Consider the following 72,089-nt stretch of genomic DNA (forward strand, 5'->3'; position numbering starts at 1 on the left):
ATGTCTATATTTTCTTTCCCTGTGTCTAAGTAAACATAGGTTATCCATATGATTAAGTGAGCTGATCTTCGGAGGAATATGGATTCCTCAGACTATGATAAGATCATAGAATATTAGAAAATAAATCACTGCACCAAAAACAATTTAAAACATATAATACTTCATAATTTGTAAAGAAAGTTTTCAAACATATAATAATACAGTAATTAATTTTACTTTCTCCACAAAAAATAAGGTTTATAAACATCATTTTCTTACCCAACTTATTATTATACTCAGAATATTTTGCATAAATGTTTATAAAGGCTTTGTCTTCTTTCCTTCTTTGTAAACTAGAGATAATGATTCACTATTTTGAAATTGAAATTGGGATATTTAAAATAATGTTTAAAAACTGCTGTGACTGTAATTATGAACATGAGGCAAGATTTTTTTAATATGGAACTTGAAAAATGAATATCCATTAATATTCAGATTTTGTGTTGTGCCTATATGTATGTATTCATCAGAGAGGCCCACCATAACATAATCACAGATTTCATGGCTTTAGTAAAAATGACTCATAGTTCTCAAGGCTGGAAGTCCAAGGTCAAGAAGCCAGTAAGTTTGGGCCTATTTAATGCTCTCTTTTTGACTTATTTGAAACTGTCTTCTTATGGCTATCTCTTGATCTTCCTTCTAACCATGCATATTGTGGGTGTCTCTTTCCCTTCTCCTACAGATCATATATTTAGGATGTCATTTGATTTCAAGAATCATCTTTAATGTCTTGTTTACAAATACACCTATATTGAGGCTATGAGTTTCAACATATAAATGTTAAAACCCAGTCCACTGAAAGATAGAAAATCACTTATAAAAGCAATAAATGTTTCAGTCACTTGAGGAGTGCTTTCCATCCACTGATTCTTAAAAAGGCAATGTATGTTTAAGTCTCTTGGCAGAGTGCCCTTACATCCACTGATTTTCATTTTAAAGCGCCAACTTGAGTTGCTGCCTGGAGTGCCATTTTCTCTCATGCTTTGCCTCTATCTTTCCCAAATCTACAGATTCTTTCATGGTGTTTTCTAAGGATTCTTTTCTCTAGGAGTGATGAGCAGCTTGAAGGCTATGCAACATCAGAAACTAAGGAGCTTAGAATTAAAATCAAGGGAGAGTAGCTAGAAACTAGCCTGGGCATGCAGTCAGCTTCAAGCATGTGGGGAATGCCCTTGGAATGGTATGAGCCACGCTGGAAAAGTTCTGGTAATATACATCCGTCCTCATTTAGGTAAGTGTGAAATTCCTAAGGTCTTAAAAATAACAGAACAATGTCTCACTCTAACTAATTGAGCCTCGTAATTATAAAAATAGGAAATGATGACATTTTAAATTAAGAGTGAAGTGTCTGCAACCAGAAAGTCGTAATGACTAATTCGACATCATATGGAATAGAGCATTTGTTCTTGTCTGTGGAGACATAACTTCCAACTTTAGATTCCCATCTCCTTCTCTCTCTCTCTCTCTATTTTTTTTGAACAGACTGTCTGGCTAGTAATAATTGCTGTTTGTTATTTCATGCAATGTTAATAGTTTATCCCATACGCTCAACAGTGAGCTAATTTTCTGAATGTCTGCAAAGAAATACTGAATTATAATTCATTCTCAGGCTAACATTCTTTAAAAATCCTCACCTCTGAAGTCTGCTAATATACTGAAAATTTCCCCAACTCCCTATCCATTTGAGTAAAATCTTATTAAACTATCATTTTATTTATTTATTTCTTTATTAACTTGAGTATTTCTTATTTACATTTCGAGTGTTATTCCCTTTCCCGGTTTCCAGGCCAACATCCCCCTAACCCCTCCCCCTCCCCTTCTATATAGGTGTTCCCCTCCCCATCCTCCCCCATTGCCGCCCTCCCTCAACAATCCACGTTCACTGGGGTTCAGTCTTAGCAGGACCAAGGCTTCCCTTCCTGGTGCTCTTACTAGGCTATTCATTTGCTACCTATGAGGTTGGAGCCAGGGTCAGTCCATGTATAGTCTTTGGGTAGTGGCTTAGTCCTGGAAGCTCTGGTTGGTTGGCATTGTTGTTCATATGGGTCCCAAAGCCCCTTCAAGCTCTTCAGTCCTTTCTCTGATTCCTTCAGCAGGGGTCCCGTTCTCAGATCAGTGGTTTGCTGCTGGTGTTAGCCTATGTATTTGCTGTATTCTGGCTGTCTCTCAGGAGATAATGCAGATTGATCCATACCTATCATTTTATTTTATGTGGATGATGACACCAGTTTTTTATTTTAAGTATTCTTATGTTGTCTTAAGATGTGTAAATAAAGCATTAATTATATGTTCTCCCTGGCCAACTACATTCTTATAAATGTGGAAGAAAAGCTATATTAAAAACAATGCCTGTGATAAACAATTATGAAGGGAAATGTAAACACTAGCATACATTAGTTAACAGACAAATATTACAGAATAAAAGTGCAATTAATGTCAAAATAAGGCTCGAATTTTCCTGTTGTCTTTTTGCTTGTGGCAGATGGTGACAACCTGTACATTAATTCTCTAAATTATTGGCCCTCTATTCTGTCTTCCTTTCCTCCATCAAGGAGACTAACAATAGTTGAGAGCCACACTAGAACCACCAGAACCTGACACATATCTGGTAGCAGAGACATATCTGTCTCTACCCCAGAGGAAAAAAAAAACTATAAGAAAACATGCATTGAGCATAGAGGAAGAACCATGGGTGGGGAAAGACAAGCAAAGGCTTGTGTGATTGTGGCCATGGGTGGTTTTGTCCCTCACTGTGGATCCCTAGCTGTCTGTTCCCCTGGCTCACATTTAAATGAGTAGCCCAGTATTAACTGGGAGCTTCTGTTGTTGTTGGTGAGCTCTATGGTATCTTAGGCCACTTAGCAGACTTAATAATTTGGGCATTTTCCAACCTCTACATTTAAAGAAAACACATCTTTCTAATATTTGGAGTCAGCACTGGTGACACACAACTGATGGAAATCCTGTACAGATTTTATGGGAAGGGAAGGATGATCAAGTAATAAGATTGTCTGGTTTTACAATGCTGTCACCCCTTTACCACTTGGCAGTAGATAGATAGTGACTCAGTTGTCTGACTACCTTTCAGACAGATGGAGATGAGCTAGAGACAGACACGGGGTGAAGGCTTACTCACACATGGGCTTGTCTGAATTAGCTAGATCCCATCAGGAGTTCACAGGAAACACAGACACCAATGACTGAATCAGGCAAATCCTGTCTTCTCTCCTTCGAAACAATAACGTTTGATTCTTCAACCAGGTATATCCACACATATATTTCTAGGTATTTATCACAGATTTCTTATGTCTTTATTCTATTTACTAAATGTTCAAAATGTGACAAGTGTCAAATTATGTACTTTTTGATTACTTCTGTATATAGATGTACAAATAGAGTCTAGGTAGGATAAATGCTTTCTTTCAGTCAGCCTGCTAATTGTCTTAGAGACTAAACACCTTTGAGCTCATTCTTGCCCACCTTTAATTTATCATTTTACCATTTGGAAATATTCAGGAATATTGATGGGCCACAGTGACAATCAATGTTTATTGTCAACTTGACTGAATTGAAATAAAGACACATGCCTCTGGTGTATTTATTATGGTGTTTCTGTCAAGGTTTACTGAGGATGGAATACGTACCATAAATGTGGTACCATTTCACAGGCTTCAATCTCAAAGAAAGTGGAAAGGAAAAAACAACCAACGTCCATTTCTCCCTGCTGCTTCCTGACGGTGGATGCACTTGTGACCAGCAATGGAGAGGCTATGCATCTGTGATTTTATGGCTGTGGTAGAATAAATAAGCCAAAATAAGTTTTTCCTTCCATAATTTACCTCTTTCACTTGGTGCTGCAATGAGTAAAATAAAACAACTAACATGGCCACCATGTAGGAGGTACAATGAATAAAGATCCAGTGTTGGAAGTGACAGACACTTGCTGAGAGCAAGGGAAAGGGCTGAAAACTGAGCCAGATTTGATGACATCTGAAGTCCTTGATCCAATCCTGAGAACACCATGACATTATTGTTTACCTAACACAATACTTGGATATCTTTTTGCTTGCTCTAAAGGATTCCTTACAGAGTCAAGTAATAAAGACGGCAATGGGGATTGAAACTAAAACACACAACTCCTGAAGTAAATGCTTACAATTTGTGAAGTGTAAGGGAGACTGTGTTTCAAATTCGTATAGAGTTTGTGGCAAGAAACACTAAGATATTCATACAATTCTGCCTATTGTAATACTTTTCCGAGTATAATATGTTTGAAAGTGTTGTATACAGACACTGGTGATGGTGGAAGTGAGAACTGAGGATAGGGCCTAGGAGACCAATATGACTAGCTTAGGTTGATGACTTGCCAAATGAAATAAGTGATTCACGATGTCATTCTATTGCATTTTCTATATTAAAAACACCCTGCTGGCCTCTGTTGCCTGGGATACCAATATTAACACACCAATAATTAGATTTGTCTAATGAAGAGTTGTCATAGAATAGAAAATAAGATGTGACAATGTATGAAAATATATTCGTTGACATTAATAAGATAAGATATTTGTTTGCACTTAGTTCCCAAGTACTACAGTAAGTGCTGTTCATGTCTTATCCTACTACAGCTTTGCATCCTGTCCTTGAATGATAGGAACCTTAATATCCCTTCTACTTATGAAAACATGTCACCCCTGACCCTAATAAAAATCACTTTACCATCCATTGGTGAGATTAATCCTCAGGTAAATTCCTTTCCAGGTTACAGAAGTGAAGCAAAGCAAAGCAAAACAAAACAAAACAAACAAAGGAAACTTAATTGAGTATCTAGGACTGGGCTCTGTTCAGCAAGGTGACTTATTCTTTATGCTCTTTTGTCAGCTATAATGAATAAGCATTTCCACATTATAAATAATTTATATTATCTGATGTATTAGAGTTCTCTACAGCAAAAAAAAAACTGTTAGAATTGATATGTATATAGCAAGGACTTCCCGTCTCCATCTGCTCTCAGAGCTAAGGCTATCCCTCAGCCCTCGGACCAAAAACCTGAGAGAGTTGATCTGCCAGGAGCACTCTCACTCCTAAGCCCACAGGTGGGACCCCACTTTCTCTCCACTGACTATCCAAAGAGAGACCTGCCGGGAGCGCACAGGCCACAGGAACCTCAGATGAGCCTGGGAGAGGCCACTTCTGGTCTCTATCTGTGGCCATAGCTGGGGCTGTCCCACAGTCCTCAGAACCAAAACCTTCCCACGGAGAACTGATCTGCCAGGAACACTCTCACTCCTAAGCCCACAGGTGGGACTTCACTTTCTCCACACTGACTATCTAAAGAGGTTCATCCTCTCCCACTGAGGCCATGCAAGGTAGTCCTCTGATACATAAATGCTAGGACCATGGACCAGACCATATACACTCTTTGGCTGGGAGTCTCTGAGAGTACTGAGGGGATCTGGTTGGTTGATACTGTTGTTCTTCCTATGGGGTTGCCATCCCCTTCAGCTCCTTCAATCTTTCCCGCAACTCTTCCACAGAACAGTTTGTACCAATAGTCCTCAAACTATTCCACAAAATAGAAACAGAAGGTATACTACCTAATTCATTCTATGAAGCACAGTTAATCTGATACCTAAACCACACAAAGAACCAACAAAGAAAAAGAATTTCAGAACAATTTTGCTTATGAATATTGATGCAATAAAATTCTTGCAAACCAAGTCACAGAACACATCAAAACCATCATTCACCATGATCAAGTAAGTAGGCTTAATCCAAGGGATGCAGGAATGATTCAATATACAAGAATCCATCAATAATGTATAATATATATATGTATATATATGTATATATATATATATGTCTACTATATAAACACATTGAAAGAAAAAATCACATGATCATCTCATTAAATAATGAAAAAGCCCTTGACAAAACACAACACACCTTCGTGTTAAAAGTCTTGGAGACAGCAGGAGTTCATGGCATACACCTAAAAATTCTAAAAGCTATACACAGCAAATCAATAGCCAATATCAAATAATGAGGAGAAACTTGAAGCTATCCCACTAAATTCAGTGACAAGACAAGGCTGCCAATTCTTTCCCCATCTACTCAATATAGTACATGAAGTTCCAGTTAGAGCAATTAGACAATAAGAGGAGATCAAGGAGGTACAAATTAGAAAGAAAGAAACCAAGGTATCACTATTTGTGAATGAGATGATAGCATACATTAATGACTTCAAAGATTCTACCAGAGAATTCCAACAAATGATTCATGGCTTCACCAAAGTGACTGGATTAAAAACTTTATATATGTGTATATATATATATATATATATATATATATATATATATATATAAAAATAATCCAAGATCTTATCCTGTTCTAGCATCAAGTATAAAGGTGCTCTTCAATGAATCATCAAAATATCACCTAAATCAGATGAGAGTAAGATTCAGGTATAATTTATTTCTAGGTAAACCCTCTTCCAGCTGTGAGCTTTTGAACTCGAGCAAATTAATTTACTTCTAAAATACAACAGTGAGGAAGGTTTAAATTGACATTCCCTTTTCTATACGGGAAAATGGGAGAGAGAAAATAAGTAACAGGTTCCAAACGCATCCAAGAAATCATCAAGCAAACAAATTTAAAGAGCAAGTCTTGAGGGCAACCCCCTTTCAGTCTATGTTCTGCTTTTCCACATATGCATACAGGCATTATGTCCGAATATGAAGAACCACAGCTTTCCTGGGTATCCATATAGCACAGTCTCAGGTTGTTGGAGGATTTATTGAGATTGTTCTGTTCTTGGGCCATTCGTGAGATATAGAGGGAGGTACTGATGACTCCACATCCTGTGTACTCTAGAGCATCAGAATTAACATCTCATGAAATACACCAAAGTTTATTATGCATACTTTGTAGAGAGATCAGTTAAGATATTCTTGGGTCTCTGTGAGCCCAGGTAAGGGTAGCAAATGAATTCTGTATCTGAGAACCAGGATTAGAGACTTGAGACACAATGACCCCAAGATCCAGTAGTCACTTGCGATTGTTCCTTTGAGAGCACTATGCTATTTTGTTCTTTGATGGGAGTAAGACTTGAGAACCTCTGAAATATTTTATGGCTATCTTTCCTGTGTCCTGATGAACAGTAGCAACCTTCCTTGTGTTTAACAAGTCTTTTAACAAATGTTGCCTTAGCCACTTTCTTACCTTTTTTGTCTGGACAGAATTAAAATTAAATTTCTGAAGGTAAAGACCTTTATCTTTTTGAGTTATTACTTTATATGTTTTCCTATAAACAATCACAGCAGGACTTGCAGCTCCATTTTGTTTCTTAAATTTCATCAATATACCAGCAAACAGCCCAATTCACTTTCTCCTATATTATCACATTTTTTTTCTATCAGTCATTCTGAGTTGAGTTCAAAGCAGCCAAACTCTTTGTCACCTTTTAACAAGTGTAGTTCTTGCTCCTGTGTGTTGCTCCTTGTTTATGGCTAAAACTTGACCAACATCATCTACATTTCTCCCAGTGTCTTGATCATGGTATACTTTAGGATAATTGATGGCCTCTTAGAAGCTCTTCTATTCTTCTGAACCCCAGGTCCGGCCTCTACCCCCTGCCCAGTGTCAATGACATGTCAAATGTTTAGGTATTTGCTACAGCAACATCCAACTTCATACCAACTACTTTCATATTAATACATTCAAGCTAATGCAGCCAAGAACTCTGATTAACTTGTAAGTAATATTTATTTTCCCATAACTCAGTAGCCATGGACAATAAAAATCAAGTTGCTCATAGACTGTTGAGTGAGGGTCTGATTGTATGATATGGAGTCTTACATAGGCTGGGCTATCCATCCACGGCACCTAGGTCAAGAAAAAGGTATTTGCTCATGGTAGAACAACAGAAGGGACAAGATGCTCCTTCCAAGTCTTCTATGAATTTCTTAATTTTGTAGAGCAGAGCCCTAGAGATTCAAAAATTTTCAAAGGGAAATATTCATTCATCAATGTAACCACATTGTAATATAAGTCTTGCTATGATTTTGTGGAACATGTCTACAGACCAAGACTTCCAGATTCTTACCCTTGAAAGGAAATGAAGAATTCCTTGTTTACAGTAGAAATGAGAGGCAAGGTGGAAAAGAAATCAGGGTATTGCTCCCCGTTAGGGTAAAACTTTTCTTCTTTTGTTTTGTTTTAGAACTCTTTCCAATGTGCAATGAAGACATGTGCAGACGTGCTTAAAAAAAAGGAAGTAATAAAGTATGCAACATAATCCTCCTCCGGTGTATCAACCACATATATTGGGTTATGGGAAAGGTTAGAATAAACATAATCTTCAAGATCAGATAAATGCAGGTTTAAATAACATGTAGGCATTTTGTAGCCAAGTCTTAATTCCCTCATGTATAGAACTATAATAATAATATTTTACAGGGTCCCAGCGTAGGGTTAGATGTGTTTGTGATTGTCTGTATACACATTAATCAGCAAAATGCTGGACAGAGATATGGAAAAGAAGATAGCTGTAAATAACATTGTTATAATGGCATACTTGTTTTCTTTTATCAGCCATGGCTAGGCTATTGCTGGTCCCAAGTCTCATTTAGCCTTTCAAGTCTCACCTGTCTGCTCTGGCCATTGTTCAACTTTCTTGGGAGTTCAGTGATTTTTCTTTGCTTCATTTTCACCTGGGAGGATGTATTAACAGTCTTATCATGGCTTGAGTAGTGAAAAGAACTGGATCAAAGTGTTCTAAAGGTCAACCAATTTAAATATCTGGCTCATCCTTATTTCCTCTTGAATATTACTATCTTTCACAATGGCTATGAGAATAGAGTACAATGTGGCCCATAGTCCTAGGAAACAAATGCTGCTGGTTTGGCTGTTTGCTGCAGTAGCTGGTAGATAAATATAGCTTTAGGAGGTGTTTCTACAGAAAGGCATAAAACAAATAATGGTGCAAAGGAACTACTGACTGAAAATCCATGGGAATAATCAGCTTGTATAATATCCTTCATGGTTCATAATGACTCCTGTCTCATTAGATATGTCTTAATAATTAAATAGGACAGCAGAGACATAATTCTTAGCATAACACACAGTGTGTATTAAATGCTACCAATTTACCAATTTTAATTTTCTGTTCTAGAACCATTAGCTTTGCAAACAATAATGATGTATGACAGACAAATTAATATGTTTTTTCATTCTGTGCCAGTTAGCTAGCTACTGTATATTTCAGCTTCAAACCTACTACTTGATTATTTTGCTCCTTGATTCTTTGGTATACTATCCCTCTTCTTAGCTGAGGGGGGGTGTCTTCACTTAGGCTCTGAAAATAAGGTTCACTGTAGGGGAATTGGCAAACAAGAAGAGGAGGAGGAAGGAAAACATGATCTTACCAGTGTTACCCTGGAAATAATCCTTTAGGGGTGTCCATCATGGACTCCAAGACCTAAAATTGATAGCAGTTCATAGTTTTAATGCACCCTATAAAAAGTGTCTTAAAACCTCCTTAGTATTTCTTTCTTCCAAACTAGCTAATACAAATTCATTTAGATAAATCCCATACTGGTAACCCTCCAGTAACACAGCCCAGAAGTGAGAGCATGCTGCATCAAATCTTGAGAACAAATTCTCTAGGACTCTCTCCAAATTTAAATACTGTTGCAACCCTCATACATTTGTTTCCTGAACTCTCAGGGTGACGTTGGTTTCCATGAATAATTGTTTAGGAATGACCACTGGTAGATTACTCTCTTTGTATTTTTTTACCCTGAACCACCAGTTAATCATTGTTTATTCCAATTTCTCTCTTAATTCAGCCAGTAATATTCAGGCTAATGAATGAGCCCATGTCCTACCTATGATGCAGTGCTACCGAACACCTTATATGCATAGATGGGTTAATTCTAAATTATTCTCTGTCATAATAAGAATGTCAAAGTTCCTAAGACTTAGCTGTCAAATAATGATGAGTACAATCACCCTCTTAAGACATATATATCACATATATATATACATATATATATATAAAGCAAATGTATATATGTGTGTACATAACTCTTATGATTAAATGTGTCTAACATGGAAAACCTACTCTGCAAAGACAATTTCCTTATATTTAAAATATCTGAGGATGTCCTTGAATTGGCTCATGAATGACAGTATGCAATGTAAATTTTGTCTAGAAAGCAAATGCAAAGGCATATACATTTTCTCTTTCTATAAAGGATTTCATTGACCATTTAGCATTAAATAATGGATTATTTTTGAGACTTGGGATCTGTTCCTTTTTACTTTCCTTCATTTATCTTCAAATTTGTTGAGGATTAATTTTTACCCCAATGTTACTACACCACACTCATTTGAATCTATTCTCTCAGATTTATTCTTTTTAAAAAATTCATTCCTGTTATAAAACCTTAATTGTTACAGACTAAAGACTTAATTCTGATGTAGCAACTGTAACCAAGGTGATGGTTTTCAATGTGGCAAATAAAAGCAAACTAGTGTTGTAGACCAGGAAGGGGAGAGAACAATAGTTCCCCCATACTGAAAATGACTAGTCACACATTCCTCAAACAGGTTTTTCTTTTTATAGAAGTAATTTAGACCTCACTGCTTTCAATTTTAAGAATGCATCCAGGCATGGTGGCACATGCTTTCAAATCGAGCACTTGGGATCCAGGGGCAAATGGACCTCTTTCATTTAAAGCCAGCCTAGTGTAAATATTGAGCACCAGTAACACAGAGCTATGTATGAGACTTTAGTCTTAAACATAATCGATTTCCTGATCAGACTGGGGATAGCCACTGGAGGATCCCAGACACCAGGAAAGCAAGAGGATGAGAGACCCATTGAAGTTGACTTTAGCCAAAATGCACAATAAAGGGGAGATAGAAACTGTATAGACTGAGTCTCCTTGGTCAAGGGATCTCTGCATTCCCAATTGCAAAGATTTTAACCCAGAAATGTTCCTCTCCAAAGGAAAGCTAGGGACAAAAAAATGGAGCAGAAACTGAAGGAAGAAGGGTCATCTAGCGACTCCCCAATCTGGAGACCCATCCTTTCTGGAGACACCAAACTCAGACACTTTTGCTGTTGCCAAGAGGAGCTTGCTGGTGGGGCTGTTCCTTGGGAGATTCTACCAACAACTGACCAATGCTGATCAGGATGCTTGGAGCGAACAGACTGAGCTTGAGGATCCTGGTGGGGGAACTGGCAGAAGGACTGCAGGAGCAGAGTGGGATTGCAACCTCAATGTCAACTGGTCGGACCACTCAGTGCTCCCAGGCACCCTGTAGACGCCAAGGAGTGTACAGGGATGGATCCATGTAGAAGAGGATGGCCTTGTCTGACATCAGTAGGAGGGGAGGCCCTTGGTCCTGTGGAGGTTTGATGCCCTAGATTAGGAAGATACTGGAGAGGGACCCAGGGAGAGGGAGCACTTTCATAGAGGATGCTGAAGAGCTGAGGTGGGTGGGGGAGCAGGTTCATAGATGCAAAAAGGAGGGAGGTTGTGGGATGGGGCTTGTGAAGGGGTAATCCGGAAGCAGGATATCTTTTGAAATGTAAATGAATGGAATGATTAATAAAAAACACAATCAAATACCATATCTACTACATTGTCTATTATCTATCTATCTATCTATCTATCTATCTATCTATCTATCTATCTATCTATCTATCTATCTTTATCTATTTATCTAGCATTTATCTATCTGTCATCAAATATATCTGTATTTATTTATACTTGAGCTTCTGTTATGAATTATTATGAATAGAAATAATTCTAAATCAGTAAATATATCAACTCTAAGCAGCTGTGGGGTTGGAGTAGTGGCTTCGTGATAGCAACTGTAACCAAGGTGATGTTGTAAACATAGCAAATAGAAACTTATTAAATTTTGTAGATCAGGAAGGGAATGGTAACTAGGAGTGTCTGCTGCTCTTCCAGAGGACCTGATTTTAATTCTCAGAAGCCACATCAGGCCTCTTACAACAGCCTATAACTCCAGCTCCAGGATGTCTGATAACCTTTTCTAGCTTCCTTGGCGTCTGTTTACAAATGCACACACATACCGAGACAGACACAAACATTAAAAAGTAAATATTTTTTAAAGTAGTAAGCTGATGCTTTTAGTTCTATGAAAATAAATTGAGTATAGTCTTGGCATTTCCACACAACTTAACTCTGAGATATGAATCAAATAGGGTAAATATTTGAAAAACAATTTGAAATCTGAATCTAGTTGAAACTATCAGCATTGGTAAGGAAACCCAAACAGTAATATCAATTACTTTGAGTAGCATAGCACTGTAGAACCATGGCGGAGATTACCCAACACACAGATTAAATAGGAACCAGAAAGGCTGTCTTACATGATATTTTGTTAAAATGTATAGGAGAATCCAATAAGATAAATTAAGATTGCTTGTTAGTATGTACAAAGCCCACATTGTACACTTTCTTTAGAGAGCATTAGGAATGAAAATGACTAGCCTACAACTTCCTGGATATCTTACCGGGATGTTTGTGTTTACAAATTAAATTAATGTATAGCCCCTTAAAACAATCTTGCTTAAAACACATGTGAGCATACTTAGGCTTTCCAGTATTGATAAGACATTCATTGAGGGGCAAGCAGTTTTCTTCCTTTTTTATTTATGAATTTTTTTTAATTCATGAATTGTTTCGTCTTAAAAGTAAAGCTATAGTAAAAACTGTAAAATAGTTGGTTCAAAATGTTTTGGTTTGAGTCACGTTTCTTCCAAAAGAGAGTACATAATTGAATTACTATAAGCATTTAATGACATGAATATGTAGAATATAATCTCTATGAAGACAAAATAGCTTTGTCTTTACTCTAGAGTATCATAAAATGATTCTGGCAAAGTGGTAGGTACCTTTGACTAGTGAAAGAATTAACAAACCCGGATTGTAGAATGTTATTTTCATCTGCAAACCTCAGTTAAAATATCATCATATACTGCATGTGCTCTAATGCCATGCAGCAGAGCTGGCTTCGGACGTTATTGCTGCTTGACAAGGCTTTCTCACCCATCAGTGTCAAATCAATTCTGAGGACATGAATAGTGGCACATACTTTTTATTCCAGCACCCCAGAGCAGAGACAGGTAGATCTCTGTGACTTCAAAGCCAACCTAGTCTACAAAGCTAGTCTAGGACACCCAGGGCTACTGGACAGAGAAACCGTGTCTTAGAAATTAAAAAAAAAAGTCTGTTTGGATTTTGTGTCATGTTAGACTGAATAGACATTATGGTACAAAGTAATGTGTTCATGTATGAAAGGAGCACTTTTTCAAGAAAGTCATGTTTTAAAATATAACAGGATACTTGTGTGTGTGTATATGCACATGCACATATGTGCACGCACACCCATGTGCATGCCTGCCTGCCTTATGGTTTGCATGTCCGTATGTTCTTATAGGCATTTGTGATTGGGCTTTGCTTCTTGTTTGCTTTGAGTGGCCTAGACAAGTCGGAGACACTCGTCTCACCAGTAGAAACTGTTAGAGGAGTGTAGAACCACAAGAATGTGGAGGCTCTGCCCTTGCCACATCTGAATTTAGTGCTTTCTGGGACCATCTACCTTTGAAAGTATAAACGAGGCAAGGAATAGAGAGCAACACTAGATGAGATTTGTGCTTGAGGTAGAATTACCTGTAAGTCGTGAGATAATGAAACAAATTACAAGATGGGGTCACTCAGACTTCCATTTTTACAGCTTGGTCTTACGGAGTCTTCCATCTACCTAAATCCCAACATGAAACACTCTATTTCCGGAGTGTTAACTCTGGAGTCTATGAATCCATTCCCCTTGGCACATTTTGAAAATATAAACCTATATTTTTTTCGAACTCTGTGAGAGGGAGATACTTCTTTATTTGATCTTGCACAATATAATTCTATCTAGAAGCCCAACCCCCTCCTTTCCATCAAGTAGGCAAGCAGTTATGACAACACCATCCTTAGAGTCACACAAAGACTACAGAAGAGAGAATGAACTCCATTCTCTCCACTGGTCTTATTTTAGAAACTGACGGAGGAAAACAGAGAGCTGTGATAATTCATGTCTTGAATTATCACATTATGATCTGTCCTTAGAAATCTAGGTGACACCAAGCCGGAGACAGACATAATAACTGTAGGGGTCATTGTAAACCCCAGAGATTAGATGTAACAAGCTATGAAGATTTACTTTGGTCATAAATGGCTTTCAACTCTCAAATTATAATCTGCCTTGTTAGTCCTAAAACGAAAGTAACCATTAAAACATTAAGAACATTTTTGCACTGTGTTGTCCCCAGGAATGCTTTATCGTCACTCTCCAGAAGTCTAATTTAGGCAGAGAAGGTGGCTCAGTCAGTAAGGTTTTTGCCAGACAGGCATAAAGACTGAAATTCAACCTCGGTACTCATGTAAATATGTTGACAATGGGGCAAGTGCCTATAATCCCAGAACCGAGAAGACAGAAATTGGATTGTTTCTGGAGTTTGTTGGGCAGACAGTTTGATCAACTCTAGCTTCAAAGAGAAAATATATACCAAAATCAAGGGAAAAGTGTTGAGGAAGAAATCTGATGTGAATTTCTGGCTTCCATACACACATACATATATATGCACCTATGTGTACATACATGCACAACCACTCCACTCTCCTATGTGCTAAAGGTATTCAAGACTGGGAAGCAGTAGGAGACAGACATAGATAGTTCTAGGAAAATGGATCATAGAACTAAGAAAATATATTGTGCAATTTGTTGAAATCTGGTAAAGATGGTTACTTTTTTTCAAGGTTTTCCCCTTAGTTTGGTGCCTGAATGTTGATATGCATGTCTGTTAATTCATTATTATTTCACTCTGGAAAGAGTATTGTTTAGTATTGCGGATTCTATGTCATCAAAACATTCCCACCCAGCTAACAATGGGGGTTTATAAGCTCCACTAATCTCAAGAAACTTAAAAAGCACATGAAACTTGTCAGAATCATAAGGAGAATTCCCACAGCTATATACGCGGTGGGGGAAACATCCACAGATCATCTGCTTCTGTGATGGACAGGAATGTGTAGGAATCAAGCTTCCCTGTTGTCACCCATACAGGAGTGGTCTTTTTGTAAATCAGGAGCCTTGAAGTCATCCACTTGTCTGTAAGTAATCTTTCATTAATGACTCAATAAGAAAACCCAATAGATACATTGATCTTCAATACATACTAGGTAAATATTTTCTAACCCAATGGTATTGTGGGATAAGCATATATGTTTCATGTCACCCGAGGAAAGTCATGTGAAAATTACGAAAACTCATCATAGAAGTTAATCTAAAATTTTTGAATTTTCCTCCATATTATTTGTTCTTCTTTCTTTCTCTCTCTCTCTTCCTTCCTTCCTTCCTCCCTCCCTCCATCCCTCCCTCCCTCTCTCTCTCTCTCTCTCTCTCTTTCCTTCTTTCTTTCTTTCTTTCTTTCTTTCTTTCTTTCTTTCTTTCTTTCTTTCTTTCTTTCTTTCCTTTTCTTTCCTTTCAAATTGAAACAGGGTCATACTGCATAACCCAGGATGGCCTAGAAATAATCATCATCCAGACGTAGACTTCTGAGTCCTTGGATTAGAGTCATGTGCCAGCACACCTGACTCACCCCTGTACATTTTGTTTATAAGTTATGAATTCCTGAGAGCACATGGGATTCAGGGACAAATAGAAATAAAAACTGCAGACCACTGCTAAACTCTTAGGGATATTGTATTCAGAGAACAGCTCTTTTTTACACTCAAGTATTTGTGCATTTCTCCCCTCCCCTCTCCCCCCTCCCCCCCCCCCTTCCCTCCTCCTTCCCCTTCCCCCTCCCTCCCTCTTTCTCCTTTTCTATCTCTTTCTCCTCCTTCTCTTTCTCCTCCTCTCCTCTCTCTTGTGTGTGTGTGTGTGTGTGTGTGTGTGTGTGTGTATGCATATGCATATAAGAATGGGGGGAGGATGGGGAGGGAAACACCCATAGAGAAGGGGAGGGGAAGGGGTTAGGAGGATGTTGGCCCGGAAACCGGGAAGGGGAATAGCAACTGAAATGTAAATAAAAAATACTCAAGTTAATAAAAATGAAAAAAAAAAAGAATGTATGTATGAAGACTCCAGAATAACCTCAGGTGTTATTTTCAAAAATGCTATTTGAATTTTTTTTTTTTTTTGAGACTAGGTCTCTTATTTGCCTGGATATTGCTATTTAGGCTCTACAGGCTGGTCCACGAGCCCCAAGGAACCTCCTCTCTCTGCTTCACTGGTGCTGGATACCTTATGCAACATTCTTTAAATGAACACTTTTATTAATACTTTGAGAATTCTGTACATACATACAGCGTTTGTTTACTCGAGATCGGAGGATTGAACACAAGTCCTTATACTGTACAGCAAACACTTTATTTCGTGAACCGCTTCCACTTCCCCAAGATAATTTAAAATAAAAACATTTGGTATTCTAATCACCCAAAATAAATACAGGGTTGTGAAATCCACTAGAGTCACTTATTTTACCTAATATTGTGAGGCCATGGCTAAGAGAAGTACATTGAGCATTCTCAAGTGTTGAAAGCAAACACATGCACTAAAATGAGAAATGACATGTACAGTAGGAGATAGAAACTCAGCAAGGCCTCTTGAGCGGACAGGAAATACAGAAAAATTTCCTTGTCCCTTCATATCTGATCCTCCTCCCACCAAAGAAAGCAAAAACGCAAACCAAAACCATCTCACCATAGCAACTGCAGTGCGTCGTTTCATACCATATATTCTTTTGCCTAAACAACATTACGTGCAAATGTTCACTGAAATTAGTCATTGATCTGGTTCAGGGCCTGCGGCTTCTGCTATACTACCAATGCTAGATTCTTATTGAGACTCCTCTCAGTGTTTCATTGTTGCCTTGTGTCATGGAAATCTTGCAGCTTTGCATCTGCAGGACATGCATGCCCCTTTACCTTCTCCAGCAGTTCATAGGCAGGGTGAAGGCTGCATGAACCAAATCGGAGTTCTAGGTCTGGGTCTGGGCGGAAGCTGAGTTGGGTAGCCCGCCAGTTCTTCAGTGCCCATGCCACCTGCTCTGCCCATGTGAGGGGTAGGGTTACATTTTCCAAGTGCTGCAGCTGGTGAGGGGTGGGGCCAGCTCTCCTGCATTCACTCCATGGGGGCAGCTCTCTAGCACGCATGCCACCAGATCCAGCTCTTCCATGCTGCTCATGTGACACAGGCTTTGGACGTCAACACGGAACCTGTTTAGGATCAGAACATGTATCCAGATATGGCCTCAGGGTAAGAGTGTGATAACATGTACTCACATGTCATCATGGCCTGAGGTAGTAGCACAGGCAACTTAGATCAGTATGTTTAACCCAGTACAGCCCTCAGACATGCACATGGTATGGGATGGCAGCCCAGACCGCTGACATTGTGTGACCGTTGTGGTAACTCGGGTCAAGGACTCGACAAACACCCTAGCTGCAGCAGGGCCACAGATCCAGACAAGACTCATAGTGTCATCCCAGGCCAAGATGTCACCATGGCCTCAGGTGGCTACACTGGCAACCCAAGTCAGTTTGGGCCCCAGCATCAGTAAGACCTTAGACCATCCACATAGTCTGAGACAGCACCCCAGATTACCGACATCCAGACGCCCCTTGGTGGCAACATAGGCCTCAGGCATCATTACACAGGGCCAGACATCACTATGGCTCCCTGTGGTTGTCCAGGCTCCTCATACCTGCCCATTCCTCACTGCTGTAGGGTCTCTAGTCCCACCTTTCTCTACAGTGTATGAACTTCTTGGCTTTGCTTTCACATCTGTCTCTCTACTGCTTATTCCATCATCCCCTTCTCACCATTCTACAGAGTGCTGCCCTCCATGCGGTGGGGCCTGGCACTTGGGTGTCTCTCATGCAGCTCCCTGGTGCTAAGCATTCTTTAGTATCCTTTCTACATCCACCTCTTATCTCACTCCCTTACTTCTCTCCTCCTTTCTCCTTTCCTTTCCATGGTATTTTCCTCAACCATGCATTTATTGAAAGCAGTATCATATTTAAAGGAGTTGAGAATACAGTATAGCCACAACACGAGAAACAATTACTTCTTGGATTAATTGCACAGTATGATGTGTGAGTACACATAGTACACACACTTAGAAACAGACCACAAATAAATTCTTATAATATATTGGCTGTGATAACTGGTAGAGCCTATGGAGGACAGAATGGGACCTAGACGCCAGGAGATAGAGTCCTAAAGATACTTTTTCACATTCATAACCTCATTATTATTTTTCAGTCATGCTTTTTGGGCTTCTTCTAGTTTTTAGTTTTTTTTTCTTGGTCCATGCATTTTCAGACTCAGTTCTCTCTGCTCACCAACAGCTGTGTGCACGTGTTCTGTGTTCTGGCCTTGTGTCCACTTGTTCTGAATCCACACAATCTTTTATCTCAAGTGCCTATTACTAACTGAAGTTTAACTTTAGTGTATCTTAGTGATGATCCCTGAGAGGCTGTAAGTGCTTCCACTGGACTTTGAACAAAGCCTTTTCTACTCTGGCATTTATCTACAGAAGACTGTTCAGAGAAAAGATACTGGCATATTTTTAGTCAATCATGTGGAATATTGTATCCTAATGTGGACACATCTACAGGGCTCTAGGATAGTTCATCCTACTATGGACTCATGTATAGGAATCTGAAACAGTGTATCCTAACCTAGACACATCTATAGAACTCTAGGATAGTGTGTCCTACTCAAGATACATATTAGGTTTTGCTCCATGTAAAGTTTACTGTTCTGGAGAAATTAATTAAAGGAACTATTATGTACCTTTTATTATTCACATAAAGAAGGTTTTGAAATATTAGCATATAATATTTACTTGAAACTTTTCTCATCCATTACAAATATTAAAAAAACTAAAATTTATTTCGCTTTTTAAAATTTATTTAATTATATCAGATTCTATTTAGGGCTAGAATGTGTCATATAAGCTATGAACCAAAAACTAATTAAAATATTTAAAAGCATGTTCTTAAAACTTATTGCAGTAACAAAAGTTTAAAAAGTATAACGTTTTTCTTCAGTGTAAGGGGTTGAATCTATGATAATAAAAATCATAGCATGATGAAGTAATATTCACATAGCAGACTGGAGGTACACATTCTGTACTTTTTCAACTACAAAGAAGACCATGTACCTAGATTTGGAAAACAGGATCATCAAAGAGAGTACAGTTATATGGTGCTTGTGGGGGTAACTGAGGGCCCTGGGCTCTGCTAAAGGCTTCCTGAGACTGGATGGCTGATATTGAGGTTGAACCATCAGGAGTTCTCTGGAACATTTCAGTCCCCTTCTCTGAATGAAATTAGGGAGGGTTACAAAAAAAACCTCTTATAATCTCCGTCCTTATCTTCTGCCATGCCAGGGCAGTACAACAGAAGTTCCTAAGAAACTGTGACTTACCCTAATTCAGGAAGATTGGAGAGTCCCATAAGCATTTCAAGTTTTTATTCATCAGAAGTAGAATAGACAAAGATACTAACATAAAGAGGCACTAGAGTAATTATATACCTTGCTGGAGCAGTAAAAGAGGCATCCAGATGGGTTGGTGCATCACTAAGTAGATGATTGATTAGGTTATCAGGTGACACTAAAGTCAGTGCTAGAAAACTATGGAAATCCATAGAATTTATATCATTCTGTTTTAGTTCCTCCAAAACTCATGTATTGGAAACAATTTCTAAAGCATTATAATCAGAAGTGGTGGTTCAAAGGCTCTCAGTAATGGGTTATTGCCAGTGTTGGGAGGATGAGTTTGTTAAAAAAAATATAGTGAGTGTGCTTTTAGGTCCGTGAGGTATCTCCTTTTTTTCTATTTTCCATCTCACTGAGATTAATCTGACCTCCACTTTAAAAATGATGTCACTTCTTTTTCTTTTTGCGATGGCAGAGGTCAAGTCCTTTGCACAAGCGCAATGTGGCTGGTGTGCTGAAGAGACGAGACAAGAAGGAAACCCACTTTAAAAAGCAGGGAGCTCAAGAGCAGTGGTTCTCAACATTCCTAATGCTCTGACCCCCTTAACACAGTTCTTTATGTTGTGATGACTCCCAACCATAACAGTACTTTTGTTGGTATTACATAATTGTCATTTTCTTACTTTTATGAATCATAGTGTAAATAGCTATGTTTTTCAATTATCTTAGACAACCCCTGTGAAAGGGACATTCGACCCACAAAAGAGGTCATGGCCTATAGGTTGAGAACTACTACTCAAGAGACAGGTTAACAACTGTGAATGAGAGAAATAATTAAGGATAAAGGGAACTAAATGCTTCATGTAAAGATTTCTTCCATATTGTCTTTAACAGCCATGAAGAGAAAGACATTTTTTTTTTTACTGATAGTTTTACTCTAAAGTAAACCAATACACTAAAATTCTCCTTTTGTCTGTTTCACAGTGAGATATATCCAATTTTGATAGCATTACTTCAGGGAGACCATACAGGATCTGTGGAATATCTAGGGTGATGAAGACATTTTAAGTAGCTAGTCTAAATTTCATCCTCTGAAAAAAATGAAAATAATTTAGTATTGTATCTTTTTTGGTGCAAGTTGATGATCATTTAGCAGTCTGGCATTCTTTATGAGAGTTATCTCAGCTGTAAAATCAGATTGAAAGCATTATGTATATTTAACGCCATATATATAATTTATAATTATTAGTGATAGGTGCTTGAGAACATATAATTTTCAGGCTTCATTGAAGGGGTAATATTAGGCACACCAGCAGTTATTCAGGTTGATTTGATGAAGTTAAAGACATCAAGAATTTGAAGACTGAGTATAGGGACCCAAGTGGAGGAGTTAGAGAAAGGACTGAAGGGGCTGAAAGGATTTCCAACCCCATAAGAAGAACAACAATATCAACCAACCAGACACCACAGAACTCCTAGGGACTAAACTACCAACCAATGAGTACACACAGAGAGACCCATGACTCCAGCCTCATGTGTAGCAGAGAATGGCATTGTCTGGCATCAATAGAATGGAAAGTCCTTGGTCCTGTGAAGGCTGGTTTCCCAAGTGTAGGGGAATGCCAGGGCGTCGAGGGGGGAATGGGTGGGTAGGAATGGGAGCATTTTCCTAGAAGCAGGCAAAGGGGAGATGGGAGAGAGGGGAAAGTTGATAACATTTGAAATGCAAATACATAAAATATCTAATAGAAAAGAATTTGCAGACACATATGCATGATACCTCCTCCCAAATGCACACATATAAGCTGACAGTGTCTATTGAATATAACAGCGATATGTTCATGTCTTTAATTGAATCCAGACTTTTAAATGTCCTCATCTTTCATACAGATGAACATTGTTATGTAGAACAAAAGATTATTTAAAATGTTTCTGGGTGAGAGAGGGATGTTGACTGGCACTGGGAAATCAGTGATGTTTAATGAGATGTGTCAGACACCAGTCAGAGCTTCGCCAGGCTAGATTTTTATCTGATAATAATATGGCTCATTCTCTCCTTTTTTATGTGGCTCTTTCCCCCCATCACCAGCAGTGACTCCCAGTCTATGTAGTGAGGTAGTCATAGAAATATCTCTGGATGCATCTTGCACGTCTGGGTGCTTTCTACCCTCCATTCATGCTATACTCATATATATATATATTCATGCTTCAGTTTCCCTTTGTTATTTCTAAACAACATATGCTAGCTACTTATTCCTGTTCATCACTTCTTTCTATCAATGTCAGATCCTCATTTCCTGTGGGATAAAGAAAACTATTTTCTTACCTTGCTACCAGACAGTCTCTCTACTCTTACTTCTTGACACACCCACTTGAGCCTTTATGAAAAGTCAGATCCTGAGTGGACTGTTAGATCGAATACTTACCTTCTGTTCTTCCTTCTTACTCATCCTGGAAGTTCTATTTCTAGACATCTCTACTTCCTTTCAGTCTCAGACCAGGGAGCATGTCCTCTATGAAACCTTTCACTCAGGATGAATTGACCACCCTTTGCTTCTGACCACACTTGATCTTTTGCTGATACATTGTGTTTAGTGTGCTCGTTACAGTTTTAGAGACTTTTTTTGACAGTCTGAGGTTTTCATTCAGTGGATCTCTGTGTCTAGAAGAAGGTGCCGGGCCTCTTGATGAAGCGTGGCTTGAGCTGGCGCTGCAACATGGGTGGGGCAATGGGAATTTGACCGTGGAGTCGTGGAACTGCTTGAAAGCTGGCCAGCAGCACTTGCCAGCTGCAGTCTCTTCCACCTTCATGATTTGAGTGGAGTGCGTGGGCATGGTGTCAGTGGTGGTCAGGTACCGGTACTCTCGGTGCATGTGTGTACCACTGCGGGAGTCATAGCACAACCACATGCTTAAGCTCTTCACATGCAGGGGTGACTTCTCAAACAGCTGCCCTCAGTACACAATCTCCCCGGATGACTTTTTCGTCTTCTTCAGCTGCCAAACAAAATACTAGAAGCGGGACTTGGCTACCACATGGCTGAGTGCTACGTTAGAGACTTGTATCTCCTGACTCTAGGGATAAACTTTACCCAGGAGTAGTCAACATGTTTGGTTACAACCTGGCGCTTTGTTAAGGAAAGTTTGATGTGTTAAAGGACCATAATATTATGTTCTTATGCATAATTGTTTGAATATATGTAGAGACCTTTTACTTATTATGTGAATGTGTGTGTGTGTGTGTAGCAATAATTAATAAAATAAGATAGCATGAATCTGAAAGAAATTAAGAAGTATACAGAATTGTTTGAAAGGAGGAAAGAAGAAACAATATGATTATATTATAATCTCAGAAATAAAAAAAAATATTAGAAGAAACAGTGAAGGTTAGCAACAAAATCTTTCAATATATTTGGAACCTTCACAAAATTTTTATGTATTCATGAATAAGAATACACTCAAACTTCCTTACTATTGAGTGATTACGAATTCACTCAAGCTTCCTTATATTCTCACTTATCCCAGATGCATGCTCTTCTAGCAAAAGGTTATGTGCTTGGACAATTTTTCTCTTTTGTAGTAGCAAAAATTGTTTCAACATCTCCACTCTCATTTAAGTAAGAATTACTTTTAGATGAGAGAAAAAGAAAGCATAATTGGTAGAAATTTTCTCAGGAGGCATTGTAAGATATCTTATATTTTAGTTTGGATTTTAGCAGGGAGTAAAGCGGAAACTGGAGACAGGGATTGATCTTCAGGACATTCATTGGGCCCTTGATCCCTGGAAACAAGCAGGGTAAGTCTAGGGAAAGCCAGCGAAATATGAAAAGCAGAGGGAGTTTCCATGAGAGATTGTCTTTTGGTCCTAATAGGCCCTTCTGAAGACAGTGCCAAGTCATCCTCTCTGAGGCTGAGGACACTGGAAAATCTTCACAGAATCTCCAAGTCAGTCACTGGTTGAGAGTGACTACCTTTTTTTTCTCAGTATGTCTATAGACTCAATGGATTATTTTGGGTCAGGTGAGTGCCTTGGGCAGATGCACACAGACAATGCATGCATGGGCACGAGAAAAGATTCATACTGTGGCCTCCTTGGCTGATATTGCTCATTCAATCATGATTCTTACCTACAAATTTTTACAATTGTAATTGAAAAATATTTTTTTCAAGTAAGACAATCAGCACAAAACAACATGACCTCTAGCAAAGGCAACAGGAATGACTTCATTTCTAACTACATAAAGGGTAACTGTGGAGTACTTATGACAAACCTATGCTCAACTGCTCTGAAAATCACCTTCATATAGCCAATACCCAGCAACCAATAGCAATCTTCTTACCACACCCATAGTGTCTTCTGTTGTGGTTCAATCATTAGTCTTGCAATTGATGGTAATGAATGCATAATAGGCACTTAGTATATATATATAATTTTAGAATGAATTACTGTTTTAAAGTAGGTTCAGTAGATTACTAGATGATTAGCATATGTTCATTCTACAAATTAATGGCTACAGATAAATTGGAAGCAACAATTTCATCTTGACCTAGGGATTATAGTCCTGTCTTCTGGAAAAGGTAAGCAATTAAGGCCCTTATAGTAGAATCATTTCATGCCATTGAAAATTTGAGAGCACGAAAGCTTAGAATGAGATTAGTTCTTCTGAGTTTACATGTAGACTAATGGCTGCATGTATCTTAGAATATACTTGATAGGACCGAGGGGATTTATAGGTGCATGCTAAGTGGTGCTTATACAAAGATAAGCTCTTTCCATGTCTGTGATCTTGTGATGAAATTCCTTGATCAGAGTATTTCCAAAAGCCATTTTGCATGACAAATTTAAAAGCATACTGGAGGTGTTGAAGACTGATATGAATGTCACAGACAAAGCAATGAATTCTCTTAGCCACGAAATCCTATTTAAATCAGTACAGAATAAGGTTTCTGGTTCATCGCACTATATTATTGGCAAGAAAACTAGTTTGTAACAAATGAAATTGATGTTGGAGGTTGGGTAACAGTATTTAAGCTTTCTCTGTTTCTTTTCTTCCCATTCATATTGATATTATTTGTGCATTGATATCCATACTAGACCATGGATGTGGAATGTACATACCTGTGCACATATATATGTATGTGCATGTGTAGGTGTGAGTTTATGTATATGAGTGTAGGTGTATGGCCATATGAAAGTGAAGTCATATGTGTGGAGATTATTTATTCAATTTCTAACTCAATATCATCCCTTCCTCCCCACTCACTTTCCCCTTCCACAGGTCTTACTCCCTTCCATTTCCCTCTTCTCTTTTGAGAAAGGGAAGTCACCATGCTGGGTGTCACCCCCACATTTAGTTGCTGCAGGACTAGGCAAGAGGCTCAGGAATAGCTCTTGCTCCAGTTATTGGGTGACTCATATGAAGACCAAGCTGCTCATCTACTGCATACGCGCAGGGGTGTGGGGATAGGTTCAGCCCGAGCTGGCTCCTTGGTGTTGATTCAGTCTCCTCTGGGAGCCTACAAGGGACCAGGTTAGTTGACTCTGTTGATCTTCCTGTTGAGGTCCTTGGGTCTCTCAATCCTTCTTACAATTCATCCATAAGACTCTCCGAGCTCTATTTAATGTTTGGGTGTGAGTTTCTGGATGTCTTTCCATTACCTTCTGGGTAGAGCCTCATAAGACAGTTATGCTAGCTTTTTGTCTGCAAGCATAATGGAGTACCATTAATAGTTTCAGGAATTGGGTCTTGTCTAGGGAATGAGTCTCACATTGGAGCAATCATTAGTTGGCCATGCCCTCAGTTTAGGCTCTCTCTTTGTTCCTGCACATCTTGTAGGCAGAACACATTTTGGGTCGAAGGTTTTGTTAGGTTACTGTCTTTATCCCTCCACTGTGAGTCCACTGTCTGTACAGTAAGTGGCCACTTCAGTATGCATGTTCCCTCACTGTTAGGAGTCTCAGCAAGATTCCCTGTCATAGACCCTCTGGAACCTCTCCCTATCCCAGGTCTGTGGCACTGCCCAAGATTGCCCGCCGCCATTACAAGTGATCTCCCTTCTCTTTTCCCGGATTTCCTTACATGTGGCATGTCACCCCTGCTCCACTACCCAGTCATTCTTCTAACCAGTTCCTTCCTTCCACCGAACTCCAATATCTGTTTTGCTTTGTCTTCTGAAGAAGATTCAACCATCATCCTTTGGGCGCTCCTTGTTATTTGGCTCCTTTTGGTCTGGTGATTATACCATAGTTATTCAATACTTTATAGACAATATCTACTTATCAGTGAGTACATTCCACAGATGTTATTTTGGGTTGAGATCGACACACTCATTTTCTAGTTCTATCCATTTGCCTGTGAAATTCACGATGTACTTGTATTAAACGGCTAAGTAGTATTCAATTGTATAGATATACCACATTTTTTGTACAAACATCCCATTAGAACAGCACCAGTTATTGAAAATGCTCCCCCTTTCCGTAGTAACTTTTAGCTTCTTTGTCAAAAATCAAGTGTCAGTAATTGTGTTAGCTTATTTCTGGGTCTTTGATTAGGTTGCATGGATCAACTTATCTGTTTCTATACTAATACCATGCAGGTTTTATTACTAGTACTCTGTAGTATAGTTTGAAGTCAGGGATAGTGGTACTTCTGGAATATCATTATTCAGGATCCTTTTAGTTATCCTGAGATATTTGTTTTTCCTTATGAAGTTGAGAATTGTTCTTTAAAAATCTTTGAAGAATTATATTGTAATTTTGATGGAGATTGCATTGAGTCACTTATGTATACTATCATATCATCTACAAATAATGATAGTTTAACTTCTTTTCCAATTTATATCCGTCTGTTCTTTAGTTGCCAGAACTTCAGGTATTCTTTTGAAGAATTATGGAGAAAGTGAAAAGCTTTGTCTTGTACCCGATTTTAATGGAAATGCTTTAAATTTCTCTTCATTTAATTTGATGTTGGCTACTGGATTGCTGTATATTGCCTTTATTGTGTTTAAGTATGTGCCTTGTATCCCTAATCTCTCTAAGACGTTTTTCATGAACTAGTGTTGGATTTTTTCAAATGCTTTTTCAGCATCTAGTGAGATGATAATGTGTCTTTTTTTATTTCAGTGTGTTTATGTGGTGCATTACATTGATGGATTTTCACATATTTAACCACCCCTACTACTCTGAAATGAATCCCATTTGATTATGGTGGATGATGTTGCCTTGGATTTAGTTTTTGAGTATTTTACTGAGTATTTTTGCATCAAGTTGGAAAATCTAAATGAAATGGATGACTTTCTAGACAGCTACCAATTAACAAAGCTAAATCAAGATCAGGTAACCTATCTTAATAGTCCTATAACACCTAAATATGCAGAAGCAGTCAACAAAAGCCTCTCAATCAAAATAAATAAAAGCACAGTATAGATGGTTTTAGTGCACAATTATACCAGACTTTCAAAAAATAGGTAATTTTAATACACCTCAAACTACTCCACAAAATAGACAGAGAAAGAACATTACCAAACTCATTCTATGAGGTGACAGTCACCCAGATGCCTAAAGCACACAAAGACTCAACAAAGAATTATTTCAGATCAATTCCCCTTATGAACATTGATCAGGAAGGTGGGTGGGGGTGAGCCTTGGGCCAGACAATGGAGGTCAGAGTGCTGGACTCTATTGGCTTTTCCTTAGAAACACCTGACTCAGTGGACCTTACTCTGCAGGTTGTGGCCCAGTCAGAACCAACTGGGATGGCTGGCAGATCTGACTGAGATGGGATTGGTGGAGCAGAGGCCCATGTTTGTGGGTATTAGTGCCTCTGAAGGTTTCTATGAGGAGGCACTAATCTTGGGCTCCTGCAAAGTTCCTTTGGACTGAGACACAAACCCAGAGCAAAAAAACTGGGCTCAGAGGATCATGCAACTGTCCCTGGATGATAACTTTAATGCCTATTTTAAGCAAGTACACATTCTGGTCATTTAGAAAATACAATCTGTGGACATTGCTTTACCAGAGTTCTGGAGGGCATTTTCTTTTTTTGTTTCATTTTAATTTGTTAAAACTGCAGCTTCATTATAATGTGACAGTGCTGCTTTTATTTGCATTGTAGAATAGAGGGAGAAATGACAAAACACTAGTCTTTGTTCTGTTCCTCTTGTTATGATTAAACACATTGATACAACTAATTTAGGAGAAGAGGATGTATTTTCGCTTCTAGTTCTAGGTTGTGCTCAGTCCTTGCAGGGTACCATCACCTGTCTGAAGTTCCTACTTCAGTACTTCTCCATGTTTATGCTTCTGCACAAAGTTCTAAAGTTGGGCATCCAATTGTTTTCAGTACTTTCTTAAGAATTATGAGAGGAAAAATTATGTTAAGAAAGGTTATGCGTTCGGTACTTGCATTTTAAAATTTTTCACATGTTTAAAACTTCCGTTTTTAATATAATTCTTTTTTTAATCAAAGACAGCTTTTGAGAGAAAAGCAACACTTTAAAAAAGATAAACACATTTGTTTGCATATAAAATATAATGTGGAAATTAATATTGTGCTGTGTTTGAGATACTGTGAAAATGCAGGGATCATGTTTTGACTAATTATACATCTTTACTTATCCTATAATGAAACATTCAGCCCAGACATATTCTTGTTTTGCACTTTCCTTTGAAGTGGAGGTGTGAGATTTTATTTTGGCTGTGTTCCAACTTGTGCAATAAAATTACATTTTCCCTGAAAATATCCCCTACTTCTAAACTGACTTTGATTTTTCTTGAATAGAATCCAAAATTATTCTAGGGATGAGTGCTTATCAGAATAATATGATAATCCAATAATGATCTAGGGACTTTTAAGTTCAAAAATAATCAGTCTAGTGGTTATTTTATCTGTACATGAGGGTGCAAACAAGAACCCAGGCTTGTAAACTTTTTGCATAAAAATCAAGGGTAGTTTTCCAAAAATTAAAACATCATTGAGAAAATAAAGCATATAGAGACTGTACAATTTAATGTTCATTGTCTGCAATGTTTTATTAGAGCATATGTATATTGATTCATTTGTATGTTATTTACAACTTCCATATACAATAGAAAACAGGTTGAATACTGGTTACAAATTCTATATGTTTAGTAATATCTTAACTATCAACCACTTTATATTTTACATAAAAAGTTTCCCGGACTTTGGCTTTTCTTCCCCCACCCTCTGCCCTCTGTTTCAGCCTTTTCCAAATATTCATATAGATTTAAAAAATGATATCCTACTTTTGTTGCTGTGAGGAACAGTCTAACCAGAAGCTACTTAAAGAACAAGTTTATTTCATCTTTCACTCCCAGGCCCCATATCATCACTGAGGGAAGTCAGGCAGGTAGTCAAGTTTAGAATCTTGGGCAGAAACCATAGTGAAACTCTGCTTCCTCAAGACCACCCAGTTGATTCTCCTGTCCATCTTTCTTATAAAATTCAGGGCCCGCTGTCCAGGGTCGTCAAGACCCAAAACTCTTTGGACCTCCCATATCAATCAAGAAGTAGAGAAATTGCTCCACAGACATGAAAATAGGTCAATTTGATCTGTGCAATTTCTCAGTTTTGCCCACACGTATTCTTCTTCCGTGAATCATTCCTGGATGTTTCAAGTTGACAAAAGCATCTAACTATTATAGATTGATAGGTAAATCTATGATTAACTGTTTGTCTATTTATTGATTCTCTCTCTCTCTCTCTCTCTCTCTATATATATATATATATATATCCTATCATTGTACCTAATATGATATATAATCGGTTTCATGTACATCTATTTATACATATCTATATATTAGAAACAGATAACATTGAAGAAAGTATTTGTGTGCACATGAATATGTATGTGCATGTGTATGTAGAAGTCAGAAATCAAAGGGTCACACATTTCCTTTATCAGGAGCCATCTCCCTTCTTGTTTGCCTTGAAGTAGGGACTCTCACTGGCCTGACACCAAGAATATTAGATTATGTCACTAGTGAGCCAGGGTGGTCCTTTGCTCCCTTTCTCCTTGATGCTGAAGCTACAAACAAATCTACTACCATGACTGACTGCTTTTGTATGGGTTCTAAAGACCAAATTTGGGTTCTAAAAGCTTGTTTCGCATGCAATTTGTTGGCCGAGCTATTTTCCAAGCCCCTTATTAAAACATGATAGTAATTCAACTTTGAATGTGTTTGGGTATCTTTATAAGAGTACAGAGAGCAAAAATGAGTGCAATCAGTACACTTCTATTAATTCACACATCATGTGAAAATGACAACAGATTAACAGACTAAAGACTCAGTTTTATTGTCAAATTAAGAGACTGCCGGGACAGATCCATTTGTACAGATCTACTGCCTCTAGGCATAGATATTGTTTGCACCATTAGACAGAGCCTGAAGTTTAAATAAGTTCTTTTTCAACATGTTATTTTTCCAGCTACCATGCTTCTGGCTCATACTGTCCCATAAAAAGCTTTAAATTTACTACATTTCTAAAAGGATACAGTTTGTGAAGTAGGTAACTGTCATAGTCTATATAGACATTGGTGAAATATATTCACAAAGCAAATCATTTATTCCTCTCCTTTGCCCAGAGATGGAAAATCACTAGGCCCCATAAAATCCTTCTGATTTTATTTTATGTTTTGTAGCCTAAAATATGAAGCTAAGTGGTGACTTGGGTGGTATTTGTTGCTTTTAAAATGTCCTCTCTTGAAAGTCTGCCTCTAATTCTTACAGCAGAATAGCAAATATTTGTGCATGGAGAACCATTATTGAGTGTTAAGAGGCCACAGTTACTTTCATGAACTAGGAAACCCACGGACAATGTGTATATGAAGTGCGTGAGTGTTTGTGTAGTTATGTGCAAGGTAAAAATGTTTCTGGCTTTCATAAAGTATCAACTTCTAAATTATGAGAAAATATATTCTTTGTTCTTTATATTTCCTAAATTAATACTAGCACTTATACTGATTAATGATAATATGTCAGCAGAAGATATTTGTCAAGGATAATTAATATGGAAACCTTTAACCTTCTAGAATCATTGCCTCATTACACAATTCAGGCTACTGTCCAAATGAACTGGTCAGTGAATATATTTCACTATTATTTAGGAATTATTATAAATACAGTATTGCAGTTTGAAAGGGAAGCATTGGACAGCTCTTTGCTAAAAATAATCCATTTCTCATTCCTTACTCAGAGCTCACCTCCTAGGTAGACTGGCATCATAATAACAAGGACTCTCTGAGATTGCTTCTTGCTCTGTGTGCTTTTAATAACAATTTTCCATGCTGAACAAGCCAAAGATGCTGATCTGCTTGGCTCTTGGAATGGAAGTTATGTGTAATCTTTGAGGAATGCTGAGAGGAGGCACGGAAGGAAATGAGGGGATTTACATTTCTGAACAGTGGAGATCTTGTTCAGCAAAACAGAGGTGGGGAAAGCACCCTGAGCAAGGCTGACACCTTAAACAGGAGCTGCCATCAGCCTCACACACCATGTTCCTCAGGTATCTCAAGAAGGCCAAGTACTGCCTAATCTATTCTTGTCACTGCACTAGGCATCAATTCTCTCTCTCTCTCTCTCTCTCTCTCTCTCTCTCTGTCTCTCTCTCTCTCTGTCTCTCTCTCTCTGTCTCAGTCTCAGTCTCTCTGTATCTCTCTGTCTCAGTCTCAGTCTCTGTATCTCTCTGTCTCTGTCTCAGTCTCTCTGTATTTCTCTGTCTCTCTGTCTCTCTGTCTCTGTCTCTGTCTCTGTCTCTGTCTCTGTCTCTGTCTCTCTCTCTCTCTCTCTCTCTGTGTGTGTGTGTGTGTGTGTGTGTGTGTGTGTGTGTGTGCAGAAGTCAGAGGTTGATATCAGGATGCCCTCTCCAATCTATTCACTTTACATTATGAGACAGGTTTCTCAATGAACGTGTTGCTTGCTTTGTGATCTTTACCCTCTGGCCTGGTGAACTCTTAGAGTCAGTTCATCTCTGCCCTTCTTTGCTAGTTACAGGAACGTGCTATCGTGCCCATGTTCACGGGAGTGCTATAGATTTCATTTTAGGTCCTAATCCTTGCACGGCAAATACTGTACCCACAGATGCATCCTCAGAGCCGCAGGAGCAGTTACCTATGAGAGAAGGACTGTCCACTTCAGGATCATTAAACTCTTTCAATGTAAAGTACTAAGATTTATACCAACATGGACGTCTTGTCTTGCAGTCTCACACAATCCACTGGGGAACTAATCATGAACCCTAAACTAGCTTCATTTTTTTTAAAAGTGGGACTAAGCACTAAAAAATGAAAATAATATGAGATAAATCTAAAGAAAATGATTATTTAAATTACCACAGCATACAAATTTTTTTCTAACCCGATGAATCTAAGAATTTTTTTTATTTCCTTTGCAAAGAAACTTAGCAAATAAAGACAAAATATTTGCAGAAACAGGAAGGAGTTTCCCAAATTTAAATACATAGTTACTCTTTATCACTTGTCCATCTTGTGCTTATGTTCTCAGATATTTTCTATATATCTTGCTGAGTTTATGCATTTTTTTTAAAAAAAGTCCTGTTATCTGCATTGAGCATTGGAAGTACGCAGATCAGTTCAATATTATCTGCCTTGTAGAACAACTTCTCACGTGGCCATATAAACACCAGTTACTAAATGCATCGGAATGGGAAAGCAGTTTCTAATTCCTGCTTGAATTTGGTTAACAGTGTCTTTAGGTTGACTGGGGTTAAAATCGTCACACGGTTCTAAGATGAATTGGTTTCATTTTTACTTTTATGACTGCATTCTGAGCGTCTCTTCCAAATTACATTTTTAATAAATTTGATCTATGGCCATTTTGAAGGGTGGAAGCCTCTAAACATATCTTTCTCTTTTAATTGCCTGTATAAAGCACTTACTAGAAAGGGTAGTTTTTCTTCTCAACTGTACCACCAGTTTTTTAAAAGTGAATCTACCAGCCTCTCGGGATTAAATGAAGCTTGGACATGAAAATGAGTTCCAGAGAGGAGGATGCTAATGTATTCGTGCCTAAACTCATGTGTCCTGACATGAGAGGGACAATACAAAAATTGTATGATATCTCTAGTAACATTGATTCTCTAACCTAATTATGGTGACACATGGTTGTCTTATAAATTGGGGCTCCCTTTCCAGATCTCTGCTGTCTGTCACTTCCAGAGAGTTAAATATCACCCATTGCCACAGAACTGCTGGCTTAGGCTTGATCTCCACTGAACACCATGCCACAAGTGTTCTATCTTCTCTCTTTGCTTGCCCAAGGACACTCAGGAGAGCATATCCAGAGTTGTGAATTTTCTTTCCCTTATTGTCTAGACTGTCTTCCTTTGGTTTTTGGCTCGGATGCCTCCCTAAATTCTCTTCTCTTTCCCTCTTCCTCCTCTCCCCCCCCTCTCTCTCCTCTCCCTCTCCTTCTACCCTCCTCACAGAATTACTGCCTCTTCCCTTTGAATTTTCATGCGATGCAGATGCATGTGGATCTGTAATCTGCTTTCTCCATCTCAGTACAAAGCTGCAATATTGAACACACGGATCTAAAGCTGTGTAAGAATCTATAATCCCTCTTTATCTCCCACATTCCTCATCTAATCTGTTTGTAACTCTTAAGGTTTCTATATTCACCACCAAACACGCCTGCACAGAACCCAGCTAAGTCTCAACGTCTATCTGCTAGCACACAGTCTTCTCTCACAGGAATGGGCTCTAATAGATGAGTGCCACATTTCCCTCGATTTAGTCAATTGTCTCAATGCCAGTAGCAATGATGCTGAAAAATGTAATTCGCTTGATTTCTCATGCTTTCTGGGAAACCTCAATGGGCTGCTTCTATGACAGTCAGAATGAAACACAAGCAAGTCATTCAAAAAAAGTCCCCGTTTCTTGTCGCCCAGTCCAAACTTCTCTCCTTACTCATAGTGTTCTACCTATAATGTCTGTGCTTCAGGATGTCCATGAGCAAATCACATCCGATTCTACCAAGGGCTTTTTGCAGACTATGTTTCCTCTGGGTCAATATCTCTTCCCTAGAGTTTAGATGGCTCATTCTTCTGTGCACCCCCATTCCAGAAAAAATGTCAGTCTTGCCTGAGTAACTTCTTAATTAACATAGTATCTGCTACCTCAAAATGTACTGGAATGTATTTGACTTTCTACACTTGCAACCCGCTGTAGTTTTCTACTGAGCTCATATTGTTCTTTGTCCTTGAATAAAGTGTATTTATTTTTCTACTGGCTTGTTTTTTGATTTTCACAGCAGGCTTTCGGCCATAGGAAGAATGGGAGTTAGTGCCCTTTTCCCCATTCTAACATTTTGCTTACCATATTTGAAAAAAAATTATGCCCTACATGTGTCTTGTTTTGTAGAGGTATAAGAGAGAAGAAATATGTTTGGTGGATGTGCAGTCAGGTGTGGTGGAAGAGGTGCTTCTGTGGACCAATGCTGAGGCATCCCTGAGGGATCAGTCATAGGATGATACAGAATAGATTAGAGTTTATGCAGGGCATGTGGAAGGGAGTTGAGGGGGTAGAGACAGAGAAAGGCAGAGAGAGAGAGAGAGAGAGAGAGAGAGAGAGAGAGAGAGAGAGAGAGAGAGAGAGAGAGAGAGAGAGAGAGAGAGAGAGAGAGAGAGAGAGAGAGAGAGAGAAGAGGAGAGGCCAACCAGAAGTACATGGAGAGAGAAGGATTGAGGGGAATAGGGAGAGAAGGGGAACAGGGTAAGAGAACAAGTGTAAGAGAGCAAGAAAGAGAGGAGGGATCAAGCAGCCCCTTTTATAGCGAGTCAGGCATACCTGACTGTTGCCAGGTAACTGTGGGGCAGAGCCTATACTAAATGCCAACAACATGAGACGCTTGCTTCTCCTGCTGTGACATACACTATTAGATGTGGGAGACTATCTTGAACCAAAACACAGAAATCTTTGACACAGCTTGACAGAGGTACTTTCTCATGATTTCCTAGGCTCTGCAAAGACTGAGGAGTTAAGGAATGGGGGAAAATGACAGGAATGCTGTAGCCTTGAAATCTAAGCTCCATAGTAAGAGTATGTGGAGCACACAATAAAATTGTAGCTCCAAACTTCCGACTTTTGGTGACACATTGAAAGGGAACCAGGTAGAGCTTGAAAGCCCAGTCAGGAAGCTGTATATTGTTGTTCCCGTGTTTTAATTCACAAGTCATTACACATTCACAGTGGAAAACATCTTTCAGAACCCTATTAACAGCACACGCCTTTTGGCCTTGCCTTGGCAGTTAGGCTGTGAACTCCAGAGGATGCCAAGATGGCCCAGGATACTGTTTTGAAGACCATTTCCTAAGTACAAGGAACATTCCATTTTATCTTTGTAAAGAATGAAGCAGCACCCACTCTCCCTTCAGAGTACACAGATGTTCATTTTCAAACGTATTTGTGATTTGTGACTGGTGAGTGAAGAAAAGAAAAACAGTCTTAGGAAGTGTCAGTCTGAGTCATTTCAGTGCTATCATAGGTATGTATTGTCATTGGATGAACATTACTAAATGTCATGGGAAATGTACAGCATTTATATCCCAGGGGTAGTCACATGAGCTAAGTGATATAAATCACTGATAATCTGCATAGAGAAATCTCAGCCTACAACACTCTCAGAATACTGTGGTCATCTCAGCTCTATAAAAAACCTCAGCAAATAAGGCTAATTAATGCAATAGAAAAAACATGTAGACATTTAAGATTTTTTCTATACTATTACTACATCTTGATTTTCTGACAAAAGTTTATGTCTGGGGGACAAATTGATACCAAATTGCCGTTAGGTCCAGCCCCCCTAAGTCTAGAACATGCTACACTTTGAGGTTCATAGACACCGTCACTCAATAGGAAAATAATCCTAATATGTAAAAAATTAGGAAATACTAGCTAAGTATTTCTCTTGCATCCATGCTGTTAAGTTTTAAAAAATATCTACTTTTTCATTTAAAATGTATTTTGCTGTAAATATCAGAGAAAATAAAGAAGAAATATTACCGATAATATTCTTACATAACCTATTAATAACTGTAAAATTGAATTGCATTTTATGCATGCATTTTTAAAAAAAATTCATTAAAATATCACCAAACTCTACATACTCATTAATTGTAGATAAAATATGTTTCAAAATTTATGTTTTATTCCTCTATTACATTACCCTTGATATTTAAAACACAGTAGGCCTTTACAGCCAAAAATAGAGGCAGTATTTCATCAGAGAATAAAACAAGAGATTTTTTTTTCAATTAAGTACACCCGTGTGATCTTCCAGTCTTCCTACAAGACGACCCAGTACAGGGTCTCCATAGTGACACTGGAGTGCAGACAGCCAGCAGCCTCACCTGCATGGCCAGCCACAATGATAACTGTTAATTTAATTATGCAGAATGCTAATGATACACATTTGAATAGCAATAAAAGAAAAGTCAAGTCTCACCTAGTCCATGTTAATTATGTATTATTTAGAGGGGAGTATTTCTGTGAGGAGAAACCCAGTTCCAAATTGCAGCTCTCTGTGTGCAGTTATCAGGGGTACGTGGCACGCCGCTCCACTCATACCTCATGCGGCTGACACACCTCCGCATAATACTGGGGAAGATTTTCTTTTAACTGACAAGTGAGTAGAAATCATGCCAGCATCCCCTTTGTTCTTTTTCAAAACAGGGTTGCAGCCTCGTGTGCTGCAGACAATACTCTTATCCTTCAACTACGCAGCTTCAATATCACTGTATTGCCCCTCGTTTCTCACGTTTATGTCTTTGTTTTGAAAGGCAATGGTGTGGAGATAAAAGCCAAGGAGTAAGAACACGGAGGGGATCGCGTCTCAGCGGTTGGCTTTAGGTGTGACCCTGAACATCTTACTTACCCTGTCTGACTCCAGTTTTCCTAATTTGCAAAAAAGAGTCAATGGTGTATTTTATCAAGTTTAAATAATATGAGACATAAAGATTATTGCCACCCAGTGCAGTGTTGCTGTGACTTTTCTTATTTTGCTGTATACTTTTTCCTTAAATGTTCTCATCCTCTATTTTCAGTATTTCCAGAATAATCTCAGCTACAAAATATATGACATGGCTATCTCTGTTTGTCTGTCTGCCTCTGTCTCTGTCTCTTGCTCTCTCTCTCTCTCTCTCTCTCTCTCTCTCTCTCTCTCTCTCTCTCTCTCTCTCTGTGTGTGTGTGTGTGTGTTCCCTTTTCTTTCTTCTGCTTTTCTCTATTTCATATTATTTTCTTGCAAATCAGATGTATTTTTCATTTGGAACAATAATGAAATTGTTATACATAAATATCTAACAAATAGCTCAGCCTCCCAGCAGCTTGATTTATTTTGTTTCCTTGTGAGCACAATGGTTACCCTTATAGTGACTCATCCACGTGTGTCCCCAGAACCCTCAGCAAATGATCTCCATGCAAGTTTTCCTTGACTCACTTGGTACAAAGTCATGTTGGTCCTTCCTTCCTTTGTCAGGAGACTGGAATACAATCCAAACACTGTCTAACCCAGGACCTAGCAGGGGAATTGTCCTTTGCTTTGAGAAGTTAGCAGTGTTTCAAGGAAATAAAAACGTCATCATTATACTACCATTTGTCACCACATTTTTCCTTTTAAAATGGCACAACTATTTATAGCTATTTCACTTTTTCTTTAATTTTGGAAATTATAATATAACTACATCATTTCTCACTTCCGTTTCCTCCACCTAATCCCCTTCTCACTCTCTTCAAATTCATGTCCTCTATTCATTAATTCCTATACACACTTAGATGCATAAGCTTATATGTATAATCTGCTTCTAAATATAATCCTAAATATAATCTGCTCAGTCCGTATAATTTTAATTTTGTGTATGTTTTCAGGGTTGACTGTTTGGTATTGGGATAACCAGTTGGTTTGTTCTTCCATGGAAGACTTTTTCTCCCACTTTTAGAATGCCTTAATTGCCTGTAGTTGTTTGTGGAGGGCTGAGGCCTCGTGGGCCTGTCCCATGCATTTCAGCATGTCTCAGTAGACATCATCCTGTTCAGATCTTACTCTGGTTTTCTTTTAATGCCATTAACATATCCATGATTAGGGAGACAGCAGACACATTAGCTCAGTGGTTATACCATCTCTATGCCGTGAAGAGCTCTCACTTACTGGATTGTTGAGTTCTGCACTTTTGATTCCTTCCTGGTCACAATTTCTCATAATTTCTTCTAGAATACTTCCCTTAGAGAGTTCAACTACATAATTCTTCTTTCTACATCTCTTTCGAACCACCCATTTTAATTTCAAAATCTTCTTTCTTCTCTCTTCTCAAACATACTGAAATGGAATGTTTATTAATTAAATTTCTTTTAGGACAATATCACACATGTCTAATCATATTCTGACTAACTCTCATCTCCCCTTCCTCTTTATGCTCCCTCTCCATATATGATAAGTTCCCATTTCTATGCTCTCTTGCCTTGTTTTCTGACCATCCTTCATTTAACCAGAGCTGTTTATGACAGTGGATTTACAGTTAACCACTGGTACATGATGGTCTGATTAGTGGGTGCACAACTGAAGATATTAGTTGGACCTCTCTCAGTATCAAACAGTAACTCAGAGTTCAGTAGAGCATGGGTGGGCCCTGGTTTCCCATAACCCTCTCTTCCTGCTGCCACTTTGACTTTATCTTATACTCTGATTTTCACTTCAAATTCTTTGCTTTCTTCCACTGGTTTTTAAGTCTGATCTTGTGATGCCCTGCCTGCTACTAATTCCTTGAACTGAGCCTTCTCAGATGGCTTCTTCCAGAACTCTCTTTAGCACTCTCTGGACTCTCATGTCATGACTAATGAGCCTAAAACTTTTATTGCATTATTTTTCTTTTCTTGAAAATAGTCCCTGTTCTCATGTAGTATATACTGACTTTAGTGTCCCTCTCTCTACTCCTTCCAGTTCATCTCACATCTCCTCTGCTCCTCACCTACCTTGTTTCTGTCTCTCACTAGAATAGACCAGATTTCTAAGATTGCAACCAGACGTGACAAATAAAATATATTAAGATGGAACAAAAACTATCAAATCAAGGTTGGATTTGGCGGTCCAACAGAAGATAAAGATTCTCAAGGACAGGCACAGAGTCAGAGGACCATTCATTCACAGAGTTCCATAAATGACTAAGCCGAGAGTTATGATATATACACAAATAACCTGGTGCCCATCCATGTAGGCCCTGAGCATTAACTCATCCTATCCTCTTATTTATTCTGCTATATGAACAAACTTTCTCTTTTGTGGGAACAAGCTGATCTTCCACAAAGGATGTCCGAATAATCCAGCATTTAGGGAAGGCATTGTGGATTTTAAAATGCAAAACTATTTTTTGTTGTTTTATTTTGTTTTCTTACCTCATAAATCTAACCATACCATGGCTCACATTTGTGATGTTTTTTTCAGTCCTTCTGTATAAATGGACACACCATAAATGTTGGATTCATATCTAGCCAGTTCTATAAATTCCTAATGGTTTCTTATTTAGTTCCATTTATTTCTCGTTCTTTCTATTCGTTTTTCTAAATGAATCTTATATTCTTTCCAAATGTGACCATTTTTCTTCTTTGAAGGAAGGAGACAAATCCTTAAGTAACCGATCCATTTATATTTCCAGTAGCTGTTGACAGGGGCCATAAAGGCATTTGTGAAGCAGGCCACACAATCCAGTGTCTCTTTTTTCTCCTCTGTTCACATCTATGTGACTCATTTACCTCTCACCCACGTACATGCCCTCCTTAGCTACAGTTACTCTGGTCATTCTAGATACACCCATAGCAAGTATTTTCCAATTTTCCGATACAATCTAACAAGGTTGTTTGTTTATTTGTTGGTTAGGTTGGTTTGAGTTAAAAAGTCCTCAACTTTGATTACTGTCCTTTCATTATCTGATTGGATGGGTTATGTTCATTTTGTCTGTGATATGCATATACTTATTTTATTTACTCATCAATTTTTTATTGAATATGAAATTTTTGCTGCATTATTCTCCAATCATTCACATTTATGCAGGGACAATATTTCTTAGCAGTTCTTTCTTAAATTGATTGTCAAACTGGAGTCCTTTCTGTTTGCTTTTGGTGGGTCGTTACTTTGTAGTTTTTAGACAGTGTTTATCTACCTAGTCCTGGATGTCCTGCAACTTTCTGTTAACCAGGTTGGTTGAGAACAGAGACACTCTCTGTCTGCTTCCCTAATGCTGGGACTAACCATGTCTGCCTCATACTTGAGTTTTATTTATGTTGGATTTTGTTGGATTCTCTTCATTTTCATTTTTTAACCCCTTCTTCATCTATGGTAATTGAGAGTTTGCTGGGTAGAGTAGCCTGGACTGGAATTTTTGTTTCTTTTGGACCTGCATGACATCTGCCCGAGATCTTCTGGCTTTTAGAGTCTCTGTTGAGAAGTATGGTGAATTTCCCTAAGTATTCCTAAGTATTAGGCTTGGGAGTGACTGATAAACCACGTGTTGTTCCATTTTACAAAAACGACCTTATACCTCATACAAGGAAGAGAGGGCAAGCCTAACATTCAATGAGCTAATCTAATTTCAGATTTTCTTGGTTCCAGGAGTACATCTTCTGACCATTATAATCTTTGTTCATGAACATGACAATGAAATTGATTTGGTAGAACATGAAATTATAAAGTCCCACAAAGATCAACCAGGCCAGGTTAAATCATATACATGGGATTCCTTATCCAGAAATAGTACAGTACACATGATGCTATGTAATGTAATATTAATACTATGGTTAGGTAGAGAATAGCACAGAACAATGGACCCAAACAACACACAGCCATCACAGCTGTCATCATTGCTCTTGGAGTTTCAGGTTCTTTGATTATGGAAGGCTGCTGATATGAATACTGTTTGTGGGAATATTCTCATTGAAATATTATTCTTGAAAGGGGTACTAGTGGCACTTGCCTTTAGTTCTCTAGAGTTAGAGACCTATTTTGATCTCCGTAAGTTCAAGTCTGGGCTCTTCTACATACTGAGTTCCAAGACATAGAGCACTGTACACTGAGACCCTGACTCACAAAAATACAAAAGTCAAAAACAAAATAAATAAACATGCAATATCAGAAAAGTAGAGAAGATGGTTGTGTGCATAACTCGTTTTTTTTTCTTTTCACAACTAAGATAGATTTTCCCAGATATATAGAGCCTTACCACCAGATTTAGAGCTCATGTCCTTGACTAATCTTTTAATCAGACTGTACAAAAGATAGAAGGAAATAATGGCTCTCAGGCAAAAAGATAGCTTTTTGGGGGAAGTTACTTACTATCACGCCTAAGCATACAAGTTCCATGCCTAGAAGGAGAGAAACAAACACCCCAAGCTGTCCTCTGCTTTCAGGGATCTCCATAACATGTACAAGGACCCACATACACACACACACACAAACACACACACACACACAAATAAATATGAAATATAATAGTTTGTCTCCTTTTAGACATTCTCTTATCTTTTTTTCCAGTTTCCTTTTTGTTTCCTTTCCTGAAAATTGGTTGCTAACTTCAGGGAGCTTTTCTGTGATAACCTACTTACTTCATTTCAATATTTATGTATTTAGTAGCTAAGTTCCAGGAAGAACGTTATCTTTGAAAGTCTTATTACTAGTAAAATTTAATATATGATAGCATTGTGTACTCTGCCATCAAAAGCTAGAAGAGATCACTTGTGTTTTGTTATTTAATTATTTCTTTAAACTTTTACCCCTGGATGCTAGTACATAAACATAAAACCATTTATACATCTGGCAAATGCAATTATTTGCAGATGGTGTCCAAATCTATATTTGTAAAAACAAAGCGAATGTTCCCTCATGCATGTACAAGCAAAGGCTTTGTGCAGTAAATTATTCTTGTTTTGCTGTTACAAAATTCTGTGTGCTGTTTTGTTTTCTTTTGTTTTGCCTTGTTTATACGCATTCATCACTTGGTCATAGATAAAGTTAACGTCTTTCAAAAGAAAAGGTGGCAGTTTTAAGGCTATTAATTCAAACTTATGTATGAAAGACAAGGTCCACAGAAATATTATCATTGTCCAAGATCACAAGGGTAGCTACTGACAGATTGGTAGGGGGTGCAGGGCTGAGGAGGTGTTTCATCAGTTAAATATTTGCTATGCCAGTTTGAGGACCAGAGTTTAGATTCTAGGGACTTAGGCAAATACTGAGTGGGCATGTTGCTTGTAACTACAGCCTCAGCCTCTGAAGTTGGAGAGAAAGGATCCCTGATGAATCTGACTAGCAAGACTAAGTGTGTCCATGTGCAATCACACTTCCTCTATGACTAAGATGTTTGAACAATTAAAAGTGATTCCTGACATCAGTCTTGGACCTCCACACCTGCATATACACTGGTATACAGATATTCACATACAGGTACATCTACATACATATGAAAACATGTAAATATACACATATAACACACCCACATGAAAAATGCTACAAAAACAAGATAAGAGTGTGCAACTCATGTATTTCATTCTACTCACTGAAGTCCCATGCTCTCTGTGTATCAGGTATATTATGCACATTCATACTTTCATAATTAATGATGTACATGCTATATTTAGTCTGGTGATGTTATCTCCGAATACAGAACAGTAAATAAGTAAATAATTGTTGTGATCATATTAGTTTATATTTTATGTTAATATATATTTATTACTGATAAGGTTATATTAAAATGTACTTAAGAATTTAATGACAAGTATATGTGCTCATATTAAGGAATTTTAAGTGGAGAGAAAAAGAGAAATAGTCTTTTATAATTGAATAATTGAGTTATTTCCTTAATAGTTATGAGCTAAATTATAATCATATATGAGTGCATCTATTAACCAGGCATAGTGAGCCAGCACGATTTTTAAGATGTGACTAGGAATATACATCCATCTCCCTCTCACCTTTTAAAATTGCATTTCAGTATGATTTGATTATTACATTCATGGGAAAGAATTTGGAGTTGCAAAGACTATTGCAATGACTTTCTCTTCTTAGAAAAAAATAGCCTTCGTTCACTTTAAGATGAAAAACCAAATTATCAGATCTGAACCTGAAAATGCCCTAGACTAGGAAAATGAGAACCTACTGTTTTTCATCCTAAAGGAAGTTTCCTTCCCCAAGCAGTTGCTGCTGACGCTGCTGCTTTTCTCTTCAGCTTCTCTCCACTCACAGAGACAGGGGGAGGTGAGAAAGAAAATAAAGGGGACAGAAGTCCATGATGGCTTTCTATGCTCCATCCAGTGAGATGTGGACAGCCCACACTTCTCTCTTTCCTTTACGAAGTTATTTGAACACACAGCTCTGAATACTTGTGATGGTTTTCCTTTGACTGTTCTTTTTCCAGAGAGCCTTTCTCTGTAGCCCTCTCTCAACTCAGGCCCCTGAATCTCCATAGATGGAATAGAACCGCCTTCTTTGCACACCCTCTACCTTGTTTAGTCTTGGACCATAGGTTCATTTCTTATTCTTACAGCAATACTTTGGCTTCATCCTCCATCTATTACCTGTCCTTTGGAGAGAGAGTCAGTGTCTATTCATTCTGTTTCCCCTCTAAGATCCAATGTCCAACTTTTACTTTATGGATCTGTACATGAACCAATGGGCTAGGCTGAAATTGAAGCTTTTGGATGTAGCTTTATATAAGGTACTAAATCCTCTCTGTGCCTCACTCTTATCCGCAGTAACAGGAGTGGCGTCTGCATTACAGAGCTTTAAATGTTTACTTTCCCTCATCTCTAATGTCAAAAATAGATCTCTTCACAGGTTGTTCAATGGATCAAGTAGGTCCATATTCGGGTATTTATTTCACTGACACTAAAAAAATAAGAAAACAATTGCTAGACTTCTTGTTAAGATTAATGAAATTAAATTTTCAGGTAACCATAGAAGGCTCACCTGAATATAATCTCTAAGGGCAAAAATACTATTTGAATGAAGTTTTAATGTCCTAAAATATTGAGAATCTCCAATATGCTTTTATTTTTATAGAAATGTAACATTCCATCCTCCCATCCTTTAGATACATTACAACTCACGATATGCCCCTCTATATAATGAAAGGGAGTAGCCTGCACATGTCTACAGGTTAGAATGTCTCAAATCCTTTTCTGGTTACCATAAACTATTGTTGCAGTATTGTTACCACATCCATGTCTGTCTTGTTGTAGGGAGCCATTCTGAGCTATACAGTCTTAAAGGATGTGGGGAGTGGGGGTGGCGGCAGTCCCAAGATGGCGCCCGGGACTGCAGCTAAGTCTCATGACTAGCACGTGACTTCCTCACACACCTGAAACTAGCCACGTCCATTGGGAGAGCTGTACAGGCGCACCATGATGCAAGATCAGGCCATGTGACATGGATCTATGAACTGAGATTACACAGTCTGGACGGAGGAGGCAGAGTTGAGGAAGGATATAAGGGAGTGTGCTCAGGGCCTGGGGGGAGAATGAGGGGAAGAAAAGAGAGATTGCTGCTTGTATGCAAAAAGAAAGATTCCTGAATAAATTGCTTTTTGGTGTCGCTCCTTTCTGGGGGACGGAGACAGAAGCAACATCTTGTCTCTGTAAAAAAAAAGTAAAAGTCACTAAAAATAGCTTCTGAAGTAGCCTCAGACATACAGAATTCTCAAAATTATGTAGCTGTAAATGGACACTTAAGCAGTCCTGGATGGATGCTTATTTAAGTGTAGCTACATCCAGTGGTCTTTAAAAATGAGGTGCAAATATTTCCAATGAACGAGCATGTGGAAAGACTCCCACTCCAATAAGCTGCAGCAGGCTCAAAGCTACAAACTGATCTTGAAATATCTAGGATAATATATTCTCCCAACACACTTAATGTCAAGGGTGGCAGTAGTACTCTGTAGTGCAGTCCTTGATAGTGCCTAAAACACCATTCTAGAGGCTGGAGAGATAGTTCAGTCAGCAAAGTGGGTACTACAGAAGCAGAGGGAACTGACTTCCAGCATCCACATAAAAAGGCTAGGTATGGTGGCACATCTGTCACCTCAGTGCTATGGTAGAAGGCAGAGATAGAAGCTTATGGGTCAGTCGAGCCACTCAAAAAGTAGCAAAAGAAGACACTCAGTATCAATCTGTGGCCTCTATACACATTTATGTAAATCACCAAACACACACACACACACACACACACACACACAGAGAGAGAGAGAGAGAGACTGTAAATTATTTAATGTCAGTTTCTAACTCATCCGTATTATCTGTTGCCATACTTGATTATAGAGACCTTTGAACTCTGTCAATTGAACAAGTATTTTGTAGCCACCAAGAGTGATCGAGTAAATCTATAGTATGATCATTATATAATAGAAATTCTCAAAAAAAAAAAAAAAAAACCCAAAACAATGTTTGTGTATCTGTAGGACAACAGAGGATGTAAAAGGAAGTTTTAGAGCTGTTTATTTAAACATGGTTATTTCAGATCTTCATCTTACTAGTTCCTTGAGAAAATTTGTTTTCCAAGATGAATCTTGTTTGCAGTTGTATTTTGAAGAATTGGGTTCTCGTTGTTATTGTTATTGTTGTTGTTGTTGTTTTACTTAAATTTCTTAAGATTAGATAGGGTTTAAGAATCCTTGAAATCCTTGGTGTATTTAAGGAAGCCATAGGATCATCGTCTCTTGTTTGGATGAATGACATACATGATTCCTCATTTGTAACAAAAAGCTGTGAAGAGTTGAGTGACATTGGATTGCTCACTGAACTCTATTTCAAGAGTTAGCAAAGTGAACTCACTGTCCCTTCCTCCCAAGAAATGTCATCTTTCTTTATGTTTATTTTCTGTCTCACTAGACCACCTCCCTGCACATCTCCAAAGCTTGGCAGCCCTGTGTTGTCATTGATGCCTTCTTTCTTGTCCCTGGCTGGCACTAGTGTTAACAACCTCTGAGAACCCTCCTCTTCTCACTGCTGCTAACCCGGACTTCAGTCCTTCATTTTGCTTACTGAAATAAATCTTCGAGCTACCGCTTTGCTTCTTGATTACATGTTGATTATTTTGTATAATTATACCAGGCTGAATATTACTAGACCAATAATATGCTGAGATGGCTTGCCAGTCTAAACGTAAATAGCAATCAAGTGTTTTTCAAGACACCTGTCCTATTTTTATTCGCGATCTGGATATTGGTAGCCATGCTTCCTTAGGTCCATTGTGGTTCATTTGCTTGTTTGTTTTGGTTGTCAATATTTAATAATTTAGATGATTAATGCTGGACTTTTATTGCTTTTGTTGACAAAAAAAGCAGTAAAACACAAAGAAACAACAGCAACAACAAAATCCAGGGACTGTGGTTTCTCCAACCCGACTGACTTTCTGCCCTCGTGTACTCTTCTAAAGAGAAGCTCTTTCTCTACCTCTTTTGTTCCCAATGTTTTCTCTTGCCTCCATGTCATAACAATGGCAGTATCATACATTAACTTGTCCATTTTTGCTGTAGTTCCATCTATGTCCCACATGCTTTCTCATCTATACATAGCATTTCTTAGCCTAGCATTCAAGGCTCTCATGAGCTGCTATTGTTCTCTGCCTCTCCTCCCTACCTGTGTCTGTCTCAACCATACCCACTGCTTGCTACTCCTACCATGGACTGGGGATCATTTTGTGCAGTTAGACTGTTTGAAGCCACATTCAATGCCTATTCCCATTGGGTCTAATACTTTGGACACTGAGTGATTCTTAGTGTGTTTTTTTGTTACTCATTTGAAAAATGGAAAAAAAATGGTGCCTGTTTAGTAAATAAAGGCATGGAAGCTTCTAGCATTTTCTCAATGCACAGCAAAATTCAGCTATTGTGGATTTCCTCGTAAATATCTTACTCCAGAAGTTTAATAGTTAAAACATGCTTTGATCATGTATTTTGTCTTCTGGTCTATCTCTAGGTTTCCTTTAATGTCCAATTTATATGCTACCATTGAAAAGTCCATCTTGCTTTCCCCATCAGAATTCATTCCTCCTTTTGTTTATGTGAGTGTGCAGAGCTCATAGATATAGTCATTTTATGAACCCACCAATGCTTTCACTGGTCTTTCCAGCTACTCCAGGGAAAGGATAACATCTTATAGGTTGCCTTGTCTTCAGAGTATCTAGCTTCCTGGTGTGCAAATAGCCAGTGCTCAGCAAACGCTTATCACTTGAACCAAAGTGGAGCCATGTGTTTGCCTTTGATGCACCAAGCAATTACAAGCTGAGTTCATCTCAAACAGCATCAGCTTCAATCCGTTTATTGGAAAAGTAGGAAGGCAAACAAATGTGAACATCAAATAATGTTTGCAAGATCAATTAATATGACAAAATAAGTCCCCGACTCCCAGCACTGTCACCCTGAACTTGCCGCTCTCTTGCCTTTTTATTTATCCACGAGGGGCAGCCCCACTAAGATGACAGTGAGGTTACACGCCAGGGCTAGTAGGAGCCAATTATCTGCAATGTTATGCTGGGTCAGGTCGCCAGTATTACCAGATGTCATGTCAGAGTGAAGAGAGTGACAACATCCACATTGTTGAAATCTATAATTTACAAGATACACAACTACAGTTAGCAGCATCACACATTATGTGGGGGGACATTGCAATACACATTTCTTATCTAATTAGTAATTTTTTATAACCATGTCATTAGCATCAGCACTGTGACCTAAGATGCTTGCAGTATATTGCAGAAAGAATGTTTAAGTGTGAGCAATGTGCCCAAGATCACACATTTAGAAAAAGTGGACACTTCTACGATTCTAAAGGCCTTCGCTTAGTTCCCAGGAGAATTTCATTTCAGTACAGCCTACGATTTGAGGCGACCATACAGCTGATCTACGCAGGCATTCTTCCCGACTGCTGAGAACATCTTTGACTAAGTGTCGCCTGGAATTTTTTAAAATCTCATATGCATTTCCTTCATATATGTTAATATTTGCTTTAAAATCTTATTTTTTTTAAAAACAGCTCAGCTGTAGCACCTCACCCTCCCCTACAGTCACATGTGAGGGACATGCCACACATCTTTGTTTCCATGACACAACTGGCAATTCTTCTCAGACTACTCTGTTCTCATGTCTTTACACAGGACACATGCTCTTTGAGAAACAGATTACTCATACTCTCTCGTTTGTAGCTATAGATTTTATCACAGCTCTTGCGGAATTATGCCCATATATTAACATATGCTTCATAGATTCAGAGCAGAGGGCGCATGTTACTATGAAGTAGAACTTCCAATCACATGATCACAACAGAGAGGCAACTTATGGCCAAGAACGACTACCTCCTGTTCCAGCCCTTTACCCTTGCTGCTGCACTCAATGAGCAGAAATGATTTATTCCCAGTCGAATGTTTCTACCTGTGCTGTAGGCTGTTGTTTCAGCCATCCATTACATATTTAATTTCCTATGGTGTTTCAACTTCCTTTTTAAAGCTACGGGCATTTTTCAAGATCAGAACATTTCCAATTTAAATAGAGGTCTATGCTTTTCTCCCTCAAACTAAAAGCCTGTGTATGATGGCAAGAGGAGATGGTCAACCACCCAAGAATAGACGTTACCTTGTGGCACAAAGCACTTATTTGGCTGTGATTTTTCAAAATGTGTGCACGGAAGAGGTTCGGTTCTGAAAGCTAGAAGCAACTCATTTAAAGGAACTGAAAAACAAAATCTTTAAAGGAAGTCGAAGCACCCAGGTTTAAGGAAGAAAGCTGGGGTGGCCCATAGCTTTTATTTATAGCCTTAGATCTTCTAAGAAAGTAAAGCAAGGTGAGAATTGCGCCGTTTCTTTCTGTCAAAACACATTGCTACTTATAGGCTTAGGGAGGCTGCCAATAAAATATTGCTTCAGCCCCCAAGGTTCCACAAGAATAGATTCTTGGAGAAGATTATTGTTGACAGTGCACGTGTTGATATAGCCAGAACTTAATAGCTCCTGGCGAACAGCAGCCCTTTTTGTTCTGTGCGAGCAGTTCTTCCTCTGTTGGGCAGCCAAACAAAGCACGTTTAGTGTGTTTTCAAAGTGGCACAGCGACAAGGGTGGGATGTTACTCATTAATCTTTCCCAAATAGTGGGAAACAGAGTCCTGTCTGGGAAGCTTCTGGAAATAGAGTCCTTTCCCTTTCCAGTTCTGAGATAAAAGTTGATGTTTGTCTTCCTAAAAATTTCTTCCTCTAATGTCTTCTTTGAGGGCTTGAATATTTTGCATCTCTTTCTATGAGCGCCATAACTCTATCAGCTTTCTGTAGACACAAAAGTAAGGTGGAGAAATAAGAGAGGGAGTATCCTTGAAATCACCTTTTCCTCTATTCACATACAATATGTAAAATAATCAGCCAAAGTCTATGTCTCAAAATTATTCTTTCCTAAGAAAACAAGTTTTGGGGGGGGGTTCGGTGGGCTCCAGATTCAGCAACAGTATGTCTATTGTAGGTAGTTAAGGCCTGGATGGAAATAATTTGGATGCCCCCATACTTAAATGTGCTTGATACATGTAGACCTGTGACAGAGGTCTGACTCCAATTTTGGCTAATGATGAGATTTAGGTGACATAACTTCTCAAAGCCTAGTTGTCCTTGCCAAAATGGATGTAATTATAGAACTCGATTCCCAGCAGACTTGACCTGTGAAATTAAATTTCATAATTAACATATGCAAAATATCCTAGTACCTGGAGTCACTCCCTCACTGTCTTTTATTTCTCTCCTGCTTACCCTTGTTTTTATTTTCCCGTTCTCTTCACTTCTCACCTTAACTTCATCCCTTTGTCCACTGTTCTCCTTCCCAACTATTGAAGCACATTCATTTGTCCTACATGCTGATAATTCCCCTAGGAAACTATTTATACGTTATTGAGGCCTCTGCACAAATGAAAGCAAAGGGAATTCTATTTTAGCCTGAATTCTATTTACTTTGGAAATAACCTAGATTTGTATTTTGGTATAATTTTCTCTAGGCTTCTAACTGGAAAGGACTGCGGTTCTCTGAGTGCACTCCCACAGCTGGCTCTATTGTTTGGTAGAAGGGGCATCATAAAGCAGACGCTCCAGTGTGCTATTCGAGGGAACACATGGCTTTCCTTTAGGCTCTCCTGATTTCTGTGAAATGTCCTGTTTGCTTGTCAGGTCAAAGTGCACTCTAAGCAGTAATTGAAGGCAGAGCATAGAAAGCTTGCTTACTTTATATTGGAACCCTCCAAGGTGAGACAGGCAACAGGACTCTGGCATTTTGCTTGTCCTCATGCAAACTCAATTATTTAATTGATCTTGAACAATTTTAATATGCAACGATGACCTCAGGATCATCTTCATCCCCAAGCCTGTCTCTGCTTCTAGCATCCAAGTCTTCTGTGGTCCTTAGCCCTTCTGATTCTTTAGCACAACCCAGGCTTGGATAATCCTGCACATACTCATTATGTACCATAAGCAAGTTATAAAATAATAAAACAATTTGATGAAACAAGTTGCTTTTTATTTTAACTCACCTCCAGTGTTCCTGCTGAAAGTAATTTTTAAAAACTCTGTCTAATGTCCTTGACTTCTTTCACCTTGTATACTTGATGCAAGGCCTTGTTTCTCATAGAGTAATTCACACTGCATTTCTGAAAGACTTTCTCAAAAAAGAACATGGTCATTTCTTTGTAAATTATGTATAGTTACTGGGGTAAACAACACATTGGTAGTCTGGTTAACTGATAAACACGTTATTATATATATATATATATATATATATATATATATATATATATATATAGACTGAAGTGGTTCTTGTGGGTTCACAGAGAACACCCTCCATTTCCTTCACGTCATCTACTCACTAGAACATAGGTCATGCTCTTAATCCCTCGTCATACTTTCCTCTTGCCTCATCATTCTGTCCTGATCCCTACATTGTTTCATCCCTCTCAGCTCCTTTTTCATTTCCTTCAGATTCTTTCTGTGTAGGTGCAGGGATTGCTTTCTCCATGGAGGTGTCTATTCAGCCACGGAAAATCAGATTCTATGGGGTCAAAACCATAGCCATTGCTTACCACAGCACATCTGGCCTCAGGGACTCCAGCATTTGCATGCTTCTCCCACCTTAACATAGTACAAGGCTCATGGTGACAGCTTCCTTAATGGTGGGTGATTAGGTGAACACTCTACATCACCTTAAAAATAGAGAGTTGAACAAGCAGAATAAGGAGTTCGCTCTCCATAGTCATGCTGGAGTAATATTGACTTAATAGGGACCAGCTTAAAGGTTGTTCTGCATTTGTGAACTAACTAGTTTCAATTTTATTTATAATGATAGTCAATGGTAGTCAAATGCATATATATATATATATATGCAGAGAGAGAGAGAGAGAGAGAGAGAGAGAGAGAGAGAGAGAGAGAGAGAACCAAGATATTGGCATGTAAAACACTTGTGTCTCAAGGTTATAGAAATGGAAATCAGATGCATGGAATTAATCTAAGGTAAGACAATACTCACAGCTTGGGCACCATACATCATGGAGCTTTTCATAGTGGATACATTGCATTTTTCATTTCATCTTCAATTTCTCTAGTCCTAGAACCTTCACATATGCCCAGTGATGCTCCAGGCATTAGTTATTACATCCATAAAGCAAGTGCTAAAAATGACTAAATTAGATTATTTTTGAAAAGACTATTATTATATTAATATTTGATTACCAACATATAATATTATATATATATATAAAACATTAAAAACCAATGATTAAAAATAATAATAGTGATTGTTAATTAAACATTATTTAGTTGTAACATCATCTCTGATCTGAATATTGACTGTATTAGATAGGCTCCATATGTATGCAGTCCACACAAGGAGAGGCATGCTGTACATATGATCTGACTCACTCTTTGAGAAGGGTACCAGTTCATGAAGTAACGGTATCACCTATCTGTGTCATAACAGCTACAAGATCATTGTGATTACTGTTATTATAAAATGTGCTTTTATTTTATGTGAAAAATTTCATGAAGAAATGGAACTCTTACCCCCCCATTGCATTCTTCCAAAAGAAAGAAAATAATTTCCCCTCTCTCACTGTACTTCAGAAAATGTGATTGTATTTTCTTTCCACAAAAATCAATCCTTTTCAGGGGCTTCCATATACTCTTTTTAACAATGATCCACAGCTTCTGCCAGGCATTGGGACATTCTTGACATGGGTGCAGTAGGGGATGGGACAGGAATGAACATCTCTGAGTGCCGCTGCATGTGGGTGGTCCTGCCTCTCTCCCAGCTCCACCCTTCTCCAGAAGACTTGCCAAGGGAATTTCACAAAGGGAAATACGTCTCCAGGGTGGCATTCCCTCTTTCAAAATGTGAGAAAACACATTGGCAGAAAGAGGGTTTTCAGGACTGATGGAAGGTGTGAGATTCAGGAAACAATTCTTAACCTCTTAATGTGTGTTCCCCCGAGACTGCTGTACAGTCTAGCTTTTAACCAAATTGACATGACAGTCCCGAGAAAAGATAATAGCATATATTCATTCATTCTTCAAGCATGTACTTAGAGGCTAAGCAGCACAGTATAACACAGGAGTTGAAAAACACTCATTCTGTTGGACTAGTGATGTGGGCCAAGTTTTGTAATTGCTGCATAATAGCTACATATTTAAAATATGTATTAAGGCAGGGATATGGTAAAGGAAGTTCTAAGAATTTCTGGATAAGGCAACCATGCGAGAGGGAACATGTTTGTATGCTTACTGGAAAGCTAAGGAAGACCACGTTGGCTGAGGGAACACAGTGTGACTAAAGGAGAGCTAAAGGAGGCCATACACTGATGTAGGTCAAGTGACAAGGTTAAGACATCAGGCACTGGCCAAGGTGATTAACTTAACTCATTGAAACTATTCAGAGTTTTAAAAACAGTGCATTGGGAAACTCTTAAAGATCAAAGAATAAAAAAGAAGATAATTGCTTGCACCTTAGAAACATGAATATAGTGAGTTTTAATGCTGGGTGGGAATATGGCTGAAAAGTTCAGGGGTCTTGTGAAGGCAGGCCATATAGGAGAGTGTGACAGTCATTCTACTGAAAAGTAATACAATCATCTCTCATAAGAAACAGAGAGTGTAGGAGAGAAGAGAGTGTGTGAAATAGGACTCAACAAAGTCCAAGTAGGTTCTGATCTGGGTTATCAGGTAGATTTGGGGTACGCATGCCCTAACTGAGGAAATAGAGGTTAGGTGGGGAGAAAAGTTTTCATTAACCCCCTGATCAATTTGAGAACACAGATGGGCTCGTATAAATGAAGCTTGTATGAAGACTTTTATTTGGACATAGATTTAAGAGGATGGATCTAAAGAGTTTCAGTTTAAGTGTCCATAATATAACCATAAGAAGAAGGGCAACTGCTTCTGAACTCATAATGCAGACAGAATAACATAGAGGATCACAAAGAGACCCCCAGAGCTATAACGGTTCAGTTGAATATCCCAGCTTCGTAACTCACCTGCTGTTTACTTTTGAGCAAGTGATTTCACATCTCTGAGCATCGTGTACTCCTCAAAAAAGTCCAGGTAACATGGAATCCACCTCGCAATAGTGCTATGAATATAGATCAAATAGATATCCTTTCAAAACTTGTTTCAACAAGTAAGAAAGTCAAGTGTTAATACTGAAGATACTGAATGAAAGGGCTTAGGAAGCACAGACAAGTGGTGTGAGAGGAAGTTTAGGAAGCATTCTAGGCAGTCCCAACATAGAAATATGGAAAATGGACTGCTAACGTGTATAAAAGGAACAGAGGCAGAGAGGAAGAGGAAGGCTTTAAGAGAATCTCTCCCTGGAAGACAATGGAAACCAGACATCCAAAGAATGTCTAACAGAGACAAATGCCAAATCATAATTCAATTAAAATTAAAATTTTGGAGTGTCTTTGCACTTGGTAGTTCTGGTATTCTATTTAAATTAATATGTTTTCAGTAAAAATAACCATGGTTAGTGGGATTAGAATAAATTGAAGACAAAGATGGGAACATATTTACATGGTTTTTTTTTTTTCAAAATGTTTGAGAGTGTGAAGAAGAGGGAGGGTAGAAATAAACAGGGATATAGAGGGTAGGGAAGTATTGAGGGGAGAATGCTAATACTTGTTGCTTTTACTTTGAGGGGTACATAATTATGTTCATAAAAACAGGAAGACAGGAAGTCTGAAAATACACGAAAGAGAATAAATTCATCAGGTAAACCACACAGTAGAAATAAGAATTTCTGTTGCTTTCAATAACTTTAGAAAAGCTCTCAGGAGCAGTGGCTTTCTAGAGATTACCCAGCTCATTCCAACCCAGAGCGTGGCTAGGGTCCTCCAAAGCCTGATCTCCAAAGTTTTGCGATCATTGGTCTCTCACAGTCTGCTGTCAATTTGAAGCCAGTCCACGCACTGCTTTTTTCTGTACCCCTCCTGCTCCAGACTGCGCAGCCCAACTCAGTACTACTCTAATTTCCTTAAAATTGTGTTTCTCAATTGTACAAACCCATCTCAGATCGGGATGTGGTTGTGATGTCTGAATTAGAGAGTAGAGCCACAGAATACTTTCTGTAACATGAAGAGATCTTTAAGACTACACTGTCTTTGCTCCAAATTTCTGGTATTCATTGTACTTGGAAGGCTCCCAGGGCTGCTCATGTCATCACCCCGCTGACCTTGAACCAAAGAGTCAGCTTTGCTACTGGGCTTCCCTACTGTGCTCATGGCCCTTTATTAGTTTCCACCTTGATGCCTGTCTGTCTTTTCATCTTTTACAGCATCTCAGGTTACTGCTCTTCTTTCTGAACTTCTCTTTGCCACCCTTGAAGAACTTAGTGAATACATTCTTGTCCACTCACTTATGTGCTATTAAGTCAAATGGAGTCCCATAGTCCATTCATCCACATTCAATTTCAATTGCCTTTTTGTTCTGAGATTGTCTCTGTGAAACTGCCGTGTGATTCTCCCCTCTTGAAGCAAAAGGTATTTGATAGAGTAGTTAGCTATGTGAACTGTGATTTAGATACACAAGCAACGGTGACAGCTGGTATCAGGTGGGTACAATTTTTAAACCTAGAGAGTATTGTCTATCACTTTACAGCTCTACGTCCTCAGGTAGTGATGAATTACAGAATACAAATTTCAGTTTTACCCTTCCCCTTTTGTTCTCATGATCCCCTTCATTCTTCCACTCCTCCCTTCTTCCTTCACTTCTTCTTTTCCTTCTATTCCTCTCTCCATTCCATTATCCTTTTTTGCTTCCTTCTTTCCCCATGGATTCTTCCCCTGCTCCTTACGACCCTCCATGCATCTCTACTTCCCACCTTTACTGTTTTTCTTTTTCTTTCTTTTTTAGGTCTATATTCAGAACTATGTCAGTGGGTATATTTGCTTATTAAGTATAGGACTTTTAAGACATAGCTACAATAATTCATGGCTTGGTATTGGTAATGCATGATGAAGGAGGGAGGTGGCCAGTGGTCAGCTCTGACCCACGAGCTCAGACTTTTGAACTCCAGTTTTTTAAATTTTTGTTTGTGTGTTTGTGTTTTCCTTTCCTTCCTGTAGTCATATAGGTGACCCTAAGTCAAATAATCAACACTTTGCTCCAAATACAAAGGTGGAGAAAGATCTGTTGCTGTGTTTGGAAACAAAAATGTATCTTAAAATTCCTGGAGGAACCCCAAAAGTTGATTGTAAATTTCAGTTGCTTTCTTTGTAGAGAAAATCAGGGAAAAAGAAGACACGAGGAATCAGCAAGAGTTTTGCGCATCCACTATGCTGACTCCTCAGAGAAGACAAAATATCAGCTTCTGTGGTCCACTTTCTCCCAGACTTTCAGTCATTTATTTAGAAGAAATTCTTATCATTTATGCAACTGTGTCTGCATGTCTGTTACAGAAATCAAGTAGTTTTGCCCTTGCCTCTGCTTTTCCATCTCTTGTCCTGTGATTTCAGCTGTTTTCTAATTGCCAAGTATAAACTCAGTGATATTTTACTAATAGCTCCAATTAACACGGATTTCTGTGTAAATTATATTCTTTCTACAACCAGTATTCATACACTTTTTGAAAATATAATCCATAATCATATATTCTTCTCACAACTCTTTTTTGGGGTTATTCAAATCAGAATATTATCTTTATTATAGCTATTAGCATACACCTTCTCTTATGCAGAGGATCATTTAAATTTTTGTTTGTTTGTTTTTTCCTTTCCTTCCTGTAGTCATATATGTGACCATAAGTCAAATAATCAATACTTTGCTCCAAATACGAAGGTGGAGAAAGATCTTTTGCTGTGTTTGGAAGCAAAACTGTTTTTGAAAATTCCTGGAGGAACCCAGGAATTGTCTAACAGTTATTTTTTTCTGTAATTTTGTTGACAATTTTTTCTGCGTGGTGCCCTAAATCTAAGTAGATTTCTGGATGGCTTTCAACTGACAGATTTAAAAATGCACATGTGCGTTCACTGATATACTTTTGTACCATAGTCTAAAAATAGTGGCAGGCACTAATGGTTCATTTTCAACCTTTCATATTTTATGAATTTATTTATTCTCTTAATTATATTGTCTTCTGCGTTAATGGAAGAAAAGCTTAGGGAATGCAGAATTCATAGATAGTTGGGTATATTAAATGTTCTTAAATTTGATGGCCCTGTGAGTAATGTCAGAGCTTACTCCATAAATAGTTTCATTGTACTGTGAATATAAGCATTGAGCATAAAATCAGGACTCTCTTTGGCACCCTGTGAAGAATGTCTAATGGCCTATCATACTCCAAGCTGAAACAGTACTGGAGCATGAGTTAAGAACATCTGTTTAGAATGATTTTCCAGTAAGACCTGCTTCTTTTACAAGGAAAAAAGCTGAAGAAAACATCAAGTGCTTGCTATTACATCATGCTGCAGACTCTACACCTCCGAAAGCACAGTTATGGGAGCTTAACCCCCATCCCCAAGAAACTGTCAATAAAACTGGCCCCTTGTAGTGATCTGTGAACATTCTTGGAGGGGTGTTGTTGAAAGGACATCTCAGCTTGACCTCCAATGGAAAATATATTTTCTAGTACAGTTTTAAAAGAAAATTTGCCCTGGACAGCACCCTACTAGGCAATCTTGGTTGGATGCAAGAGTGAAGCCCAGTAAAATTAAAATAAGGTAAATAAAAAAAAAAAACCCTAAAACAAATATGATTCATGAAATGGCTAGAATGAGGAATGATTTAGAGTCATATATCACATGGTGTGTGTGTGTGTGTGTGTGTGAGAGAGAGAGAGAGAGAGAGAGAGAGAGAGAGAGAGAGAGAGAGAGAGAGACAGAGACAGAGACAGAGACAGAGACAGAGAAAGAGATTTTATCCCTTTCAAAGTTTCATAAGGAAGTCTTTCCTGATGCAAGGTATTTGCACAACTAACAAAATCACGTATAAGCCTGCACAATAGAATCCCTTTCAGTGGAAGAGCGACCATTTTAGGAGCATATGCAACAATGATCAGAGAGAGTGTAGTGCCAAAGAGAAAAGTCCTGGACTTTTGCTTTGGAAATTTTTAATCATTCAATCATTATTGCACATTAAATCAGCTTCACTTCCATTATTCTAAAATACTTTGAAACCAAGCCAGAGATACCCGGTTATCCAAGGGATACGTCTATCTCATTGTGAGAACCATACAGTATATATTTTATAGGAGAGCTTTGTAAAATGTAAAATATTATAAAATAATTGCTCCGATTTTGAAAAATGGTTGTAGAAAAAAAAACAAAGTTTTTAAAGAAAATCTGTATTTTGCACTTGATTCTCAATTACACTGTCAAAAACTAAGTATTATAAATAGATGGAACTATTAAGTAAAATGCCTAAATCTTACCAGAAGATCTCAAATATTGGCTTTTATGTCATTAAAGGTCATTTATTTTGTTCACTATTCCTTTAAACTGTCTGTAAAATTGCAAAGTCCCTCCCTTTTATTTCTTTTTTCTTTTAGGTATTGAAGAATTTGAGTATACAGGCTACAAGTGTCCAAAGAGTTCCCTAAAATAATCTCCATTGTGATGCTTGGTCCTCATTGTCCACTCCAAGGGACTTAGGATCATCATGGAAACTGTCCTTGGCATGTTTGTAAGGGCATTTCCAGAGGACTTTGATGTAAGGTAGAAGTCCCAGTCCTAAATATTGGTCCTAAATTTCCACAAGCTGGCTTCTCAGGCTGTTTAGAAAAAGGGAGAGTGTGAAATACAAGCTAGCACAAACGTACATTTTTTTCCCCTGCACTTTGACTGCAAGTGCAATGGAACCAGCTACCTCCTGCCATCATAAATCCCATGCTATGATGGAGTGCAGTCCTGGGAACTGTAAGCCATAAGAGTCCTCTCTTTACTTAGCACGTGGCTCTTATCAAGTATTTTGTTGCAGACACATGGCAACTCACCTATAAACCCACCCTTCCCTTTCTTTCACTGTTTTCCAGGGTACCAGAGACAAGAGGTCCTCAGAATGGGGTGTGGTAGGAACCTAAGCCATGAGATTTTTATCAGGAACATCCCTTTTTAACAGAACAGAATGAAACTTAGAAGAAACTATATTTTAAAAAATAAATAACAGGGCCAGGAGAGATGGCTCAGTGCTTTAAGAGAGCTTGCTGTGCTTGAAGAGTTGAATTCTGTCACCTGTATCTAAGTTGGGCTGTTTTTGGACAACTGTCACTTCTAGCAGGTTTGGTGTCATCTTCTATCCTTCTTGGGTACCTGCACTTATGTACACATGCTCAGACATATACATAAAAACATATAAGCACATAAATAAATGGTAGTAAAATAGGTAAATAATAAATCTGTAAAAATGTTAATGTACGACATGAGGAATATAGTATCATATTATTAGGCAGTACTTAGTGTTAGCATTTAAATATTTCCATCATATATCATAAGTATACAAGTTTAATTAACTTATGAATTTAAATATTTCAAGATAACAGTGATATGCATATATATTATTTTCAATAAAACATTTGGTAAGTAATGTATGTTATCATTCCCCATGTCAGAGCATCCATATATCTTGATTCCCTTTGATAATTATGTACTCTCCAGAAGTCAAATGTTGTTATGTTATGAATGATCTTTCTTCATTTCAATTTATGTAAATACAGTGCTAAGTTTAGAGAATTAGCTTACCTTGGTTTTCTTGTACTACTCTGTATTACTGTAATAATGAAAATAATTAATGTATTAATTAAAATAAAATATATTTAGTTCCACAGTCACAACAACAATATATTAGTACTTATTGCCCAACCTTCTGTGATTAGTGCTATTATATTGTTAAGAAGTATAGAAAATTCTATGTGACGGTTCTTATCTGGCTCTCCATATGGTCCAGCATGACTTGATCTTAAACACAATACAGAAGAAACAGATACATACATAGGAGGACTAAGTATAGAGCTGAAACTCTGGAGGGCTTGCCTTATGCAAGAAGCTCTGGATTAGATCCCCCAAACCACATAAACTAGTGAGGTGGTCCAGACTTGTAATTCTAGTCCCTAGGACAGGCAGGATTAGGAGTTCAAGGTCAGCCTATTGGGTTCAAGGCTATTGTGTTAGAAAATGCTGCCAATAAACCAAACCAACAACACAACAGAAAAAACGAAATGAATACAAAGAATCAGTATGAGAGAGGTATTCATGTTATAAAGTTTAAATTGTCAAAGAACTGGCCAAAAAAAAAAAAATTGTTCGGTCAAGTTTCTGCCTTCCTTCAGTGAGGTCATTCAGTTCTTCTTTACAGGTAAAGGCTCTCAGGTTACAGGTTCAAGTTCATATCATGAAAGCATGTCAGAAAAGAGATGTAAAACTGAGTTCATTCTTTCCTGTTGTACAGCTTCCTGTCTAGTTTGACAGCACTGTGTCTCATCCACCTCACAACTCCGGAACATAGCGTGCAACAGGCTGGGACATATTGACTCTGACAGTAATCCACTGTCAAACGTAAAGCCCATTCGAGCATGCCTATGAAAACAGACTCATGGAGAAGCCGCAAGCAAAAGGCCGCCTCATTATCACAGGTGAGTAAGCGAGAAATGAGTTCTAAAGATTGTCGAGTAGCTGATGTGCTGTGAGTGGTGGGCCACATTTCAGAGCTGCACCGTTACACCACCAAAGCCTATCGGCCTGTGGATTCCTGTGGTTTCACCAATTTCACAGGAGGAACAGAGAAACGTAAAGGGATAAAATGGCATCCCTAAGATTACAAAAGTTCAAAGCACCTGAAGCAGGCAAGGAAAATGTTCACCCACTTGTAATTGTTATATGACTCTGTGTGTACTTGCGTGTGTGTTAGAAACAAAATATTATTTTTCATCGCATTCAGATAACTCATGTTAAAATTTCATTTTTATGGATAATTTTCCTGCCAATCCATACACTAGCAACAAGTGTAAGTCAAGGAAGATTAACAAAGTGAAAGATAAGGAAGTAATATTTTAATTGAGATGTATTTAAAAGATGTAAAAAGCAAACACACAAAAAGTCTGTCTCTCCTCTTTCCTTCTCCCTGCTTTCTTTCTTTTCCTTACTCATACTAAAAAACAAGGATTTAACCTCTAAGTGTGCAGTAATTTTAAAACACGACAATATCCCAATGTGGTGCTACATGGCTATAATACCAGTCTTTAAGAGTGTTTACAAAATCAGGGCCAGCATGGGATACATAGCAAGTTCTGGGCCAACCTGGGCTCCATAAGAAGACTTTCACAAAGGCCCAACAACAAAACCAAACAAAACAGAAAGATCTTTTCTTATGCATACGAATGTGAGTATATTTGCTTTTGTTTCTGCTGAAAAGAACTCAATGGAAATGTGTTTGTCTTGTTTCCTATGCTATAGAAATCTTGCTTAGTTTTAGAGACAGAAAGGTAAATTTAACTGTACCTGTTGACAAAAAGATTCAATCTAGTCAGTAAACTGAAGAGTGAATTTAAATAATCCCACACTCCCAAACTCAAGAGCACAGTAAAATAGCGAACAGAACTGACAGCATTATCAAGATAAAAGGCAAGTGGGCTTTCTTCAAACAAATCTCAATTCTCCTGAGAGGGCCACAAAAGCAAGAAGAGAAGCATGACTATTCATTTCAAATACTCTACCCTGCCACACTCAGCATTCGGAAAATAGGGAGATGGTGAATAGAATTGCACACTTTTTCTGACTCATCTCTTACCTGTGTAACCCAAGGCTCAGGTTGTCATCAAATGAGCGATTTAACCTCTACCCTATTGTATCTGGAAACCTATAGTGAAATAGTTACACCTGTTAGCACGTATGCCTACACCTGAAGTAGGCTTATGATCATTTATCCTCCGTATGGAATTTTAAAATTTCACAGTGAAAATATGCACAGCTTCATCCTTTAATGCAATAGTATGCATGCACAGGATGAAAGGCTTAACTAAATTGATTCAAGCAAGAAGTGCGATGTGCCCATAGAAGGATGCTCACCTTAAATCATTTGTCATAGCTCAAGTACGAGTCGTCTGTTAGTAGAAATGCTGGCTGACAAAACAAAACAATACAAAACGAAAAAAAAAAAACAAACAACTCATTCATTTTGAGCTATTTTCTTACCACTGTGGCTTTCAATAGAGCATCTAATATTGTGGCTTTCAAACCATGTGGGGGTCATACATTGGCATAGAGGTAACAGCTTTTTTTTGGCAGCCGATTCATGGGGCTTCTTGAGTCCTGAACACAGCTTGTGCTCAGAGAGGGCAGAAGCAAAATCGACTACCAAACACTTTAGCTCTATTTTTCCTATTATCTGTTCATAAGCTTATATTACAACCAATTTTAACACCATACACAGAATACTAAATATTAATTTAAAAGAACTTGAGGGAAATCATATTACAACTTCATGGTAAATTTAATTTGAAATGCTAAAAGCAATGCTTTCCCTGTACACTGTGTTTGCCTTTTGAGAAACAGGAGTCTTAGAAGAGATTCTTATTTTGATTAAGTGACTCTAGAATTGCAGAATTCTCTCAGAGTTGGCAAGTAAAGCCCCCACACCACAGGAACTGGGCAAGTCCTCGTTACAGCACAATTTATTTTCCCAGGGTGTGCTAATCATCTTCCCCAACAACCAATTGGATTTATTTAAATATAATCTCCTCGTGCAATAGTGCGTGTTTAGAAAAGGCAATAGCTCTTAATGTTTTATTCAGTAAGAGAAAGAAGCATTGAAAATCAGCTAACCTCCTAGCAACCTTTTTAAAATACGAGGCAAACATGCAATAGCCACTGACAATCTATTTTATTAGCAATGTCAAACCTAGTATTTGATTTGAGAGTATTGCTACATTACTCCCGCTTTCCAGAAAAGGAATAGAAGATTCCTTTATAAATAGGGAATTCTTAGGGGGTTGGCACACAACATGACTGAAGTTTAAATATAGCATAAAGTGTGATCTGTAAGTTAGAGAGAAAGAGTGGGCAGCCAATAGCCTGGCTCCTAGAAGGTGAAGGCTACAGAACCAGGAGGCAGACCTGTGTTCTGAGGTTAAAGTCCCCAATACCCCAGTTACCCATTGGTGTAACCCCTAACCTTTGAGGTTCAAAGGACCTGGAGCCTGGTGTTTGCTGGCAGAAGGAGGAACAATTTTGCCACTTTGGAGCTACCAGTAAAAGTGTCCATTATTCAGAGTTTTCTAGATCCACCTAAGCCCCTCAAATATTTGACCAGGCTTCCCACGTGGATATTATTATACGTCTTTCTTGCTTAGTTTGCTAATCAAAAAGATAATCTTATACAAGAAAACAACAAAACAAAACAAAACAAACAGACACACCCAGTCTCCACTCCACCAATTTTCCAGATTTCCTTCAGTTCAATCAAGCTAACAAGAACAATTCATCACTAGGCTTTTTGTGCCCTGTCTCTGCAGTATGTGCAATGCAGATTTTTGGATGTTGCTTACTTTTTAAAAAGAAGACAGTTGGGTAATACCCAGCAGGCATTTTAGAATGACATTAATATGCTGGGTCTAAATAAACCGGTCAGTTTAGTCTTTCACAGTGACGTTTAAGACCTCTGACATACATCTTCTCTGTGAAAATATGCTTAAGACTGCCCAGCCCAAACTCATCTCGCCCACACTTCATGCATTATTGAGGGGCTTTTGTGTTAAACATGATGGTCATTAGAATCTCTCAAAGTAATTGCTACTTGGTTAATGATTCTTGCAATTTTACCTGATTACAATCACTGCAATTTTAGGACTCGCGTCAGTTAGTAAGGAAGTTCAGTCAGTAAAGTCTGTTCTTGAATACAGGCTGATACTGCTAAAAGAATGGAGAGTGCTTTTGACCACATTTTCACAATAATGTAGATAGCACTTCCTTCGAATTTTACAATAAAGTGAAGAAAATAGACCAGGTGACAACCTAAAATGGTGGCATAATGATCAAACTAACTTCAAAAAACCCTGCTAATACATTCATGTGTAGTTTCCACTTTTACTGGAAAATTAAGTCTTGACTGAAGTAATAAAAAGAAAAAAATGAATAGGACAGTAGCATCTATATGGAAGTCTAGGGAGTGTGAAGGCATTTGCAAGAAGTCCCTTGTTAATTAACTGCCTCCTCAAAGAGGCTTCCTGCAGTGTTTCCATCTCCAGTTTTCATGCTTTCCTTCCCTTTGTGATGTGGTAACACTGATCTTCTCCAGAGGACATAGTGACATCACAGAAGCAGAGGCTAGCCCTCAGCAGACAACTGAACCACCTAACCACAGGAGTTCGGTGTTTCCAGACTTCAGAACTGTGAGCAACACATTTTTATCATATATAACCTTCCTGGTCTTGATTTTTTTTTATACCAATACAAGTGAATTATGACAGGGAATCTAATAGAGAAAGTGACTTAGATTTTTGGGATTAGAGTGGACGGCAAAGAAATTTGTACATTAAGCAAGTCATCTTTATGAATCATTTAATTCCTTTAGTAAGCTTCCTTTCAATACTGGTCTGCAGTGAAAGAATCAACTGAGGTTGCTTGCATATTCGCCTGAAAACAAAACAAAAACAAACCCAAGCCGAGAGCAACCACAACACAGAGTGAACAAAAGCCAAAGAGAGAAAAACAAAACAGAAAACAAAACAAAATAAATTGTAAAACAAAATCAAAAAACAAAAACCCACCCCCTCCTTAATCCTTTCTTCCCTATCCTTCCCAAATGGTGTCTCAGTAGCTGTTCAAAAAAGCCTACTTGTGACCATGCCATATACCTAGGATCCAAAGATAATCAAAAGAAAAAGAAGGGGATATTGTCCTCTCCAGCTAAGGAGGAAAACACTGCACAACAGTTTGGGGACTTTTCTCTATTCTAAATTCTTTATTAAACAGAAAGAAGACAGTGGCCCAGAGGACTACAGACATGCTAAATACCATAGGTCAAACCTAATCTCTCTCAATTTCACAGTTATTCTCAACCAAAATGATAAAATGAATGTTACATATTTCATATTAAAGTATGGAATGATCATGATTTACTTTAAGTAATTTTCACAAATTTCCTTATTAATGTCTGTTTTATACTCATTGTAGACTTTCCTCAGAAATGTACAAAAGGAGATTTTGTAAATTAGATGAAAGTAGACGAAGCCTTTCAATAACAAAGGCTTCTTCCTATAATCTATTTGCAAATTAATGCAACCTACTAAAGGGGGACTTTGAGTTTCAAGGAGACTTAAATGATTTCAAATATGTGACTGATATGCAGCTCTACATGTGGGTATCTACCTTCTTTTAAAAAGTTTTATCCCTACTATGAGCCAAATTCAAGTTCTCAGGTTTGTAGCATAAGTGCTCTGTATGTCTCTTTCCAAAAAACTTAACTTTTGAAATATTCTGGCCCATAACCTACGCGCCCAGTGCATTGTTTCTCAATTGGGGGTCATTTCTCTTCCAGTAGTATATTGGCTACTTTCCTATTGCTATAATGAACTTGATGGCTAACATAAGTTGTAGAAGAGAGGATTTATTTGGGCTTATAGTCCCAGAGGGTTATAGACCTTGATGACATCATAAAGATAAAGCAGCAAGAACAGCGGTGGAAAGCTCACATCTGGAATCACACACAGGAATGAGAGAGAAAGCACACTAGATAAACTCTCATAGGCTACTTCCATGGGCACATTTCTTCCAGAAAATCCTAATATTCTGAACCTCCCGAAATAGTTCCATGAACTGAAGATCAAGTATTCAAACATCCAAGTCAATAAATGGGCATAAACATTCAATAACATAGGTCAAATAAGACATATAATGCCAATACATTTATATCATATAGGAGAGCTGGTTTTATACAAGGATTATTTATGGTTTCGAAATTTATGGTGTTTTGGCCAGGACTTCTGTTAAAGTCTATATCATGCATAGAACAGCTTCCGAATCTTCAAAACATGTCATCTGACCCCTAATATTAATGGTAGTTGTTGAAAAACTAGTGCACATCCCATTGTCCCACTAAATTGGAAGGGGTATGAACTAAATTGGAACAGAAGGTATGAATATAAGGCTTCCTGCATTCAGGGACCCTGATAGAGTTCTAACAAGCATCTGACTTGTGCACTTGGCTTGAGTAATTTTATCCTAAGCTTTCATAAGACCTATTCTCCATTTTTCTAGTTAACTAGAGCGCTTGCTTATGTGAATGAATGTTCCATGAGCACAAGGGGAAAGCAGATGATACCATGACAAAAGGCTTGCTAAGTGACTCCCAACCAATCAAAACTAAATGGATTTCTATCCATTGAGAAGGAAATAGCACTTAGCAACCTATTTTAGGAACAAGGAATTAGTAAAGTATTGCTTTCTTCTTTTCATAAAGATTAATTCGGAACATTCTTTTCGGATATATGTGCTTATGTTCATATATGTATGTTGGTTTCTGTATTAGTGTGTGTGTGTGTGTGTGTGTGTGTGAACATACGCATGCTTTTGCACATTGCATGTGTGTAGAGGCATAAGGCCAACATCTAGTGTTGTTATTTTTTTTTCTTTTTTCTTTTCTTTTTTTTTTTTTTTTTTTTTTTTTTTTTTTGAGTTGGGGACTGAACCCAGGGCCTTTATGCGTTTGCTAGGCAAGCGCTCTACCACTGAGCTAAATCTAACCCCATCTAGTGTTGTTATTTAGGCGCCGTCCAGCTTGCCATTTTTGAGACAGCCTCTCATGGGATCTGGAGCTCATTGATTACATTAGGCTTGCTATGCCCCAAACAAAGGAAAATGATACACACGTCTTCCCCTCCGCATTGTTGAGAGTTCAAGCACAGGTCAGCATATCTGCCTTTTCTTGGGTTCTGGCGATCAACTGTGGGTCCTCATGCTTCTGTAGCAAGTACTTTATTGACTGTGTGGCCTACACAGCCCATTGAGCATTCAGTTTGGTTTTTTTCCCTTTTGTCTGCCCTCTGCATTTCTTTCAAGCTTACTGTGTTTCTTTCTTTCAATTCCTCATAAATCATGGCCAATTTTATGAGGTGCAAAGAGCATTCCATTTTGGTAACAAGAGGCCATCTACTTGGCCCCGTGTCTATATTCTCCTTCATGTCTGAGCTGCTCAACAAAGGACCATGAGATTGTTGGGAAACTATTTTATACCCAGGGCCCTCTGTGTGATGTGCTCTCAGAGAGGCCATTTTAAAATACGCTTGCTTCTTCTGTGCACAGAGCATGAGTAAACGCTGGGTTGCGAGGGTGGGAATGGGCATAGGAATCAGAGAAGGCTACCATCTAATTCAGACAGTATGTTTTTAATTTCCCAAAGCAGATTGTTGATCTGAAATCAGAAAGCCTAATTACTACTGCAGAACAAAACGAAAGGGAAGAGGTTACAAAGAAGTGGATATAGCCCAGCAAATAGCCAGGATTTTCTTTTAAACACCAACTAGTTTTCAAACTTAGATTCAGGTAAAGAACTATATATCTTTCATCCTTTTGGTTCCAATCCGAATAGCTGTTGATCTTCTGACTTTTCTAGTATCAGAGTGAAATGAGTTTGGATGTCATTCAGAAAGAATCAAATGAATAGTAACCAAGAGTCATTTCCAAATTGAAGTAGTACAATCTTATCTGTAAAAAAAAAATTGAATATATTCAGGTCTAATCTTCTGACACATATTCAGAGAGGAGAAGAAGGTATCCCCTTAAATGAGCTAAAGAAATTGTCACAGCAGCACAGTCTAACAGGAGACCTGCTCCTTATATTAAGGCGGCACCGAGGAACTGTTTATTTCCTTAGCTTCCAGCCACCCAGCTGTTACTTCCACTTCTGGTCTTAGTGCTAATTGCATAATGTCCTTAATTTATGCCTGCTGGTAGATCTGATCACCACATTACCTGGAGGCAGTCTTTAATTAGAGAAATTTCTAAACAAATTGTCTAAAGGGCTTGTTTAGACTGATTAAATGTAACTCTCTCCCCCCTTTCTAAAAATGAGCATTATCTTCATACTAAAGCATCTCAGATAAATAAGCCATGTTGGTTCTAATTAAGGCCTATAAAACGAACAGCCACATTATCCACAAAAGCAATTGAACTTTGTGGTCCGCAACCAAAACATATATGACTCAGTGTGACATTTATTCAATGGCTTTCAGCATTCCCACTTTGACTCTGTCAGGACTAACAGGGTGAAATAGCAAACTGATTGAAAAATGATAAACTGTAAAAAAAAAATACCAAAATGAAATGCTAATTTAGCTGAGGCTTATAAAAAGAGATTAGAATCATACGCATTCTCACCTAAGTACTGCCAGGCACTCGAAGAAGTAAACATCAAATTAAACCTTCCATATTGTGAACAGGCAGCAAGATGTCACAAGAATTAATAGGCTGTCATTGCACATCCAAACAAAGTGCAAATAGGATAAATATCATAAGCGGATCAACAAACTTTGATAATCCAAAAAACAATTAAAGGCAGCTTCACTGCTTGGATGGAATAATTCAGACAAATGTCAATGCCATAATACACTGCAAGAAGCAGATTTGACTGGGGGAATTTAGAGATCTCAGGCACATTGTTATCAACCTCTTTGGAAATTGTTTGTGCTATTCTTAATCACTAGAAATTTGACGGCCATGGTTTCCATGGTCTATCTGTTAGAAAAGGCACCAACTGTGGGAGCAGTATTCCGCTTTTGAATACACAAGTGGGATTGGGTAAAGTGTGATGGATGACTGAAGTCTTCTCAGCTAACCTTTGAGAAGGACTTTCTTTCTTTCTTCATTCTTGTCACCAACTGTTTTAATACCTTTTACTATTGCTATACTTTGGGATTACTTTTGGAAAGTATGTCTCTGCTTCATTCCCGGCTATGTGAGGGTCTAGAAATTTTCTATAAGCCTAGGAGTTTGAGGGAGACATATTTATGGCTTTGTAAGTGTACCTGCAGTGGATTGAATGAAAATGTGTTCCCACCCTAGACTCACATATTTCAATAATTTCATCCCTAGTTGGTGGCATTGTTTGGTGTGTCTTGCTCTATGAAGTGTGTCACAGGGCTGTAGCTTGGTGGGCTCATAGTCTGCCTACGTGTCTAGTTTGATCTGTCTGTTTCATGTTAGAAGTTGAAGTTGTGATCTCTAATCTTCTTGCTCCGGCTCCTATGCCTGCCAATTGCAATCATGCCTTCCTGCCATGATGGACTCTTAACTCTCTAGATTCAAAGTTTTCTTTGGTCATAGGATTTCAGTCCAGGAACAGGAAAGTAACTAAAAATAATATTTAAATACACACTTTTCAATGTCAGACACCTTGAAAACTAGCTGTCTGTCAGAGCTTGGGGTCAGAGACCAAGAACCAATTTCTCCATCCTAAGTGGTCAGGCCACACACAATAGAAAAAATCTTCCACTTTTTGGTAGGTTTAATTTAAATAATCAAATTAATTTATTTTTATTAATTTTGTCTACTGCATAATAGTCAAAGGAGCAGAATGTGTTACTTTTATGTACTCTGTTGTCTCTGATGAGTAAATATTTTCTAGATTAAAGAGAACCAGCAACTGGAGACTAAGGAAAGACCTTTGTGTAACAGCATGCCGGTACCACATCCCATGAACTCAGTGGTCTTTAGATAAGGTCCCTGCTCTACGCCAGTCAAGGATTTTTTGTCGTGTCCCATAGAAATACAATGGGCTCCAATGGTGGCCCTAGTTTCATTTGTGTTGATGAAGTAAAATTAACAAAACAGCAACTGAGGGGAGAGAGGATTCATTTTAATCAACAAAACCAGGATACAGTCAATTATTACAGGAAGCAAAGATGACAGGTATTTTACTGGTTTACTTATTTATTTTCATTCTTTATTTTACTTTTGATACCATGATATAATTAAATCATTTCCACCTTCCCTTTCTTTCTTCCAATCCTTTCCATGTATCCCCCTTTGTTCCCTTTCAAACCCATAGCCACTTTTAAAAAAAATCGGTACTGCATATAGTTGCTCAGTTTGTATGAAATTATTTGCATATATTTTTCAGGGAAGACCATCTGATATTAGGTAATCAATAAGTGTTCTCTTTTTGAAGAATGTTGTTTCCTATTCTATGCATTTCTTAGTTGCCTTGTCTCTTACTGTCCTTGTTCTGCGCTTGTTTAGGTGGCCATGTTGGTCATACTTTACAGGAATAGCTTCTGAAATTCCTAGGAGACACAGTCTTCCAGTAAACCCCTTGATCCTCTTCAATCCAATCACTATCTTCAGCCATATTCCCCGAAGCTTGTGTGTGGGAGTCATAATAGTGAATGTATCCACTGGGATTGGACTCTACAATTCTGCATTTTGTTTGATTGTGCTTTTCTGAAATGGCCTCCATCTATTTATTGCAAAGAGCAGCTTTCTTGATGAGGGGTGAAGACTAAACTTAATCCATGGCTATAAGGACAAATATTTATATTTTAGTTAAAGGTAATTCTAGGTTAGTAAAGTGGCAACTGTATATTTTCCTCCAAGACCTGTAACTTTATTAACCCTGATAGAGGCAACATTTCCCCCTCGTTGAGCATGTCTTAATTCACCAGAGAGCTATTGGTTACTTCCCAGCTATACATGCCACTGCTACACCCTTAGGACCATAGTGTCATGCAGGTTATTGTTGTGGTTCACAACCTCCATAGCTGGGTAGGATTGTTGGTTGCTTCCCTCCATTAGAGTCTTATATGGTGTCTTCTGTTACTATGAAAGCTACTTCTTAGGAGGACAACATTTCTGTCAGTTCCAGCTCAGGGGCCTCTGCTATCTGTTTCTGAAATGCATTGGTGTAATCTGCAATAGGGGAATATCTTCTTTCTCTGCAACAACAACAACAACAACAACAACAACAACAACAACAACAAAACAAATAATAAATAGCAAACAACGAAAAAACATAGGCAATATCAATAGTGTGTAACAGTTTAAAAGACTGTCCTGGATAATCCTGACCAACAACTGAAAATGTTTACTCACGCCTGGTCTTGGGGTTTTTTGTTTTGTTTTGGTTTGATTTTTTTTTGATTTGTTTGTTTTGTTTTAGATTAGACTTTGGAGGGAGCATTGTCAGCCCAGATGAAGAAGTTTCATTTAAACTACACATGTATGTATATAAACATACTTATATATATTAGAAGTTAATTTTAGGTGAACAGATAAATGATATAATTCCTTAAGACTTTTTCAGACATCCTTACTATTATTCTCCCGTTCTCCTTGCTTCTACAGTTCTATCTCCCTACCTAATCAGAGACCCCCTTTCCAATTTTCCTCATCAGATCAATTGTACACTACTATTTCTCCCACATTGAGCAGTATTCTGAATTTGTTTCTGCTCAATGAATGGTTTTAAAATTAATCTTTAAACTTATACGAGTAACAAAAAATTTAAATTATGGCAGATCCTAATGTTTAAACACCCTTTTAAATTAGTAGAAATAGTTTCTGACTTTTCTCTCACACAAACACTTTAATAAGAACTATTTTTACAGTATTAGCAAGTTTGGGGATGGATTGAAGGAGCTGAAAGGGATCACAACCCCACAGGAAGAACAACAGTATCAATGAACCGGGACCCATCAGAGCTCCCAGAGATAGCATCTGTCTCAGTCAGCTGCTGGTAGAGCTTCTCAGAGGACAACCACACTAGGCTCCAGTCTGCAAGCACAGCATGCAGTTTTGCTGTTGCCATTGTTTGTTTATTGACAATGGAGTTTCGGAGCCAAATGCTTACATACTTGAGTTCTGACTAAGGCAATTGATATTATTTTTCCTTTTTTAAATTAAAGTAATTTATTTACATTCCAAATGTTGCCTTCCTTTCTGGGTCCCCCCATCCCCAATTTCTCATCTCCTCTCCCTCCTCCTCTCCTTTGCTTCTGTGATGGTGCTCCCAGTCACACACCCTCCACCAACTCTTTCCTCCTCCACCCCCATTCCAGCATCCCCCGTCCCTGAGGCATCAAGTGTCTACAGGATTTCCCACATCCCCTTCCACTGAGACCATGCAAGGTACTCCTCTGCTACATATGTGCCTCAGGCCATGAATCAGCAGGAACCACTCTTGGTTGGTGCTTTAATCTCTGGGAGCTCCGAGGGGTCCAGGTTCCTTGATACTATTGGTCTTCCTATAGGGTTTCAATCCCCTTCAGTTCCTTCAATTCATCCCCAAACTCTTCCCTAGGAGTCCTTGACCTCAGTTCAACAGCTGATTGTAGGTATCTCCATCTGTCTCAGTCAGCTGCTCGTAGAACCTCTTAAGAGGACAGTCAAGCTAGGCTCCTTTCTGCAAGCACAGCATGGCATCAGTAATTATCGTCAGGGTTTGGAGCTTGTGCATGGGATGGATCTCAAGTTGAGCTTGTCCCTGGATGGCCTTTCGTTCAGTCTCTACTCCACTTTTGTTCCAGCATTTTCTTTAGACAGGAACAACTCTGGGTCAAAATTTTTGAAGATGAATGGGTCTCATCTAGAGGCATGCTTATCTACTGCAGGTGGTCTCTTCAGGCCCCATTTCCCCACTGTTGGACATTATGACTATGGTCATCCCTATTGAGTCCTGGGAACCTCTTACATCCCAGATCTCTGGGAATTTCTAAAGGTTCCCCACCCACCAACCCCTGAAGCTACATATTTTCATTTGTTCTCCTAGCCTTCTGGGCTTCTCTCCTATCTTCCCCCATACCTGATCCTGTTCCACTTTCGCCCTCTCCATCCCCTCTCCCAACCAGTGCCCTCCCTCCCTCTGCCACTGTGATCATTTTGTTCACCCTTCTAAGTGGGATTGAAGTGTCCTCACTTGGGCCTTCCTTCTTGTTAAGCTTCGCATGGTCTGTGAATTCTATTATTGGCATTGTGAACTTTTTGGCAAATATCCACTAATCAGTGCACATACAATGCATGTTC

General features: G+C 38.3%; 1 pseudogene; it reads right to left on the reverse strand.

Annotated features, from left to right (window-relative positions):
- Positions 1-22,237: 22,237 nt before the first annotated feature.
- LOC116906177 lies at positions 22,238-59,606 on the reverse strand (annotated as a pseudogene).
- Positions 59,607-72,089: the final 12,483 nt, after the last annotated feature.

This window comes from Rattus rattus, chromosome 7 (genome assembly GCF_011064425.1).
Source record: "Rattus rattus isolate New Zealand chromosome 7, Rrattus_CSIRO_v1, whole genome shotgun sequence".
NCBI classification, from domain to species: Eukaryota; Metazoa; Chordata; class Mammalia; order Rodentia; family Muridae; genus Rattus; species Rattus rattus.